This window comes from Mustela nivalis (assembly GCF_964662115.1).
Source record: "Mustela nivalis genome assembly, chromosome: 2".
Classification (NCBI taxonomy): Eukaryota; Metazoa; Chordata; class Mammalia; order Carnivora; family Mustelidae; genus Mustela; species Mustela nivalis.
This window is the reverse complement of record NC_139021.1, coordinates 15,448,076-15,519,802: the sequence shown is the minus strand read 5'-3', so window position 1 is coordinate 15,519,802 and position 71,727 is coordinate 15,448,076. Positions and strand designations below refer to the sequence as shown.

Sequence of the window (71,727 nt, the reverse complement as noted above, 5' to 3'; positions counted from 1 at the left end):
TTTTTAGTCGATAATGGCATCTAGAAAGGAAGGGTGTGCTGCACACCAAATCTGATACAGGCATTTCATTTTCCTTCTTTTCATTTATCTGTATCTGCTATTTTAGGACACAAACATAGTTCTTTACAAGAAGAGAAAAAACTAAAGTTATGTTTACATTATCTTCAACAACAACCAAAAGACAGTGCACGGTTACAAATCTCCATGGGAACCAAAATGCCTTGGACCCCAAGGACAGTTGTCATCTCACATTGTCCTGGACACTAGGAATACATATGGTTCATATAGAGGGTCCTGGAGCTATCACTGGTGGAGGAGTGTCAGACGAAGGCTGATGATATGTGGACATGTGCACAGGTGTCTTCTCGTAATCTAAGCCCTGTTTGCCTTGACTTGGGACCAGGCAAGAATGTTTCGTGAAACTGCTAAGGAGGCTGGTTGAACACTAAGCATTCTTCATGTAGTATGGTGGGTGAAGTGTGGCAATTCCTAGGTCAGAATGTTCTATTCAACATGGAAGAATGTGGCTATTTGAAATTATGCTGCAAAGATGCTACAACTGTTCTAGACAAAGGCTGACAAATCTGTCACCACCTCAGAGGCACATGGAGAGGAACACAGGGAAAGGGAGGGTCTCCCTTCTTCTGGAGAATAAAGTAGAAAGAGACTTCCCTGGGAATGCAGCAGAAGGGAAGGACTGGTGTTTACAAGTAAAGGGACAGTTTTGATCCTTTCTACATATTTTTTATAACTTTATTCTGGTTATAAAACTAATACGTGCTAAATCTGCATGGGGGAGGGGGGAAAACCCAGACAAATTTAAAGAAGTAAAGAGCAGTCTCTCCAAACCCTTCCGTCGGATAATAGACTACCCGTATTTTTGGCATATTCTTTTCTAGTCTCTTTTCTAAGCATGAGATCAGTTGTGCATACTTGAACTCATGCTGTTTGTATAACACCATCTCTTCATCCTCTCAGCTGGCACGCCGCAAGGATTCTCCCACATAATTAAAAGGCACATTATAAAGCAAGTTGTAGGATGAGACATATAGTCTGATACCAGAAAAAAACACACAAGCCAAAATAATAAGGTGTATTTGCTAAGCACACATGGAAAATATTTTTGTAAAGCTCTGAATGGACACATTTCAAATTCAAAATAGTGGTTATCTCTGGGGAGACAGAGGGAGAAGAAAGAAACTGGTGCAGGAAAACAAAGGATATTAGCTTTCCCTACAATGCTAACAGAGAGGGGAGGCACCTGGGTGGCTCAGTAGGTTAAGTGTCTGACTTTGACTCAGGTCATGATCTTGAGGTCCTGGGATGGAGACCTGTAAGGAGCCCCACCTTGGGCTCCATGCTCAGCAGGGGTCTGCTTCTCCCTCTCCCTCTGCCCCTCCTCCCCATCCATGCTCTCTGTCTCTGTCTCTCTCTCTCAGATAAATAAATAATTTTTTAAAACCCTCTTATTTATTTATTTGACAAACAGAGATCACAAGTAGGCAGAGAGGCAGGCGGGGGTTGGGGGTGGGCAGGTTCCCTGCTGAGCAGAGAGCCCGATGTGTGGCTCGATCCCAGGACCCTGAGACCATGACCTGAGCCGAAGGCAGAGGCTTTAACCCACTGAACCATCCAGGTGCCCATAAATAAATAAAATCTTAAAAAAAAAAAAAAAAAAAAGAAAAGACTGAGAGATTCTAGTTCTCATGTATTATGTAGATGGTCAAAATTATTTTTGAGTTAAATTTTATTGTAGTTAACAATATATTGTTTAACTTTTTATGGCTGCACCTTGGTTGAAGTTTTCTTCTAAAATGGGACATCAGAATTGTTTCAAAATTTTATATTCTCACTAATTTTGTGGTGAACTTCTTTGGGTACAAATCTTTGTCTTAACCTTAGGTAATTTCCTCTGCATAAATTTGGAATTCTTTGGACAGTGTCCATCGAGTCAACTTATGCAAGCACCACATGTTAGTGTCTACCTCGCCACATCCTCACAAGCACTGAGTATTGTCACTTTTTAAATGCATTACTAATTTTGTGCTGACTCATTTACTTCTAATTAGTATTTCTCTACTACGAGTGGATCTAAATCTTTAAACATGTATTAATTAGTCATTTTCTCTGAGGAAAGAAGTTTCTTTGTCCACTTGAAATGGAGAGAAAAAGGCAGAACTCTTCAAGAAGGAAGCAATGAGGATATACCTCGAATGGTGTTCATCTTTGTCCTTGGAGGTTTCTTCCTTTCACTGCCTGGGAGAAGGAGAAGCTAAGAAAAGGCAGCTTGGGGGCCAGAACAGCAGGAGTGACATCAGCTATGAGTCAACCTAAAGCTCATAAAGTTAATCTTCCTAAAATACAGCTCTGGTTACATCACTGACCTGCCCACACCTTCATCTTCCCATCACTCGTCAAGAGAGAGTCCTCCTTAGTGGAACCCAGTCCAACTTCTCAAGCATGCTCTCCTGAAGATGGGCACATGTCATATCATATCCTCCACTCAGTGAAGTGGGTGCCATTCTTCAAACACACGGCACCAGCCCACTCTTCTTTTCCTTTGCACACATTATTATTCCCTCCACTGCAATGCCCTGTCTACTCGACGCCCTCACCAACCTTCCCCTCCTTCAACAGTGATTCCAAAGAATAGGTGTATTCTTCAATCATGCTTTTGCTCATCCCCTAAAATTCAAGTGACTTTTCATGACTTTGAACTCTTCTTTGTTTTTGAGGTCGGAGTTACGGCCAAGCTTCGAACTCCAGTTTTGAAGACTTCTCGTCTTCTTACATGGTGCATTGAGCAAATTATTAAGGAATCTGAGTCTCTGATTCCTTCTTCAAAAAACCAGAAAGTTAAATGAGATCATGTAAAGTATCCACAGTTCCTGGTACGTAGTAGAATGTTCTATAGAGGTTAGCTTCTACCTTACTTCATTTTGCCTTGCATTAGAGTGATGTGTATAATTTTCATACCATCTCCAGCTCACTTTTAGAAAATAAGTCCTTGCAGGAAGGGTCCCAGTTCTTGCCCTTTTAGATGCCCTCTACACCAAAGCATCTAGCACAATGCCTTGTAATCAGGAGATATTCAATAAATCTGTGTTGAATTTGGAGAAGACTAAAAGCAAATCACTGAGAATTTACTTCTTACCAAAATTTAATAGGTCAGTAAAGGGAAAGTAGACAGTTTCTATAATAAACTAACCAAGGAAGTCAAGAGAAATGAGCATAAGCTCAGGCTCCAAGATTGATCTTCCATTCTCAGGCTATAAGACACTGGGAAGGCCATTTATTTCATGTAAAAGCCTTAGATCTTGTGTCTGTAAAGGAGGTATTAATAGAACCGACCTCATGGAGTTCCCAGGGAAGAGCAAATGAGATCATACATGGAGTGGACAGCACCAGGCACACAGTCTGCACTCACAGAAACTACTGATCATTTTACAGCTGTTAAAGCAGACAAAGACAGCAAGTTCAGAAACATTAAAGTTATTGAGAAGACATTGAGATACAAATCATGCTAGTTCATATTTTTTAAAGTTCCTAAGAATGCTCTTTAATTCTAATTGTTCAAAATTTTCATGTCTAATATTTTTAAAAGAGAAATACTTTATAAACAAGGAGGGCAATGTTTTCATTAATATGAATAGTCTGGAATTGATGGAAGTGCCGTAATGCCATCCTCTTCAGTTTTACAGAAGGTATGGACCTTGCAGCTAGGATGGCAAGACCATGGCCCAGTTTCATTGTCACTACCCCTATGTCGAGCACATACTATATGCCAGGCACTTAACAAAACACACACACAAACTGCGAGGGCAATATATTAAAAACAGTTTCAAATTAATGACTCCTTTTTGTATAAGAACTAAAACAAAAGTCATGAGATTTTTAGATTTCAATGGCCACGTGCTGAATAAAGTCAGGAGGTAGATCTGGCTTTAAATTTTTAAGGGAAGAGGAGAGCGCACACCACATAACCATCCCTTTATAGGAAGAAAGGAAGAAAGGTAAGGAGGAAAAAGGATAGAGAGAGAGAAAGAGAGAGAAAGAGTAGGCCTGTCTCTACAAGGGAACAAATCAGGAAAGTAGCTTCTCTTCCATCACCCCATCAACGAGCAGGTGTTGGTTCAAAAGCCTCCAGTGGCTTTCCATTGACATTAGGAAAAGTTCCCAACTCTAACATGATGTAGTGGAGAGTCTTGGTTGTGCACATAATAGTCATCCCCCTCCCCTTTCCAAGTACACCTCTATTCATTTGTGTAAACACCTCCCCACCCCAGTTCCAGAGGGAATTTGAATTGTTTAAACCCCCAGGGCATGGTGATCTCTGGTAATTACCATTGGCCATTCTCAGCAAAGGAGCCATCTTGTGACCCTGAGGAGAGGTTCTTATGAGGCTGAAGGGGGACAGAACAACCAGCTAAAGATGCTGGCTCCATTGACTCAAACAACTCTGAAGCCACCCATCTCTGGGCCTCTTGTCAATTAGATCAGAAATGTCTTTATTATTTAGGATAGTCTGAGCCCAGGATTCATACCAGGCAGCAGCCAAAAGCATTCTACCAGTTACACGAGCTTTAAGGCTGTCCTACATGGTGCCTCCTTGTCCTGCCCTGTATCAAACCACTTGATCTCAATGCTTTCAAGCCCTGTTCTCCTTTCGGTTCCTCAAATGGGTCTTTCTGTGTCTCTCCTCCAAGTCTTTCTGAACACAAGTCTCTCCTTGGTTGGCTAATTGCTACCCAACCTCAGGCCTTGGCCTAAGTGATACTTTCTCTGGGAAGGCTCACCTGACCCTTACCATCTGGAGGTGAGTGAGACATCATTCTCTGGGAGATAATTATATATTATTTAGCTAACTTATTAACAGGATTAATTTTTTAAAGGAACTATTATTAGGTGGGTCCAGAGTCAGACTATTTGGGTTCTCGTCCGGACTCCACCTCTTCCCAGCTTATATGCTGCTCAACACCATGCGTCTTAGTTTTCTCATAAGTCAAGCGGGGACAGTAATACCTTCGTTAGACATCGACAGGGACTATGAAGATACATGGGCTCATATAGGAAAAGCACAGAATGCCTAATACACAATAACGGTTATAATTGGCATTGTTGCTAGAGAGGCAGCCTAGTAGGAAAAGGATAGGACACCCAGGTCCTACTCCAAGTTCATCAAAAAAATTATCCATTTGAGCCTCAATGTCTGCCACGTTTCTATGGGCCTCTGTTTTCTCACCAGCAGAAGGAAATCATAAACCCTGTTCTGTCATCTCTATTCATGTATTCAGTAAAGTCTTACTGAGCAACAACCCTTTTATCACTATGAACTTTCTCTATTGCTAGTGACACTTTTTGTTTTGAAGTATATTTTGTCTGATATTAGCATAGCCACTCCAACCCTTTCATAGTTGTTTTTTGCTTAATGTTTCTTTTTCTATCCTTTTACTTTTTTTTTTTTTTAAGATTTTATTTACTTGACAGAGAGAGAAAGAGAGAGTACAAGTAAGCAGAGTGGCAGGGAGAGGGAGAAGCAGGCTCTCCACTGAGCAGGGAGCCCAATGTGGGGCTCAATCCCAGGACCCTGGGATCATGACCTGAGCCGAAGGCAGATGCTTAACTGACTGAGCTACCCAGGCACCCCACATCCTTTTACTTTTAACCTGTTTGTATCTTTGAACCTGAAATTTGTCTGCTGTAGAAGGCGTATAATTGGCTTTTTCTTTTTTTTCCTGTCTGATCTGACAATCTCTGCCTCTTGTTGGATGTTTGAGCTTGATTTTTTTTTTTTCAGCATAACAGTATTCATTGTTTTTGCACCACACCTAGTGCTACATGCAATCCGTGCCCTCTCTAATACCTACCACTTGGTTCTCCCAACCTCCCAACCCCCACCCCTTCAAAACCCTCAGATTGTTTTTCAGAGTCCATAGTCTCTCATGGTTCACCTCCCCTTCCAATTTCCCTCAACTCCCTTCTCCTCTCCATCTCCCCTTGTCCTCCATGCTATTTGTTATGCTCCACAAATAAGTGAAACCATATGATAATTGACTCTCTCTGCTTGACTTATTTCACTCAGCTTGATTTTTTTTTAAAAGATTTTATTTATTTATTTGACAGAGAGAGATCACAAGTAGGCAGAGAGGCAGGCAGAGAGAGAAGGAAGCGGGCTCCCTGCTGAGCAGAGAGCCCGATGCGGGACTCGATCCCAGGACCCCGAGATCATGACCTGAGCCAAAGGCAGCGGCTTAACCCATTGAGCCACCCAGGCGCCCACTCAGCTTGATTTTTAAACACTGGAGATATTATGGTAAATCTGAGTGCCAAGAAAGAGTATCCAGCAGAAGGAAAGGTAGGAGGTGTAGAAGAGAAAAATGAATATTAATGCCATGGGTCTTTGAGAAGGTAAGCAAGAATAAAATCCATAGCTCACCTGAAACCAATTGCCTTCTCTAGGAGAAGGGATCTTTCCTCTCTAACAATGGAAGGGAAATAGGACAGTATTGGTACAGATGCAAGTCCTTTTATAAATTTGATGGTGGGAAACCAAGAGCATTGCCTTCTGGTGATTTCTGTATTCTCTTGTTATAGGAATTAAAAAGGGTAATGTGGATGAAAATACTTCAAAAGCACTAGAGAAATATAAAGCAATGTTTTCACTTCTTCAGCTCATTATCACCCAGCATATAGTGGAGCTTTGCATAAATGAGACTCCAAGACAGCTGGAATTTGATGGGGCTGGACTCAGGGGCTCAGAGGCAGGAAGGGAGGTCTAAGGCATTTAGCCTGGCCAGGCTTGTGCCTTGGAGCAAAGCCAGGGCTGAGAGGGCCATGTGGAGAAGAGGCTCCTACAGTTTTGTGTCTAATTCCTTTTCATATGGGCCCAACCCTGCTGGCAGTATTCACTGGCTCTGCAAAAGGAAGGCTCTGGATTTTCCCAGTCATTGCACAATGTCCTGTCACGTCCACAACGAGATACTGCTGATCACTGTGGGTAGAGTGACCCATGGTGACAAGCACTTGGAACAGACAAGCTAGTAAGCAAGCCTCAACGGGGCTGCACCGTCTCCTCAACCTGCCTGAACTGTGCAATCCCCTGTAATCCTTATAGGCCTGAGGGGCTTCCCACTCACTCACAGACCAGCCAACAATCTGATTCACCCTCTTAGCTGGTGGGGAGGCAGGAGTCTGTGCAGAGCAGCTGAACAGTGAGGAAGTGCTCTGGTTTAATGGGTCTGCATGGCAAGTGTTCTTTCCCCCTCTTGTCTACTTAAAAATTTTTTTTGACAGAACATGTGCTCGTTGTTGAACAAGTGAAATATGCAGATAAAAATATATCTCCCTCAATTCTCAGCCAAAGGTAAAAACCTTAATATTTTAGTATATGTCCCATCTGGGATGGATATATATATATATGCATATATATGGATATATAATAAAACTGTGAATATATATATATACATAACTTTTTTTAATACATAACTTTTTAATGCAATAATGTTTTGTGAACATAAAGGCAGGAAGGGGAAATGGAGTTCAAGTGCTCTAAGATTCTTGTGTTTTCTGGGAGGTGTTAAACACTCTATATGAAAGTGTATTTTATATTAACAGTAATAAGTCAAGAATGCACATTGAAACACCTAGGGTACCCACTAAAAGAATGATATAAACATATATAACTAGCAAGCTAATATAAGTGAAAAATGAAGTAATAAAAAGCAAACAGAGGAGAGAAAAAAACTAAAAACAAATATGGCAAATAGAAAACAGACAATAGCATGGTAGATTTAAATTTGAACAGAGCAGTAACTATATTAAATGAAAATTAATTAAATATTCTAATTAAGACTCAAAAATTGCCAGAGTGGATAAAAAGAAAAAAAAATATGCAGCCTTATATTGCTATAAGAAGTATGGAAGAACACTGAAAGGGTAGAAGGAAATGGATACACCCTGAACACTAACCAAAAGAAATCTAGTGCTGTGTAAAGTAGCCTTTAGGTCCAAAAGTGCTATTAAAGATAAAGAAGGAATGATTTCCCATAATGGTAGAGTGAAGAGGACAGCAATTCCCCTCAACAAAAAGAGGAATTCCAAGACTGGACAAAATTATCAAAAACAACAATTTCTGAGTACTAGGAGTTGACCAAAGGCAGAACATTTGAAAAGTATTTATTCTTAAAACATTACTAGAGTTTCAGGTGAGAAGAGTTAGACTGAGGAGGCAGTAGGGGCAAAAGCCCATGCTTTCCCAGGTAAAAGTATTGGTATTAGCTGGGATGCACCAAGAAAACCCACAGGTCTGCTGTCCTTGTTCAGAACATAGGAACAAAAAAGATGGCAAAAGGAGAAAATAGTTATTAAAGTTGTGGCATTAGTTCCAAACATATCAATAATTACATTAAATATTAATGGATTAAACATAATGCTAAAAGGCTCAAGATCCCTGCAAGGTAATGTAAGGACAGATTTAGAGCTTTGGAGTGAGCCAAGTTCATGTTTGGACCCCAGCTCAATCACTTTCATTTCATCAAATGTAAAATGGAAATGATATTTGTACTTCCGTCATAGGGTTAAATGAGGTTATCTGTGTAATATGTTTATTCTAGTACCTAGTATCTAGTAAGTACTCAATAAATATCAATCACTTCTCTTAAAATTTAATATAACAAAGACAAGCAGTGGTCAATTTCTCTAGGAGCACTGGGTTCATCTAGAATGGGGCTTGTTAAACCATAGTTACAAGCCATATCTGGACTCCCTCCTTTTTGGGGAAATAATTTTATTGGGACTCATCTACACTCATTTTTTTATAAATAGTGTATGGCTACTTTTGTGCTATGACAGAGAAATTGTAAGGTCCATAAAGTGTAAAATATTAATTATTTGTCCCTTATAAAAACAAAACCAAAAACAAAAACAAAATATTTGGCCACCCCTGACATAGAACATGATTGAATCTACTTCCAAAATCCCATCCTCATTTTTCTTTTGAGACATCTTGTATCAATTTTTTGCTCTTAATACTATTGATTCCATGTTTACTGTTAAATATATCTACTTTGAAAATAGTGGGGATCATTTAGATGTTCACTTGATAAAAATTATAATCTTTGCTTGCTATCTGATACCCTATCTCCAAACCTTCTATCTTTCTCTGTAACCTTTTACTTGTGATACCTCTAAAAATCATAGTCCTGCAGAGTCCAAACTCTGACTTCAGTAAGTTAACAAAGGGTATAGAAGCTCTTGGAGATAGAGGCCTGGTAACATTCTAAAAGTAGTTGTTGGGTACTTAAACTCTAGTTAAGCACTTAGGACTATTAGCTTTTGGCTTACAATATAAAAATTTGCAAAAGCAGGAAGCATTTAATGCAAACTTATTAACATAGCCCAGCAAACACCGCCTGAGCAGATCTCCCTCATCTAGAGAAAATCCCTGGTGTGTTACCAACATTCAGCAAATAGCCAATAATTCTGAAGGTCAACAAAGTGCCAAGCTCTGTGTTAAGCAATGGGGGAGAACAGTGGCCTGAAGATGACGGGACCATGAATATGCGTTCAGAGTACTACAGACTAGTAGGGGAGCTAGATACACATACACACATAGAAACACCACCTCATAAAGAAAACAAGGAAATCGGTAACATAGTGAGGTATAAGGTTCATCTACTCTGGAAGTTTAAAATGTTTCATTCTGACTTGGGGAGGATCCAAAGACTTCCCAAAGAAAAGGAAATTGGAGTTCATGACTTTGCTAGATATTACCCATTTCACCTTGTAGGTCTACTCTCCTCCCCTCCTCATTCTGCTCTGTGCTCCAGGAGGCTGATGTTTATGGATTATACCACTAATGTTCCTGTGCTTGCAAATCAAGTTTGGGACTGGACAATGGGTGGCTTCAGTATGAGATGGAAGGGGGTAAGAGGACAGAGCTGGGGTATTCATTCCCCAGCTCCCATCCTGCCAAGCCTAGGGTTGCCATAGTCTAGTCTCCTCTATCAAGGGGCACAATCCAGATCAGATGACTTTCTCTCTCCAGTGCAGGAAACTCTTCTGCTGAGCCCTTGAGACCTAAGGGTGAAAGCAGCTCTTTGCCATTGCTAGTTCCCAGCGCTTCATAGCTTTCTCTGGGTTCCCTTAACTCAGCCCACCATTTTGAACCAATCCCTTATTAAACTCACCCCAATAACTCCTTTAGAATGTTCCATCTGTTTCTGGCTAGGAGCCCAATATATACCCCTGAAGAAATTTTAATAGCTATATAATATACAGCTTAAGAATATGGACTTTGGAGTCAAAAGAAACTGTATTTCAATCCTCGTCTTTACATACAGGTTACTTACTATAAGGTCTTGGACTACTTCCTTAACCTCTTTGGACCACAGTTTCTTCATCTATATAATGAGGATGAGAGTCCCTACCACACAAGTTTTTGTACAGATTAAATGAGATAATATATGGGAAATGCTAACTGCTCAATGAATGGTAGTATTAGTAACCCTACTGCCTGGTAGGGAATGGAGATGAGCTAAAGTGGCAAACACAGGGTAAGAGTAGAAATGCACGGAGACTCCTGCGGTGAGGACTACGTTATTAATGAAGAAAACCCTTCTGGGGACCCAGCAGGATGACACCCCAAGCTTCCATGGCTCTCTTGGGACTGCCACAAGATTTTCAGAACATGAGCAGGAAAGAAAACCAATTGCTTTCTTTTTGTCCATAAGAGATTCCAGAGCTCATGGTTCCAGCAGCCTCTTCCTTGCTCCCTTGCCAGCAGTCACAGCCAACAAGCATTCCCATGCCTGCTCTGAGAACACAGTGGAAGGGACAGCAGGACATGTTCACCTCAGGACTGCCAGGGACAAGGAAACCCACAGCATGGGGCCCAAAAGAAGAGAGGGCAACCCTGGCCCCCTTTTAGTATCTACAAGGAAACAAAAGGGCAGGGGAGCTCTAGTTCTCTGGCTTTAACCTATCTGCCCTCTTCTAATTCTGTGTTCTCTTCTGACCACTGAATCTGGCCTTGTTAAAACTGTAGGAATTAGTGGTCCACGCTCACATATGTAGCCATTTATTCACTCTATTCTCTTTTTCATTTGCCTTTGATCCTTGCCTCCAACCTTCCAACCATCTCTTTACTGATCTAGTCATTCATTCACTCATTGGTCCATTCACTTACTCAAAGACTCATTTGCCTATTCATTCATTTGTTCATTCACGGATCAACATAACATTCAGGGAGTACCTTCTTCCTACCACTCATCCGGCCTAGCGCAGGCTGTGTGCGGACAGGAATGACTTCTCTCTCATTGAATCCTCTGTACCTAGAAAGATGATTGGGGGTTACCAAGATGAGAGTGAACAGTCCCACAGCCCTTGAAGATGCCTGGCATGTCATGAAAGGGTGTGGTTTGCCTGCACCCATAGGAGGAGTCCCTACTGGCTGGAGCGCAGGGGTTGTAATGGTCAGGAGGTCCAAGGAAGAAGACAGGCAAAGAGGCCGCCCTGTATGGATGTCAGGCCAAGGAGTTTGGTTTGATCCGGCAGGCACCAGGCAGTCCACCTGGCTTTCATTAGGGGAATGGGATGTTCAATGATTTTTAGGAAGACAATTAATGAGAGACAGAAAATCAAAAGCCAGGAGGCCAGAAGTAGGCTTAGGCTGAGGTCAAGTGGGTGGAGATGCAGAGGCAGTATTTGAGGCGTGTTTCCAAGGAACTTTGATAAGTCATATCTCAATCCCATCTAAAAAAAAACCCAAGCTTTGAGGGGAAAACACCTTGTCTTTGTGTTCTCCTTTCTTGGGGAACATTAAAAACATTTCCAATCCAGAATGTTAATGATCACATGGGCCCTCAAATGGTGGCGACCAGAGCTGTTCCCGTGGGCCACAATGCAGGCCATCTGCAGCTCGGGGAGTAAGGAAGTCTTGGCCTTAAAGAGATCTTTCTCTTTCAGCTCATTCCTGATAGAAGCTCGGAGATGCTCTCATTTTACAAATGAGAGCTACAAAGAGAGGCCGACCTAGGTTAAGTACTTTCTCTAGGTCATGCAGAACTCCCACTGAGAGGACCCCAGCTTTTCTACCACATCATCAAATGAATATTGAAGGTGTTCATACACCAAGACTAGGGCTTTGATACAAATTACAGATAGGGTATACAAAGAAAGTAATTCCTGTGTTAGAGCTATTTTCCCATAAAATTCCTTTTACGGAGCTTGAAAATATATTTAAAGGTTACAAACTTTTTTTTTTTTTTTTAAAGGTTACAAACTTAACATAGAGATTCAACAAATGGGTTGTGTTCTCAGGGTCATCAAAAAAGGGGGAAATCTGGAGTCCTTCCTGGTGGTGGCCCCTTTCACCTCTTGGAAACTTAGAATGCAATTCAGCGTAACTCCGAACAATACCAGTTCTGAGCCAGGATTCTGTGTAACTTAAGGATCTCCTGCGGCTCCCTCCTCACTGCCTTCCCCTTCCCAAGGACAGTTCCCTGGTACTCAGCCCTGATCCCCCTTCTGGCTCACCACTTGGGCTGCATTTCCACATGCTGCATGTTTGCCTTCTCCTACCTCTCCTCAGGCTTCGCACCAGCCGTGGACCCAAGGTCACCAACTGGCCAGCTAACCATCTGATAAGGCCTGCAACACAGGGCATGGCCTGGGCCATATTTTAAACAAATTTGAATTGGTTCTCAATATCTAAAAAGTATAAAACTTCCCATTAAAAAAAAAATCCAGATTTCTGGCTTTTCTTTAAAAATTGGGAAATCTGGGGGCCCCTGGGTGGCTCTGTCAGTTAAGCATCCGACTCTTGATTTGGGCTCAGGTCATGATCTCAGGGTCAGGAGATGGAGCCCCAGGTCAAGGCTGAAGATGTTCTCTCTCCTTCTCCCTCTGCTCCTCCCCACCACACTTTCTCTCTTAAAAAAAAAAAAAAGAAAGAAAGAAAGTCGAAGATCAGGCAAGACAGGGCCTGCCTTCCCACACATAGTCGGCCAGAGCTGATGAACTTGTGTTGTTCAGTTTGCCACAGTGCTACTTTCTGCTGACCTCACTCATTTCTGGAACTTGACTGACCCCAAAGGCATTTGAGTTCCTGATCCTTGCAGCAGATAACCCTTGGGATATGTAATGGAGCATCTGTCATCTCAAGTATTTCTGCGGGACCTGGGAGGTTCGCACCATGTAGCATTTTGTGATTTAACTAAGACCGGAATGGATTTGACTCAGGTACGGACATACAACTCAAAGAACATGTGAACTTCTAGATGCACAATGACTTTTAAACTTGATTTTCTTTTCCTTTTTTTTTTTTTTTTAAAGATTTTTAAATTAATTTATTTACTTGACAGACGGCAATCACAAGCAGGCAGAGAGGCAGGCAGAGAGAGGGGTAAGCTCCCCCCTGAGCAGAGAGCCCAATGCGGGGCTCGATCCCAGGACCCTAAGATCATGACTTGAGCCAAAAGCAGAGGCTTTAACCCCCTGAGCCACCCAGGTGCCCCTAAACTTAATTTCCTTCATTTCAATTTTGTACTGAGGTGTCATTCTGCTAGGTGTCATATTTCTTCTTTACTTTGGAAAAAATAATTTTTTATAAAAGGAATATTTCTAATAGAACCATATCTGAAAATGGAGGTAAGACGGTAGAAAATAAAAATCAGAATCCCTTTACCCAGGGATGAACTCTGTTAATTTTATGTACATCCTTCCAATCTTGTCCTATATGTTTAGACACATAGAAAAGCGGGATTGTATTACCTCAATGGTTTTATAGTATTTTTTAAATTTTTATTTTATTTTTAGATAATATTTTTAAGTTTTTAAAGATTTTATTTATTTATTTGAGAAAGAGAGAGAGAGAGAGAGAGAGCATAGGCAGGGGGAGAAGCTGACTCCCCACTGAGAAGGGAGCCCCATGCGGGGTCTGATCCCAGAACCCCAGGATCATGACCCAAGCCAAGCGGCAGACACTCAACTGACTGAGCCACCCTGGCTCTCCACTCTCTCCCCTATGGTGGGCTCCTCAAGAGAAGAAGGCACATCTTTTGTCCTAAATGCCTAGTCTAGTGAGGTCCCATCCTGGATGTTCGATAGGTGTTTGTTGAATGAATAAAAGCACAACTGACACAGGGCTCCTGTCACTGCTTCCATGATTTCTTTCCAGAACTAGGTGTTTCTTAGAGACCTACCCTGCTCAGTTCATGGCCCTCCCTGCCTAGCCTTGTGCAAGAAGGTGGCTTCACTGGTCTAGCCACTCTGAGTCGGACCCCCTGCCACGCCGTGGGGAAGGCAGCCTGAGCCGGAGGGACAGACAGTGCCTCCCAAGACCTCAGGGTAAGCCCAGACAGGCCTGTTCCTGGAACCGCCCTTTCTGCTGAGACTTCTCAGCGCAGGGACTCCAGGGAGCTGGTCTAACCATGTAGGCAAATCTTGTTTCCAAGGCAATCTGCTAAATGAGAAGGATGAGTAAAGGCTTTATGAACTGTAAAAGGCGGCAGGAACACAGGGGATTACCATTTGGCATGACTACTAATCTCGTGAAGAGACAGTTCCAACAGGGACCTTAGTAATGACATCATCCATCCCCTGCCACCATTTCCCAGATGAGGACAAGGAAGCCCAGAGAGGGGAAGGACTGGGCAGAGCAGTGGGCAAGCCGATCTGCAGGAGCCCTGGGGAGGACGGCTGAAGAGCTCGCCTGTGGATGGATAAGCGCTAAATGTCTGTGCGCTAGAATGTCTGAGCTGAGAGCCCTCCTCTAGCTGACAAACCAGGTGCTGAGACAGGGCGAAAGCCATGGGCCACTCTGGGAGCTGGGGTAGGGGGCCTTGCCCTTGTTGGCAAGGAGAGGACAGAAAGGTGACAAGCCGTCGAGGAGGGAGGTGTTCACCACCAGGCAGAGGGCTTTGCAGTTTATCTGGCAAGGTGACGCACACTCGTGCCCACCTTCCCGTAGAGCACTCACTGTGCTCTGGACAGGAAAGGGCTATGGACAGGAAAGCACGGGAGGAAGATCTCATGGGGCATCCCGTGTCTTCTCTGCCTGCGTCCTCTTTGGCACCCCTGCCTCCCTGCTGGTGAGCCTGGGGTCTGCTCCAAGCAAAGCAAACCACCCCGGAAGCACACCGCTCGGGGATTGTTGAAGTAGCAACAGAAATCACCTGGTGAACCAGGAAAGCGGCCTGGGCAACAGTCGGATCCAGAGCAGGTCTGGGCCTCCGTGTCCTCTTCTGTACAATGGGCAGCTGCTCCCAGCTCATGCAGATTCGGAGGGCTGCGATTCTGAAAAGTCACAGCGGCATAGGTTGCCCTTGGGCTCTGTGCCTCTCCCGCCCTGCACACGCCCTCTGAGCTCTCCCTCTGCCTGGAAAACCCCCTCCCTTCCACAGGCTCCTGTCTCCTCTCCGCCTGAGTCCTGCTGGTCCCAGCTGTCCTTCTTCAACTTGCAAGATTGACCCATCCTCTCTTGTCACTCACAAAGCCCCCACTGGAGTAAGCAGAGCCCTGCCTGGAGGGCTGGTCAAAGCTTTATTCCTGGGGTGCCTGGGTGGCTCAGTGGGTTAAGCCTCTACCTTCGGCTCAGGTCCTGATCTCAGGGTCTTGGGATCGAGCCCCGCATCAGGCTCTCTGCTTGGCAGGGAGCCTGCTCACCCTCCCCCGCCCCGCCTGCCTCTCTACCTACTTGTGATCTCTGTCTGTCAAATAAATAAATAAAATTAAAAAAAAAAAAAAAGCTTTATTGCCTCTTCGATGGTCCCTGTTGAAGGTTTAGCGGTGTCCTTCTATAGATGTGGCTTTCAGCCAGTGAGGGGACTCTCCTGGTGGGAGCACCGGGGAGGAGCTGGATAGGACAGGCTGACCTACAATGCGCCCCACATCTACTTTTGTATCGCTGCCAACATAAAGGACGACACAGAAACGGAGGAGGGACTCATTTTTATAGTGCGTAGAGGGCTCTCCAAGGCATTATTACGTAATTGGTTCTTTCAACTGCTCTGCAAGGCAGGTCTGGACGCTGAGCAGCTGGGCCAGGCGGGATGGCCCAAGGTGAGATTGCCCCTGCCACTGACAGACTGCTGGGCTGGGCTCTGGATCTTGCTTCTCACTTGCTGTCCTCGCCCGGCAAGTGTCTCAACCTCTCTGATCTGCAGTTATCTCATCTGTGAGATCAGAGTGATGATCTCCACAGGGTTATTGTAGTCAATGAGTCGGTATATGCGATATATATTCTAAGGGCCAGGAAAGTGGTTAATACTACCATTATTGTTCTACTTGGTGGTGTGAAGATGCCAAAAGTCCTGATGTCTGGGTTCCAGGGAAGAAGGCTGTAGACACACCCTCTGTGTGTCTACACTGGCCCCCCCATCATCCCCCAGCATTGCTTCCCTTACCCGTGGGGTCAGGTTGTGTGCCCAACAGTCCTTATGGAGCCATGGATTGAACCAGGGGCAGCTATGTGACCCAGGCTGGGCCAAATGGATCCTGTCTAGGAACGTGGTATTTTCTGGAACAGCCATTCTCACAAGCCCTGGCAGGTTCCGATATCAAGGAGCCGGGAACTGCAAGGCAGAGCGGGGCACAGAAAAGCAGAGAGAGGAAAATAAAGCAAGCGCAGGGAGGAACATAGATAAGACATCGATCGTGTGGCAAGAAGGAGGGAGAGGCCGAGAGGGAGGCCCAGGGATGTGGCAGGTCGCTACCAGGGTCCTGCCCTCTCCAGTGCCTAAGAGGATGTGAGGGTGGTGGATAAGGGGTAGGCTCGAGAACCAGGAGTCTTTGGCTTGAACTCATCTCCTTTTTCTTCAGTAATTACATAATCTTGGACAAATAATCAAACGCCTCTGCGCCTAGTTTCCTTGTCTGCACAAGGGTGCGACGCAACAAAATCTGACCTAGTTACCATGTCTACGGTTCTATGACGCCCTTGGGAGGGAGTGGCCTGGGGTTGTATGAGTTCTCACTGTCATGCCTCCTCTCCCTTCCATGAACTCTGGGATTGGGTAGAGCTATTTGTCTCCTCAAAACCTCACTTCATCTGTAAAATGAAAAAAGTACCAAGTACACTGTTGTCAGGGTCCCATGAGTGGTGCGCCAGTAACTGCTTAGCCACTGACTCTGATTTGTAGTGTTTGCTAATTTCCATGGTGCGAATACACTCCCAACGCTGATGTCCAAGGCACCGATGTAAAACATTTGAACGTGGAATTGGCAGAGATGAGCACCATTATGTAATATTTCCCCTGTACACATACAATAGACATAATTCCAGCCTGGATTATATGTCAATGTAGTAAAACAATTAGACACAGGTGAATGTTGCATTTTTATTATAGCTGTTCTTAATGTAATTTCTTTAATCGGGAGTTTACATAACTTAATTTTCAGTAATTGCTGTGTTTAGGAACCAGCTTGCAAAATTCTTGGAAATTTAACCATTGGCTCGCAAGAACCAGAAGGACCTGGCTCCCTGTGCTGCAGATTAGCTAAAGCTCACAGCAGGCACGGGACAAGACCAGAATACCGGAGTGCCCACACAACGGTAACCTATGTGATTCTTGTCATTTATTTTTATTACGCAACTTATAACCATAGGGGGAAAATCGGGGGGGGGGGGGAACACATTTTAAAAGCACTTTTTATGAAGTTAGGGTCACTACGTTTCATTGAGCAACACAGACTTGAGGTTTATGCAATGTGATTTACTTGTAAAATGACTGTGCTTGGCATAAAGTCAAAACTGAGACCAGAAAAAGAACTGAAAAATGTTGGGTTAAAAAGTTTGTGAAACTTTGGGTGTATTGAGGTAGCTGGACCTTGGGAGGCAGTTCCTCCCCAGGGACTGAAAAGGAGTGACGGAGGCTGCGGAAACCGCGCAGGGCTGTAGTGTAGGGGTTGGGGGGGGGTGGCATTTACTAGGGGCATGCGCAGTCTGGCGATATATGAAGTCAGCAAGAAGTAGGATGAAGTCTATTCCCTGCCACACAAACGTTGCATGCCAAGTGACAGTGCCCATTTTACAGAGATACATGCATGTTTGGAAAGAAAAAAGATGGGCATACGCAAATGCACCATTGGAGAATTAATAAAAGGAAAACAGATGAGGTCTGAAGGTTCGCCTTCCTACTTTTTGACTGGAAGGTCGTGTGAAAAGCGAAATACATTCAGCAGAAAGTATACCACGAATTGTGAGTTTGGATCCTTTCCCTGGCTAGTGGTGCATCCGTTCTCGTGGTGCTGGGTGTGGGCAGCGGTCAGAGCTCCCAGTCTGCCCGCGATCAGCTCCAAGTCCCCCGTGATCACATGGTCAACAACAGATACATCAGCTGCCCTTCTGCGCCCATATAGCCTTTCTGTTTGTCACTTTCAGTACAGTATTCAATAAATTACACGAGTTATCCAAGTCTTTATTGTAAATAGCTTCGTGCTAGAGGAATTTGTAGGCTAATTTGTAGCCAGCTGTAGGCTAATTTAAGTGTTCTGTGCATGTTTAAAGTAGAATGATGAATTATTGAACTCTACATCTGAAAACTAATGATACTATGTGTTGGCTAATTGAAGTTAAATTTAAAAAAGGGGGGGGAGTAGAATAAGTTATGCTGTGAATTTGGGTAGGTTAGATACATTACATGCATTCTGACGTGTAGTGGTTTCAGCTTACAGTGGGTTTATTAGGACATAAGCCCATCCTAAGTCGAGGAAGAGCTGTATTTGCAAAGGAGTGGGCAGGGTTGGGAAAACCACCAGTGATGGTGAAATGGGCTAGAGGAGGAACAGCCATGTGACTTAACGTGCCCTAGACCCGCAGGGACAGAATTAGTTGAGAGAGTGCCTGGAGAAGGCCATCTCCAGTGATTCCCATGGGCCAAACCGCATCAGCAACCAGAGGGAAAACAAACCACTGACGTCCACCATACAGATGAGCCTCCAGGGACCCAGAGCTGGGCCAAGAGAAATGGAGAGTGGGTCTGGAGGGGCCAATCACAAAATTCCAGGTGTCCATCACAATATTCCAAGATACAAATTATACATATTAGGATGGAGGTCAATGGGGGACAGGGAAAGAAAGTAAGGACTTGGAGTGCAGAGGAACATACTAGAACAAGTTCTTTGCTCTGATGTTGAAGATAAATCATGTCTTGAACGGAAGAGTGTAATTAACCCTCAGCATCTGAGGTCTCAAAGAGAAGGCAAATCTGATAGTTGCTGGAAAAGCAGCAAGCACACCTAAAGAAGTCTTTGGAAAACAGCCTTTCCCCTTGTGGTATTTGAGACGGAATCCAGGCCTTCCCATGTGAAGTCAGGGCTAGAGAGAAAATTGACTCCTTGTGTGAAAGAATGGGTTGGTCACAGGAAGCCGGCACCACCCCTTGCGAGGACCACGTATTGGAAGACAAAAGTAAAAATGTGTGTGTGGGCAGCAGGAGTATTTGTAAAAATCTGTGTTTATCAGCTAAGAGGAAGAGAAGCTGTGTAGACAATCAGGAAGCGATGACAGTTTTCCTATGAAAAGAGAATGTACCTACATGCAAAGAAAAATGCCAGGCAGGCAATACACCAAACTATGAATGGAGGGTGTCTTTGGGTGTTGGATTATGAGTACTTTTTATTTGTTTGATTTACTTTCATGTATTTTATAATTTTTGTAAAGTAAACCTGAATTAATATGCAATGAGTGAGTTAAGCAAAAAAAGGTAATAATGTCTTTGAGCAACAGTAACAGCTAAGAATTGGGATTGATGATATATCTGAAAATTGTGCCACACTTCTTCCCTCTGCTCACCTTCTCCTCCCACCTCTGCCTCCAGGTTCTGTACTCGATTTACAAATGAATGAATTGATCTTGTCATTTGCAATGGAAAGTCTGGAGAGGCCCTGGGCTCTGCTGGAAACAAGAGGGTTCTCAAGGGATTGCATTGTAACCACTGCTTGGGAACATTCTCTACCTGCTACCAGGAGGCTGAGTGGGGATCAAAAAGTGTTCTTTCTCAGAATTTGGGGCTTTTATTAGTTAGAGCAGCCATAACAATTTAGCACAGACTAGGAGGTTTAAGACAACAAGAATTTATTGTCTCACAGTGCGAGAAGCAAGAAGTCAGAAATGAAGGTCGGTTCCTTCTGGAGGCTGTGAGGGAGAATCCATTCTGTGTTTTCTCCCAGCTTCTGGTGGTTACCAGCAGTCCTTGGCATTCCCTGGCTTGCAGCTGCATCGCTGCAATCTCTCTGCCTCCACATGGAATTCTCAAGGTGTCTCTGTGTTGCCATGCCTCTCTCTCTTTATAAGGTCATCAGCCAGTGGATTGGGGAACCCCCTCCCCCCCCCTCCCCCCAATTCAGTATGACTTCATTTAACTTGATCACATCTTACAAAGACCCTATTTCCAAATAAGGTCACATTCATGGGTACTGGTGGTTAGGACTCTGACATTTCTTTGTAGGGGGGACACAATTCCACCCAACCCACCACAGTACCATTTGCCAAAATATTTTTGCCTCAGAGAAAATTCATGCTCGAGAATTTTCCTATTGAAATAATCATGACTATTTAAAACTTTTTTTGGGTGCCTCCCGGGTGGCTCAGTTGGTGAAGCATCTGCCTTCAGCTGAGGTTGTTGTCCTGGAGTCCTGGGATCAAGCGCCGCATCGGGGTCCCTGCTTGGTGGAGAGTCTGCTTCTCCCTCTGTTCCTCTCCTGTTCCTTCTCTCTTTTGCTCACACTCTCCCTCTAAATAAATGAAATTAAAAAAAAAACCCACAAAAAATCCCTTTCTTTTTGAACTATAATCTAATACCAGGGAAGTGTAAAATCACGTTCTGTTCCACAAGTGGTCACGCAGTGACACACCCATATAAAGACATTAACTAAGAAGCAGAACATGACCTCTCCTTCAGAAGTTTCTCTCTTGTCCCCTCCCTTAACCCTCCCCTCCAACACCATAGATGTGCTTCCCATTTTTGAAGTTATGAAACATGAAATAATGCAGTCTACTCTTTTGTGTCTGGATTATTTCCCTCAACATTGTTTTGTGAAATTCATCCATGTTGTGTGTAGACATGGTCTGTTCAATTGTAACCACTCTGCGGGTTCCATTGTATGATTGTTCCACCATTAACTCTACTGTGGGTGGATACTTGGGTTGTTTCTGTTTTGTTTTTTGCTTCTATCAACAGGGCTGTGTTGATACTCTCATACCTGCCTTTTGGTAGACAGACACACATAGCTCTGTTGAGTACATGCCAGGAATAGAACTACTGAGTCACAGGAAATGTCTGCTCAGTGAAGTAGATACTGCCATAGATGTTCAAAGTCATATAGCTTACATTTTCTCCAGCAGCATAGGACTGTTCCAGTTGCTCTGTATTGTCCTCAACACTTGGTTTTGTCTTTTTAATTTTAACCATTCTAGTGGATGTGGATATCTTTTTTTTTTTAATTTAATTTAATTTTTTCAGTGTTCCAAGATTCATTGTTTATGCACCACACCCAGTGCTCCATGCAATACATGCCCTCCATTATACCCACCACCAGGCTCACCCATTCCCCCTCCTCCCCTCCAAAACCCTCAGTTTGTTTCTCAGAGTCCACAGTCTCTCATGTTTCGTCTTCCCCTCCGATTTCCCCCAATTCACTTTTCCTTTCCCTCTCCTAATGTCCTCCATGTTATTCCTTATGCTCCATAAGTAAGTGAAACCATATGATAATTGACTTTCTCTGCTTAACTTATTTCACTCAGCACAATCTCCTCCAGTTTCATCCATATTGATACAAAAGTTGGGTATTCATCCTTTCTGATGGAGGCATAATATTCCATTGTATATGTGGGCCACATCTTCTTTATTAATTCATCTCTTGAAGGGCATCTTGGCTCTTTCCACAGTTTGGTGACTGTGGCCACTGCTGCTATGAACATTGGGGTCCAGATGGCCCTTCTTTTCACTACATCTGTATCTTTTGGGTAAATACCCAGTAGTGCAATTGCAGAGTCATAGGGTAGCTCTATTTTTAATTTCTTAAGGAATCTCCACACTGTTTTCCAAACTGGCTGCACCAACTTGCATTCCCATCAACAGTGTAAGAGGGTTCCCCTTTCTCCACATCCTCTCCAACACTTGTTGTTACCTGTCTTGTTAGTTTTGGCCATTCTAACTCATGTAAGGTGGTATCTCAATGTGGTTTTGATTTGATTCTCCCTGATGGCTAATGATGATGAACATTTTTTCATGTGTCTGTTAGCCATTTGTATGTCTTCTTTGGAGAAGAATCTGTTCTTGTCTTCTGCAAAATAAGATATTTAATGCAGCATTGTTCATAAGAACAGACAAAACAAAACAAAAACTGGAAATGACTGAATGACTTGAAAAGATGCTTTTGACGTATTAAGTTAAAATAAAGTTATACAATTCTATGAGCCCATTTTAAAAGAAACAGAGGGAGGAGAGAGATGGGCAGAAATCTCTAATCTCTCTCTTCTTCGTCTTTTGTCTACATATGTTCTTAATGCGTCTGATTTCTCTACCTGCAATGCTCCCCACCCCCTGAACTCTTTCCATGGATGTTCATTTGCGTTCTTCAGGCTTCATTTCTTCACCCCACCCCTACCCACAGGAAGGCCCTCCTGATCACCCATTATAAAACAAGCACCATCTGATCTTCCTGTTAGAACCCAGTTGTTTTTCTTCATAGCAAGGAACACGTTTCTAAGTATATATAATGTTGTGTTGTTTGCCTTCTCCATAAACGCAGGAACCACGGGTGCCAGATCCTGGCTATGGGGCCCTACTTACAGCAGGGGTTTGGACTAGACATTCATAGGGATCACGGTCTAGTGGGGATAAGAGAGACAAATAACATGATTACCGATGGTCGTGAATCCTTCAAAGAACATAAAATAAATGACTGGGGGAAGGCTGTGCTGAGGAGAGGGAGTTGAGACCTGAAAGAATGATAAGCATCCAGGCCTGCAAAGATGTGGGAGAGATTATTTTAAGCAGACCGTGGAGCAAGTGCAAAGGCCCTGGGACAGTTTGGCTGGAGGGCAGTGACAGGGCCAGGGTGAGGGTTATAGATGATGAGGTCAGAGTGGAAAGTGTGAGTGAGATGATGAAAAGCCTGGTAGGCTATGCTAAGGAGTTTGGATTTGGTTGCAAAAGCAATGGTAAGGCAATGGAGAGTTTTAAGCAGAAAAGTGGCATGACCTAATTGACATCTTTTCAAAGATCCATCTGGGTGCTCTATGGGTTGCTAGGGTATAAGAGTAGAAGCATGAGCTAGGGGGCTATTTCATTGGTCTCAGAAAGACAATGGCTGGGATCAAGATGGTAGCCATGGGGATGGAGAAAAGTGAGTGGACTCAAGACCTAATTTGGCAAATGTACTACCAAGACTTATTGATAGATTGAGTATGATTTATGGGAAAAGAGAGAAATCAAGCATGACTGATCTGGCCTGAGTTACTGGGTGAATGATGGTGTCATTAAATTTGATGGGCAAGAATGGAGGAACAAGTTTAGGGGAGAAAATAAAAAGTTTTGTTTTGCATATGCTAATTTTACAATGAACTTCAAGATGATGATTACACACCCATGTGGAGATATACCTGCAAGTTGAATGGCTATGTGGGCCTGAACTCAAGGGGAGGGATTGGGACTGGAGAGTAGTTGGTTATCAGCAATGTGGATAGTATCTATAGCCACGGGACCAGAAGGGAACTAAGGGAGGGAGTGCGGAAGGGCCCACGCAGGGAGCCTGACACTCAGCCTAGGGTTCTTGAATGTTCACAAACAATCAAAGGAAAAGCCAAGTCTTAGCAAAGGAGACTGAGAAGGAGCTTGGCTCTCTGTGATGGAAAAACTCAGAGTGTTTGGTATTATGAAAGCCCAAGAAGAACGTGTTAGAGAGAAAGAATAGTTGATTGTATCGCTTGCTTCTGAGAATTTGAGTTCAATGAGAAGGAGGAGTTCACCCTTGCATTTGGCAAGCTGAAGTCATCTGCACCTTGGCTAAGGACAGGTTATCTGGTTGGGGTTGGGGTGGGAATGGAAGCCTGTTGAAATCTGTTGAAGAAAGCCTTAGAGTAAGCAGCAAGTGACTAACTTCTTATATGTGTGCATATAATGATGTCTGTCACACTGTGGTTTCTACACCTGTCTCCCCTCCTACTCAGGCAGCGCGCTATGCTGTATTCATCTGCACATTCCCAATCTTTAGTACAGTATCCCTGATACATAATAGACACTCACGAAATTGTTGAGATGCTCTTAAAGAAAATCCTGGGTCCAACTTCCAGACCAGCCAGGTGCTGTATGTATGCCTGGGCACATCACGTAAGCTCTTACTGTTTCATCTGCTAAGTGGAAAAATTAAAAAACAGGGTGAGCAATGTCAGTCTCCCAGGGTTATTGTGAAGATGGAATAAAATAGCAAATGTCACACCATAGTGCTTTGGAAACTCCAGCTCACCATACAAACCTGGGTCAGGGTTATTGTGAGCAGATGACAGAGAATCCGCCAGACTCCAGCTCTCCGAGGCACCTGGCACATTGTCCCTTGAAATTTTACTTGCAAAATCAATTCAAATTGGCTCCAATACAGACACTTCCTCATGAACTGAAAGTCAGCCAAAAGACACAGAACAAAGAACCGCAGTAATTGTTAGCATCTCACACACCAGGGCCGTGTTTACCAGAGATGCTGGTTTCAGGGTCAACCTTCTCGAAGGAGGTCTTTATGCATCTGTTGGGAAAGTTCCACCAGACAGAATCTTAATAGCATTTCCCAGGGAAACAAAATTGAAGGGATTTGCCATTACCCTTTAGAACCAGGAATTTACAAATGGATTTTAAGGGCTGAAGTGTGTTAATCTGATTTCCCCTTCCAGGTCTAGCTGTGAAGAGGCTGTACAGACCAGGGTCTGCCCAGGCATTGGTGGCTTGAGGAAGGCAGCAGTCTCCCCCATTTCACTCTCTGTGTGGGCACCACCTTCGTGCTCATCATTGCCATTATCAGAACAGCATCAATTTCTGGAAGCCAGGGGCTTTCTCTGGGCTTGATGCTTACAGACATTACCTCGTTTGCTCTTTGCCAACACCTCATGCCATCAGGTTGATGTTCGTTCCCTTTTGACAGAGAAGGGAAGTGGTGGCTCAGGAAAGTTCATCTCGACCATATTCTCAATACAAGAAGTGGTGGATTTGAGATTTGCATTCAAGCCATTGCACTTCAAAGCCTGAGCTCACAACCACGTTCCCATACCACCTCTTAGGGGAAGTTGTTTGTGTCCCTCAAGGTTGCAAAGATGGCCGTGAACCCGAGCTCGCTGCTGATTGTGCCAAGGAAGATGGTGATTCTGAGTCCTCTTACCCATGCATGCCTACATACACACATCCCTCAACATCTAAGACCTGGATGAAGAGCTGGCTTCCCATGGCCCAGACTCATCTGGGTTACAGGTTGACATTGAACATTCTTTCCTGGCCACAAGCATCTACCAGTTCTGTTTCCCAAAGGAAGGCCCAGGTGGGGGTTTGTTGTCATCAAGTATGGCGTGTTTGATTGGGTAGAGTATCCCCATCGAGCCGTGGAATCATTTGCACAACACTCTTGGGCTCATTTGCTGGGAGGCAGTCTGTGGGGGAGGCTGGCATTTAGAACTTCATGGACTCTCTCTAGTCTAGAAATTAGAGAACCTTTCGGTTCAGAGCCGACATGCCTGTGTTCAAATGTTGCCTTTGTCACTTACAGCCAAATGATCCTGGGCACTGGTGGCAAACTAAGATAACAGGCTATTTACTAGGTGCCAGAGCCTGTTCACAGTGTTTTCCATGAATGTGCTCATGAAATTGCCAATTCTGAGAGACCCCTGTTGTTGTTTTTTTTAATCATCCCCATTTTATAAATGAGACAATCAAGGCACTAAGAGGTGAAGGGACTTGCCCAAGGGCATATGGCTAATTGTGAAGTGGAGGAATGAGAATCTGGGCAGAGCCCACCCCCTCTGCCACCATGCAACCCTGCTCCACTCACCTATGCCTCTTGGAACCCTGGTTTGGGCATCTAGCAAATGGAAGGGATCCTACACTCTATGGGATAGTTGCAGAGCTTGATTTAGAACCCCACTTGTGAAGACCCCTCGTTTCACCTCAATTTCATCACCCTTAATGGAAGTCATCTTCTAGAATGGAAGTCTGACCGGAGCGGTGAGCCCCAGATCAGACTGTACTTGAATAAATGAGTGTTGTCTCTTTAGAGTTGGGCTCTTCTTTCACCAAGGGATGGAAGAGAACACCAGCCCGAGAGGGTGTATCAGTTTCCTTTGTTGTAACAGAATATCACAAGCTGGGTGGCTTAAAACAAGAGAAAGTTATTCTCTCATAGTTCCAGGGCTGAAAGTCCAAAGGCAAGGTGTGGGCAGACCATGATCTCTAGGAAGGCTCTGGGGAGGAGCCCTCCCTTGCCTCCTGCAGCTTCTGATTCTTGCTGTCCCTTTTTGGTGTCCCTGATCTTTGGCAGCCTCAATCTAATCTCTGCTTCTGTCTTCACATGGCTGTCTTCCTTCTGTGTGTTTGTATCCAAATTTCCCTCTTATAAGGACACCGGTCCCTGAATCAGGGTTGACTCTAATCCAGTACAACCTCTTCTTAACTCAAGCACATCTGCAAAGATCCTATTTCCAAATAAGGACGTATTCTGAGGTACCAGGTGGATATGAATTCATGGGGGGTGGGTATTATTTGATCCAGAATAGAAGGAAAAGGTGCCTGGGTAGCATTCCAGCTCTGTACCCTTCTTGCCTCTCCGAGGGTCCATCTTGTCATCTTTAAGATGACAGCATTGGTCTTTAAGGCTGTATCCACCTGTAACATTTCTTATTTCCTAGGTGAGCAAGCAAGCCTCACTGGGGGCCGTGAAAGGTCACAACAGTCTGGAAGACAATGTAGCTACAAATCCCATAATGACAGGTGTCCCATTCTAGATGAGTCTGCAATTAACAAACAGCTCCTCCATGCCAGAACTTTCAGCCACCGCATCTGAGGGGTTCTTGGGTGGGACCTGGTGTCCTTGGACCAGATGAGACCATGGCTGGTGGCCTCTCAGAGACAGCCCAGGAAAGGGCTTCAGAAAGAATAGAATCACAAAGAGATTGTGACTTGGCTTGAGAGGAAGGGTAAGAATGAGCAGTGTAAGTGATCTTGGTTAAGCGGGGTGGTATGTGGATGTATCTGGAAGATCCCAAATTGGTTAAATGCTGGACCCCTAAAGAGAGGCTTTGGATCTGTAATGTGAGAGGTTAGCATTAGAAGGTCGGCTTGGCCAGAAAGTAGTAGGCAATGTACTAGCACCGTATATATTCTCCTTTAATGTTTAAAACAAGTCATTACAAGGTAAATACTCTCCTTACATACACGTGTATGTGTATATGTGGATATTGGACGTGAATTCTGTTAGGACCAAACAAAGCACGTGGAATGGCTTTGAGGTTGTCACCCTTAAGTGCATGAATGCGAAGAAGACCGGACAGAAATATGCCACAATTATATAGTGATTAGCGTAAGTTCAACTAATCCGATTTTTTCTTTATAACTTCTTTATTTTCTGTTTTTTTCCCCCATGTATTTCTTTTTGAAATCAGAAAGCTATGACCTTCTCTCATATGATTTTTTGTTATCAAGTCAGTAACCCTTTTATCTTCCCATGTAAAAGTTGTGAAAACGGGGGTCCCTAGAGTGATTGGCTGAGGGGTCGCAGCATTGGGAAATGGCAGAGCCAGGAGTCCAGACCCGGGCGGGGCTGATTCCCGGCCCAGATCAGGGTCAGGCTTGGGTGTGGAGGTTTGTTTGGGTTCGGGGCTTTGTCTCGGGTTGGGGCCGTGGGCTCCCTCCTTCCACCCGCCGCGCACGCGTCTGCGGGCCTGGCCGCCTCTGGTCTCGGGCGGTGGGGCGTCTCCTCTTGCTTCCCTCCTCTGTGTGTGGACAGTCAGCGATTCGTCCCGGAGCCAAGGACAGCCTGTCAAGGGCTCAGACTCATTTTGCTTCCTAGGCAGGGAAGAGGCCTTGCTCTGTGGAAACCATCAATTCAAGGGGATGAATTTAGCTGCCGCCCCTAGCAGGCAGCGGGAAAGTGGGCAGGGGCCTGTCCGCCGGAGGAAGCAGGCCTGGCTCCAAAAGGGCTTTTGTCTGAGGCCGGGCCGCAGGCCAGAGTGACATTCTTCAGTGGAGACTGCCAGGCCACCGCTGAGTGGGGCACCTGCAGGGCACGGAGGGAGAGAAAGCGAGGAAGAGGCCCGTCTTTCTTCCAGAGAAGAGAGAGCCTGGAGGGCAGAATCTGCTGTCTGGGGGGCCCCGGGGTGCCGAGACCATGCCAGCAGGTGCTTGGGGCTTGAGGAGAGAAGCCAAGCCCCAGACTCCCACACTGCCCAGAGATGTGGACTCCTGATTTTGCAGCTTTTGTTACGTTTGAGGAGAATCCTAACAAAAGAAAAGAAATCCACTCCTTCTTTGACTGGTTTCTTATAAAGATCCGGCATTCGCAGACCTCTGTGGTGGGAAGAAAGGTCCTATTTTAGAAGTCTTCTATGTAACTGCTTCCCACCCCCACTCAGGACACCTGTCCCCATTTGTCGTGGATTCTACTGGTGCCCCACCCTGGGCCCCTCCGCAGGGGACCCAGTTTCTGTGTGTTGGCGGCTCATGGCTGCAGCTGCCCCTCTCCGCCTGTCAGGAACCATCTTCTCTGGGAGGCTACCATCCCCCACCCCCACGCCACTCCCAGCCCCTTTGTGGCCAGTTACCGACAGAAGGGCCTCAAAGAAGCCCCAAGTCTCGTGGAGTAGCTCATGCTTCAGTGCCCCCCAGAGAATCAGGCCGAAGCTAGACTTTTCTCTTGCCTTCCATCCTTTTTCTGACCACCCATAATCAACCCAACTGGCTCTCTGGGGTCGTCATCCCGACCCCACTGGCTTCAGATATTGATACTTTCTTACCATGTCATCCCCTCCGTAGTTTCCTACCACGGTAACTCAGACGCAAGCTCGATGCGCTTGTGGGGCTTGGAAGGCACGTGTTTCCAGGCGTTGGCTCGAACAGGGACACGGGAAGCTCATTTTCGTGTTGTGTCACTATCTGTCATCCTGTGATTACTCACCAGGGCCACTTCCCTTCTCCACCTCCTCTGGACGCGCACAGCCCGTGTGGAGAAAAACGGACGGTGACTTGGTAAGGAAGAGCCTTGCCTTAGCTGCCGCGTAGCTGCCGCGCGTAGTTTGAACCTGGATGTTCTGCCACACCCAGTCCATTACGCCCCTGGCCATGAGCCATTGAGGTCCTCCGTCCTTCAGTGTCTTCCTTCTCTGTCCATTCAGCATTTACTCCTTTTGTCCCAATCCAGTGCTAGGTCCCCGTGGTCACACCCGGGGGGGTTGGGGTGGAGATCGCCTAACTATCCTGACTGGGGTTGCACAGGGAGAAACTAGATTCAAACCATATGCCCGACTCTCCCTAACCAGTGTTTTTCACCATGATGCCACATCACTCCTACTATTGTAGTTTCCAACTGTTTGTAACTTCTTTCCCACCGACAGTTCTCCTGTGTGTTTGGGGGTGGTGAGGATTGAGGGTGAGGCGAAGAGGGGTATGTGGTAAATGATTTGCTTACAGTCATTCAGCTGGGCACAGCCAGACCTTAGCCCAAAGTCTAGCTGATTGTAAAGAGCCCAAGGCCCACCTGTCTTCACCGCACTGTGCTGTACCACCGCACTGGGCGGCACTCATCCAATCAACTGTTCTTTTTCAAACGGCCCCTATATACCAGGCATTGTGTGGGGGTACACATGTCCATCTTCTTTGCCTCAAGGTGAGATAGATTCTGAAGTGAACTCCCTGGGGGATCAGGTGGGGAGGAAGTTTAGATGTTTAGAGGGAGGAAGTTCCAGATTCTGGCAGGAGAAAGAGCCTCTGTCCTGGGCTTCCATGCAAGGTTGAGCGTGTTGTTCATTGCACAACTCTGGCTTGGACCATCCACTCTGTAGGATGTATGAGCAGCATCTGTGCAGTTGTGAATGGCAGCTGTATATCTGCTTTACAGAAAAAGTGTTGAGGGAAGTCAGGAAAAGCATTACACAGTCAGGCATCCAGCCACAAAAATGTATTTTAAACGCCTGCCCTAGATATGATGGGCACCTCTTATCTCTGCTCTCCAAGAGTGAAGTTCATTTATAAGGGGAAACAAAGCAAAAGAAGGCTAACAACACACGGCAATATGGGAGAGCAGGCAATTTTCCTCCTCGCCCTCACTCCAGGAACATTGGGCCACACCTGGAGACTTTTGTGATTATCATAAAGAGATGGTCTGGGGGTATGCTACCGGCATCTAATGGGTACACCCCACAATGTATAAGACGGGGCATAAGAACAAGATCATTGGACCTGGAGTGAGAAATGTGGGGCTGCAGGCCAGCATGGTGGCCTCTGACCAGCCTTCTCAGTTTGGGTTCGAGTCTGGTGGCTTCTGTGGTGTCCATGCTCTTTGTTTCAGGCCCCTGGTTCAAGGCTCATCTTCCTTCCTTGGCATGAGTTTCAGGCTGAACTCCAAGGAATCAGATGCTTCAGTTTGACCCCAACGTGCTCATCCTTCTCTGGGCAGCCCTTCTGGTTCTGGTTCAGGCCCCTTCTCTGTCTCTGGCCCTACCTAGAGAGTTCCTGGAAAATGGGATGATATTTTAAAACCCTAAAGTATTATTGGTGTCCTGAACTTATACCATGTCTTTTTGGTTTGGTTGTATGACCCATGGGGGTGGGAGCACTTCTAGGGGGAACCCTGTACAGGTCACATCTCCCTCATGGTCTTATGAGTGAAAGGAAAATGTCTCAGGCCAGTTTTTCCCAGAAGTAGACCCTGAGCCAATGATGTGAGTGCAACTGATTCATCAAGGAAATGCTCCAGAGAAACGAGTAAGGGAGTGGAGGAAGAAGGGCAGGAACACGGAAGAAGACAGGTCAGGGTGTGATTTCAGCCAATGTCCCGGCTTCACACTGAGCCCACAGAGAACTCTGGAGCATAAGCTGCACCTCAGAGTCTGTCCCAGCTCAGATCTGAGGAACTGTACCCTTGGGTCACCACACACACCGTTACACGACGTGAGGAAAGTCACGGGTATCATGGGTTAGCCTGCAGAAGTGGAGACAGACAAAGACTGCTCTCTGGTCCAAGGGATTTGAGGGTTTCTAGATGCAGGCCAATAACATCCATCACAGTTTCAACTCTGTTAATCTTCTCTCTGTTCCAAGAAGTGATCACTAAGAAGTCTTTAAAAAGTAGGAGAGGAAAGAATTTAGTTTGCTGATGTTCCTTTAGTCAAATCCAAATAGTTGACCTCCGGTCTTCCTTCTAAATTCCAGATTCTGGCTGGCCTGCATGACTTCCTCTTTCGTTTCAATATCAGTCTGAATAAGACTCAGTTAAATTGATTTGCAGTAGAAACAAAGCAACACAAAAACTTAAGCCAAATAGAAATGATTTTTGAATAATCTGGGGGGGGGGTTGGTTTATTTGTTTTCCTGGATATCAACACATCTGCTTCCCTCGAAATCTGGGCAATCGAGTGTTGATTATATGACAGTCCCATCAGTGGATCTTTGTTGAATATTCTGAACGGTGCCTCTCACTTCCTCCCCAAAAGGATAGCCTCTCTTCACTTACTGCCAACAGCTGATGTAGGATTTGCATGTTTGAATAATAAAGAAGGCATAGCAGTTTAGACATGAATAATTTTTAAGTTAAGAAACAAACAAGCAAAGATGCCGTATAGGTAGCCCACCAGAATTTGACTCTTAAATGTGGGAGTATAATCTGTACCTGGCTCATCAAACATAAAGTAAAACCCCAAAGTGCCAAATGTTATACCAGTGGCTTTCAACCCGGTGCAGTTTTGCTCCTTAAGGAACGTTTGGCACCACTGGGGACAGTTTCGGTTGTCATGGGTCAGGGGAGGGGCCGATGGATATGCCGCTGCCATCTAATAAGTAGAAACCAGCCATGCCGCCAAGCATCCCACCAGGCACAGGACAGACCACACAACAAAGAATGACCCACTCACAAATGTTAACAGTGCTTAGTTTGACACACCCTCACATAACTTAGTTTTCTTTCCTTTTTTTTTTTTTTTAAAGATTTTATTTATTTATTTGACTGACAAGAGATCACAAGTAGGCAGAGAGAAAGAGAGAGAGAGAGGAGGAAGCAGGCTCCCTGTTGAGCAGAGAGCCCGAATCGGGGCTCGATCCCAGGACCCTGGGATCGTGTCCCGAGCCAAAGGCAGAGGCTTTAACCCACTGAGCCACCCAGGCGCATGTTAGTTTTAGTTTCTATGAATTTTGCATTGACTCTGTATCTAGGCCTATTTTCAGTAGTTTTGAACTTTGAAAATCCTAGTGTTTAAATGCTTTTGAGCACTAATTAAGGGTAGGCTGTTGCTCTAGATGCTCTGGAATTAACTTTTTGCTGTTACTGAATGAATAAAACAACAAGGCACTCGGCAATGTTATTCTGAGTTTTCTGAGTTCTGGTATCAGGGCGTGTGACCAGGGTAGTGACATGGGGACATAGGCTCACTAGGAGGTCCTGTGCTTGGGACATAATGCTCTGCAGTGACTGTCTTGAAATTCTTAACTGTTTGAATTTTTGTGTGTGTGTATTTCTTAAATATTAATTTATTTGAGAGAGCGAGAGTATGAGCTGAGGGGGAGGAGCAGAGGGAGAGGGAGGAGGAGACTCCCCACTGAGCGGGGGTGAGGGGTAAGGCTCCATCCCAGGACCCCAGGACCATGATCTGAGTTGAAGGCAGACATGCTTAACGGACTGAGACACCTAGGAACTGCTGATTTGTGTTTTGATAGCAGTCTGATGAGACAATGCTACATGCACTGGGGCTTGGAGCCTGAGCTCCCGTGGGGTCCACCTCCTTCCACTGCCTGGGAAGGATTCCCGGCTGCCAGCTCCTCCACCCCCCAATGACTGCTGCTGCCCTTTGCCTGGCAGGGGCTGGAGTGGGCATGGGGAGGGTTGACTGGAGCATGTGCCCTCCATGCATCAAGTCAGAGGTCAGAGTCCTGGGGCACCCGTGAGTGTCTGCAATGCTTCAGAAGTATCCCCCATGCTTGAGGGAATGCAACATTAAATAGCAAATGAAAAAACGCCGTGGGTTATGGACTGAATGTTCATGTCTCCACAAAATTTATAGGTTGAAGCCCTAACTCCCAAGGTGATGATATTTGGAGGCGGCGCCTCTGAGAGATAACCAGGTGTAGATGAGGTCTTGAGGGTAGGGCCCATGTGTGATTAGAGACCCCATAAAAGGAAGAGAAATTAGAGCTCTTTCTCTCTTCACATTGTGAGGATATAGCGAGAAGGCCACCATCTGCAAACCAGGAAGAGGTCTCACCAGGAGCCAGATCTGGGCCAGCACCTTGATCTTGAATTTCTCAGCTTCTAAAACTGTGAGTAAATAAATTTCTGTTATCTAAGCCTCCCAGTCTAAGGTATTTTGTTATGGCAGCCCAAGCTAAAACAGCATGACAGGTTGAGAGAGAGAGGGGAAGAAAGAAAAAAGGTTTTACTCCTCCTTTCCCCCCCGTCCCACACTCCCCCCCCCCCATTTTGCACTGGATCCCACAAATTATGCAGCTGGCCCCATCTAGAACAAATAGCCATTGCTCATCACTGCTCTTTCTTTGTGAGCAAAACCTTCCTGGGGAGTTCTGAGGCTTCCCCTTTATCCTGGAGACAGGAAGTCTTCCCACAGCAGGATACAACCAAATCTTTTTTGGAGGAAGCTTCAGACCAGATCACTGACACATCCAACATATCATTGAACTACTTAATACCAAAATTAGTAAATAAAAATAAAAAGATAAAGCCATAATAATAGTTTGGATTTTCTTTCACATAGTTGTATGTAAGTAGGAGATCCAATTAGGATCTACTGGGCTTCTGGATCTTCTTTTATTGCCTTTGGCATCTCTAGACCTGGCCTTGTGCGCCCTGGAGAGAACGTTCTTGCGTGGTGCTTGGTGGAATGCCTAAGGGACTATACCGAGCTTACAGGAACAGCTGTGTTTGCGCCTGTCTGCTAATTGTGTTTGTATACAGTAGGATGTCAACTGGTATTTGCTTTCATAATAACATTCCTCCTGGTGGTGAGTTTGTGGGGGACAGACCCAGGGTGCCTGCCCTCCTGTGGCCACCGGGGCTACTGATGTTTACCAAAAGTTCCTGATGGTCATCGGCACTGATCATGGCTCACAGGTGGTTGATAGTGCTGTTGTATTTTATTGATAAATTCCTGAGGTGTGGGAAGAGGGTAGGGAATTTGTTCCTGGTCACGTGACCAGCAAACAACAGAGCAAATACTTGGGCTTAATCCCAACTGACCCCAGAACATGTACTCTTGCCTTGGTTCCTCCAGTCCTGGTGATGCTCCCCATTGGCCTCCAGAGCTCAGGTACGAGATCCTTGTCAGGGTCTAAGACAGCCCCTCTGTCTCAGGTCCTGTGAGGCCACCTAGCTAAGGGATAAAGTAGGGACTGAATCCATACCTCCACCCCCACCTCTGCTTCCCAAGCCTTGGTCTGGCCTCTCTACCCAAAAGTATGGGTTCTTTTATCAAGTTCATCTGCCCACAAGGGACATCTTTTCCAAATTCATTCAAAGGCACTGAACAGACAAGCGTTTGTTCAGGGTATAAAGTCGTTGTTCATTGTTTTTTCTGCCTGCTTGTCTTTGACATCCAGCTGGTTGTTGTCTATCCTTGGGTACTCAGTGCCACCCATACCCCACAGGACACTCCTACCAAGAGGCCACACCCTTGTCTCTTAAAGCGAAGTACACCACTTTGCTTTCTCAAAATGTGGCCCAAGAACCACCTATGTCAGAATAATCTGAGGGGTCATTAAAAATGCAGATTTCTGGACCTTGTTCAGATTGTCATACTCAGATTCTTGAAGGGTAGGGCTTGGTATCTGCATTTTAACAGGTACCCCAGGGCAGCAGTTCTGTTCAGTGCTTCCTGCTGACTGCTCTCTTCTTGGAGAACCTCCTTTTGGTGAGATGCAGACTCTGGCATTTCACCCACGCCTTAGCTGGCCACTCTCATCCCTTGCTCTTGCCTCCTCAACTCTTTGGATCCTGCTGATGCCTCGGGAACTTCACATCCAAGTCCCTTCTGGCCTCCCCAGTGTCTTGGTCACAGAGCGACTCAGCTCACAGTCCCCATCTCTGTGAAACCCTCAGACTCCACCTTGGTCCCGAGTGTCTCCCAAGCCCAGGGCATGGAAGACATAGCGGAACATGCCACACTGTCTGGAGGCTTCTTTCCCCTTCTCAGTGTGGTTCCTCTGCTATCTTTTGCTCAGGTCTGCCTGCAGCCTGTGGTTGGGGAAACATGTAATGCTCTGGGTTTCTGGTTTATAGATTTTAGGAAGTATAGGGAAAACCTCAATTCTCATACATGAGTCATTCAGAGTAAATGTTAGGGCTGAAAATGTCTTCTAAAAAATTTTTTTTTTAGCAAGTAAAAGCCAACAGTGAAAGGTTGCATGTTCATATTTTAATGCTAAATATGTTATTTGGTAGCACCCACTGAAGCCTCAGGGTTGAGTTGCTCTTCTCTAGGGGAAATGATTTAATTATTATAATACTCAGTCATCATTGTAATAACTAACACTGTTTTATAGGTTACTTATTTGTTTCTCATATGATCTTCACAGAGTGCTAATGGCTGGTAGTTACTCTGTGCCAGACACTGCTCTACGACTTTAATGGATGTTAATTCCTTATCAACACAGGGAGGCTCATTAATCTGCCCAAAGTCACACAGCTTGTGAGTAGCTGAGTTAGGATTGGCCTCCAGGAAATCTAGCTTCAAAGTCTGGATGTTTAATCATAAAATTATAACTGTGTCATATCAATCCAGGAAAGGTAGATTTTAATATTTCTATTTTACATATGAAGGACATGAATATGTAACAGACACAGTGACTTGTCTGGGTGAATCATTGTCTCCTCTCTAAGTTGGTGATTCAGAATGTCTAGAGCATATCCCCTGAGTTGTAGTGGCCATGTTCTTTTTTTTTTAAATTTTTTTTATTTTAAGATTTTATTTATTTATTTGACAGAGAGATAGAAAGCACAAGCAGGGGGAGCAGCAGAGGGAGAGGGAGAATCAGGCTTTCCACTGAGAGGGAACCCAATGTGGGACTCAATGATAGAACCTTAGGATCATGACCTGAGACAAAGGCAATTGCTTAAATGACTGAACCACCCAGGTGCCCCAGTGGCCATGTTATTAAGGCCAGTGGTAAAATGTCTAAGAGATTAAAGGGGGCCTGAAGGTGGGTCTGGAAATCCTGGTCAAGAAATCCAAGGTCAAGAAAATCCCATTTCTTGCTAATTTGGTTGGCATTTGTATGCATTTCCGAACATCTTTGAGAACCAGTTAAGTTCATACTAATGCATTTGTTTTTTAAACTGGGTATCGTGCTAGCATGGCAGATACTGAGATGAATACATCATAGTTTTGGTTTCAAGATGCTCACGGTTTCATGGGGGAAGAGAGACAAAGTCAGGTGATAATAAAAAACGTTTATATGCTGTTTGGGAACTATAAAGTGTTTTGTGGGATTATATGTAAGAGGATATGAGGAGTTGTGAGATAAAGGTGGAGTTAGGTAAACAATAGTAAGAGGAGATTTTCTAGCAGAGGGGCATCTAAGGCTTACAGGGATAGAAATTTTCCAATCAAAAAGAAGGTGGGGGACACTTGGGTGGCTCGGTGGGTAAAGCCTCTGCCTTCGGCTCAGGTCAGGATCCCAGGGTCCTGGGATAGAGCCCCACATAGGGCTCTCTGCTCAGCAGGGAGCCTGCTTCTTCCTCTCTCTCTGCCTGCCTCTCCACCTACTTGTGATCTCTGCCTGTCAAACAAATTAAAAAATATATTTAAAAATTTTTTTTAAAAAGAAGGCGAGCAGGCATTTGCTTTTGTCCATTAGATAATTGTTTGTGATGTACCAATTCTCCTTGCCAAGAATAGCTGGGCTAGATATGAATTAAACAAAAATGAAAAACAGTGGCTTGAAAGGATTAAGGCACCACCAAGGTAAGCATGACTTGAGAGACCAAGATGGTAGACAGAGGGAGCTGTAAAGAAATGAATGATATTCTTCACTGGTTTTCCCCTTAAGTCATTTGCATTTTAGCAGGAAAGAGGCTAAATACATCAGATGGTGACAACTAGAAGATTAAAAATCTGAGCACAATTTTTGGCCATCTCAAAATACTAGAGGAATTCAAATTCTACCAAAAAGAAAGAGCTCTGGTTAATAGACCAGGCCTCTAATGACACCACTGAAGATCCTTTTCCTAGGAGTGAGGGCAATGGGAAATAGAGCAGGCTTTACAAAAACAAACTCACCCTCAAATTATCTCAATTTCTAATGGGATTAAACCAAATTGCCCTATACTAGCTGTATCCAAGAAGAAAAGTAAAGTCTCTCTAGAGAAATATAACATCATCAAGATTCTCTATAATTTTTTCAAGGCAATGATAAACAATCACCAGATATTACAAGCTAGAGACTATTATAGTAAGATAAATAAGTCAGTCAGAGAAAGACAAATACTATATGGTTTTGCTCATATGTGGAATTTAAGAAACTCTTAACTCTAGAAAACAAACTGATGGTTGCCAGAGAGGAGTGGGGGGGGGGGTGTTGGTGAAACAGGCAATGAGGATTAAGGAGTGTATCTATTGCAATGAGCACCTGGTGACGTATGGAAGCATTGAGTCACTATATTGTACACCTGAAATGAATGTAACACTGTATCTTAACAGACTAGAATTAAAATAAAAACTTAAAAAAAAATAACCAGATATTTCAGTTAAAGAGAACCAAAAGATAAAAACCCAAAAAGGGAAAAAGAAAATCAGATAATAAAAATAGACCCACAGATGATCCAGACTGTGAAGTTACCAAACATAATCTTTAAAATAACTGTGATTAAGAGATTGATGACAAGGTGAGGAAGTAGATCTATACAAAAAAATCAAATAGAAAATGTAGAACTGAACAATCCAACAATTGAAATTTAGAACTTAATAGATTGGTTTAACAGCAGTTTTCATATGACAGGAGAGAGCATTTGTAAACCTGGAGAGGACAGTAAGAGATATCCAGACATAGGCACAGAGGGAAACTATGTAAACTACAGGGTGGACGGCGGGGGAGAAAAGTATTAACATGGTGAAAGGGTCTAAAATGCCAGAAATTTAAGTGCTAAAACAAGGGAGAAAATAGAGTGAAGAAATATTTGAAAATAAGCTGGCTGAATGATTTTTTAGAGTATTAAACTACTTCTAGTAGTCCATTATTCCATTTGATCTTTGTAGCCATTTTATGAAAGTTGCCAGAAGGTATTATTATATCCATTTTACAGATGAAAAAATGGAGTCTCAAAGAGGCTAAGGGGTCTTCATTCATTTATTTAAAATGCAGCCATTCATTTACTCAGCAAACTTTTATTGAGTGGCATCATCTGCAAACTTGTTCTTGTTCTACAGAGCCATAAAGAACCTTAGAAATGGCAACTATATGAGTAAATATAAATGAATTCTTCTTATTTTTAACTTAAAAAAAAGGTAATGGTTTAAAACCAAAAATTGTAGATTTTATAATGTATGTGGAAGCACCAGTATGACAACAATAAAAATACAAGAAAAGAGAATGAAATGAAAGTATATACTCTTACAGGCTCCTTAGATTATACATGAAGTTTTATAACACTATTTAAAGATAGAGTGTGTAAAGTCAAAGATACATAATGTAAAACCAAGAGCAGCCGGGCGCCTGGGTGGCTCAGTGGGTTAAGCCTCTGCCTTCAGCTCAGGTCATGATCTCAGGGTCCTGGAATCGAGTCCCTCATCAGGCTCTCTGCTCTTTGGAGAGCCTGCTTCCCTCTCTCTCTCTGTCTGCCTCTCTGACTACTTGTGATTTCTCTCTCTGTGTGTCAAATAAATAAATAAAATCTTAAAAAAAAAAAGTCTCTTAAAACAAAAACAAAAACAAAAACCAAGAGCAGCCACTAAAATATACTCAATAATCCAAAAGAAGTCAAGGAAAGAGGAAAGAAAGAATAAAGAACAGATGGGATAAATGGAATATGAATGATAAGATGATTGACTTAAGTCCAGCTATGTCAATAATTACATTAAGAGTAGTTGATCTAAATACTTGAATTAAAGGAAGATATTGTCAGACATAGTCTTAAAAGTTCATCAAAGGGGCTAAAATTTTAAAAATCTGACAATCCCAACTGTAGTCAAAAATATGGAGAAACTAGACTTCTCAAATAGTGCTAGTGGGAGCACAAATGCTACAACCACATTGGAAAACTGTTTGGAAATATCTATTAAAGCTAAATATACATATATCATATAATCCAACAATTCTACTCAGCAGAAATGCATACACACTTTCACCAAAACAATGTAAAAGATTGCTTTTAATAACGCTGTTGTAATAACCAAAAACCTGGCAACCATTCGACACTAGACTGGATTAATAAATTTGGTGTGTTTATACAATGGAATATTACATTCAACAATAAGAAAGGACAATCTACTGCCATATGCAACCCTGTTGGTGAGTCTCAAAGTAATGTTAAATGAAAGAAACTGGACAAAAAGGCATATACTGTATGATTCCATTTACATCAAGTTCAAAATTGGACAAAACCAATCAAAATGGAATGAAGGGAAAATAGCGGTTATCTTTTAGGGTTTGATGTCAGGAGAGGACATGAGAGGCTTTGGAATACTGATGATATCCAAATCTTTGATTTCTACAGCAGCCACTTGAGTATGTCAGCTCTATAAAAATGCATCAGGTTGTACCTTTTGCTATATTCATGTCATGTGTCAGTAAAATTTTTCCTGTTAAGAGGTAGAGATGAAAGACATTTTGGACAAGAAAGATGGCATAAGCAAAGGCACGGAGGAATAAATAATATGGTGCACAGAAAATCACAGGTACTTGATGTTGCTACAGCATTAAGCGTGAGGTAGGGCATAGTGGGACTGAGGGAAAAGGTTGCAGTGCGCAGGTCGTCATGGACGGTCTTGTCTACTCTTCTAAAGAGTGCAGGCTGTTGTCTGAGGTTGATTAAACACTCAAAGATTCTAAGCAAGAGGTACCATACTAATATTTGAAATTCAAAAATATGTGATTGCTAAACATTAAAAAAATTCCTAGTGTCCATTGATGAAGGGGGACAAAAAGAGATGCATGGAGGCTAGTTCAGATGCTCTTGCAACAATCCCATTGAGAGCTGATGAAGAATGGAATCAGGACAGTGGTCATGGGGTGGTCTCTGCAGTATACAGAGAACAGGACCTCAGAACTACCTAGGAGGCGATATGGGCAAGACTCTATGGGGTGTGGGAGGCGAGGAAAAGTGGAGTTCAGCGTGATTCCTAAATCTGTAGCACAGATGACCACATGGCTGGTGGTTCTCCTGAGGGAGGCAGAGAAACTTCTGGAGTTCAGGGAAGGGGCAGAAGACTCATTTCATTTTGGATGGTTTGGACGTGTTTACAGATAAGGCAGCACCCAAGAGGAGGAGGATTCTTTGAGACTTATCCTGGGGTCTCTTGTTTCCTGGAATTGATGACCGATTTCAACGCCAGATCTCTGATGTTCTCTACAAGCACTGTTTGGTTTTGTTGCCTTTTCTGGTCCTCATGCAGTCAACGCACAAAGCCACGGTTGTCAGCAGCCGATCCAGCAGCACCGCTGCCCTGGGGTCTGAAAGACTTCATCTCGCTCCCGGCCGCTGCTCCAGACAAAGGCTGTCTTATGTACCGTCTATTTCAGTCATTTTTATGAGTGCTGCGGAATATTTTCAAGCTCTCCCTTTTAAGCATTATCTCTTGGCAGTTAAGAAAATAGATCCATTGCAAGCGCTGGAGTTTCTGAAAAGGGGTTTAAAAATAGCTCAGGGCGCTCTTCAGCTGCAGCGATTGGGAAATTGAGCCCTTTGCTTGCACTTTTTGCCAGTTTCCATTTCAACCCTGCAGCTGGAAATCAGTAGCTCTTCCTCTGTCGGGAACAGATGCAAAAGGCGGAAGGAAGGGGCCAGGGCCCTCTTGTAACTTGGGGTCACATTCGATAATCTGTGGATGCTGAGAGGCAACGGGGGTAACAGAGAGTGGGTGTATCAAACTCGGGGGGTTGAAAAAGCCTGTTCAATATTATGATACATCTTTGTGTTGGGAAATGAACAAAATAAGCCTATTGGTTTTTCATGCAAACTATTAGAAGCAAACAGGACAAAATCACTGGGCAGGAGGGGTAGGGAGAAACCACACGCACTCATAGCAATGCTTTACTCCCCCTTTTTTACCCTGAAAAAAATGCTTTACTCGCACTTTTTCCCCCATGACAACACTAGAAGTAGCTGTTGGCACCATTCCCGCCATACAGGCGTGAACACCAAGGAGGAGAATCGTTGCGGGATGCGGCCCGACGTCAGGGAGTCCGGGAATGGGCTGGGTAGAGTTACAGCACAGGCTCCAAACCGCTGCTCTTAGCCATGGCTCTGCATTGTTTTATAACTGGGGGTGCACGAGATTTCTATCAATTCTCAAAAGGGAGTATGGGTGTTCAAAAGCAGGAAAACATCCAAGAATAGACATGAACACATCTCTCTTCTAGGCACAGCTCTGCCCTGATGCTGCTAAGTTTACTGAGTAAATGAATGAGCGCATTTTAAGTGAATGAAGACCCCAATCTCTGAGACCCCCTGTCTTCATCTGTCTTCATTGACTTCCCATCAATGGCTACCATGGGATCTCTTGACGGCCTTCACAAAATGGCGGTGAAGATCAAGGCGGATCATGGACTCCTGGAGGTGGTTTAATCCTCTGGAAAATGGTGCAGCACTTCCGGTGCACCCGGCATTTGCTGTAGGTGCTGGTGATACATTCTTGAAGCAGGTAGACAAAATCCCTGCTTATGTTCTATCGGGAAGAGGTGGAAACATTCTGAAGTGCGTTACAATGGTCCGTACACTCAGGGGAGAAGGGCTATGGGAAAAAGGAGAAATGGAGGAGAGTATAGGGGACCTCACTGAAAAGTGACATTGTATGGGCATTTTTCGGTGAAGGAGTTAGCTCTGCAGACTTGCGGCTGAAGAGTGTGACAGGTAATGAGGCAGACGGGCACCTGCCGGTTCCCAGGCCAGTGGGTCTGGTGCCCAAGAGCAAGGTGGGGGGAGGGATGGTTGGGAGGTTCAGGGAGGCCTGGGGGTGTGGATTGGACAGTGGATGGTAGGGGGTATGTACTGACATGGACTTTCACTATGAAAGAAATGGGGCCACCGGGAGTTTCACTCAGAAGAGCAACACGGCCTGGTATGTTTTAAAGGGATCCCGCTGGTGGCTGGGTTGAGAGTGGATCTAGATGGTAATGGGAGAAGCAGGAATAGGAGACTAGCTAGCAGGCTGTCGCAGTAATCCAGAAGTGGGGTCAGAAGTGGCACCTTCTGCATGCATTGGGAAGGAAAACAAACAAACAAACAAACAAACCCCAATGGGATAGGAAGGGATGGAAGGAAAGGCCAGAAGCTAAGAAAGTAGACTGGGGAGGAGGTGGGGAGTACAAACCCCGTTGGGGTGTGTTGAAGGAAGAAGGGAAGAAGTCAGAGGCAGAGGAGGGTTTTTTTTTTTTTTAAATACTTTATTTATTTGAGAGAGAGAGTTGGGGAGAGTGGCAAAGGGAGAAACAGGCTTCCCGTTGAGTGGGGAGCCCAATACGGGGCTCGATCCCAGGATCCTGGAATCATGATCTGAGCAGAAGGCAGACACCTAACCCACTGAGCCACCCAGGCACCCTCGTTTTTGTTTTTGTCTTTTGACTTTTGACTATGGTGAAGTACGCAGAACATAACATTAACCAACCCAACCACGTTTACATGAGTTTACAACGCAGTAATGTTAAGCATATCCACACTGATCTGCCACCAATCTCCAAAACTGTCTGCAGTTTGCAAAACTGAAACTGTGCACCCATTAAATGGCACCTTCCTGTTCCCCCCTCCTCTCAAGTCCCTGAACCCATCATTCCACTTTCTCTATGAATTTAGCCACTCTAAATAATTCAAGCAATATTTGCTTTTTTCATGACTGGATTCTTTCGCTGAGCAAAAGGCCCTCAAATTTCATCCATGATGTAGCATGAGTCAGAACTTCCTTCCTTTTAAAGATTCCATTGTATGCATATACCACATTTTGTTTATCCATTCATTCTCTGATGGACACTTGGGTTACTTCCACCTTTTGGCCATTGTGAGTAATGCTCCCAAGAACATGGCTGTAATTGTCTCTTTAAGACCCTGCTTTCAAATCTTTTGGGTACCTATGCAGAAGCAGAAGTGCTGAATGAGGCAGAGAAAAGTCTTGCTGCAACAGGAAGCATAAAAAATGTGGGGGAGTAGTTGGCAGCAGAAATGAGATCATGAGAAGGTTTTCTGTTTTTGTTTTAACGGATGGGAGGAATAGTGGCATGTTTCCATTTGATGGGGCTGATCCCGTAGAGAGAGAACAAGTGAAGATGAAAATTGCTGGACCGATGACCTTGGGTATGTGAGGGGATTGGACCTCACATACCACTGGAAACACTGGCTCATTGGGGGAAAGTAGAGTTTGTGGATGCAGGTATAGTAAGGGCCAGTGGCTGATGGCTGGACGATGTGGATGTTTTCTCATGGCTTCCATGTTCTTAGCAAAGTAGAAAGCAAGATCGTCAACTGAAAGTAATACATAATAACAGTAAGATCAGCTACCAATCTTGAGAGCTAGACCCTAATGCTAGGAGTCTTATAAACTTCTATAGTCCTAGAAGTCCTATAAACTTTTCAATTAGCCAGCAAAGAACTTATTATTTTTTTAATTCTCATTTTACAGATGAAGAGAATGGAGATGCAGAGGAATTAAGAAACTTGCCAAAGTCACACAGCTAGCTAATCACTAGAGGACACCCTTTCTACCCAGGTGTGTTAGACCCCGGAGCCTGTACTTTTTCTGCTACACAACACCTGTAAAGGCCTATTTAGCCAGAGCGGCCCCACCCCGGCTGAACTGCCATTTTGTTGTTTATGCAGTAAAACTTAAATTGACCTTGCGCTGCAACCCCCCACCCCGACCAGGGGAACTTACTTAAAAACAAGTTCTGGAAACCAGACCCAGGTAACAAAGCCCAAATAAAAGGGTGGGTCAGGTCAGGTGGAGACATTCAATCAGTGGGGGCGCATACTGTCTCCTAGCTACCAAGGAGTATGGGCCCCGCCCTTTGGGCACCTTTTGGGCGCCAATTCAGACCAAAGTGATAGGCTGGCTCAAATGTCTACTAGGGTAAATTGTAATTCAGTTGGTCACCTAGCATGACTGTGCATCTTTCTCTGTGTGTTATAATTTCATTGGCCACCTGTGCATGGCCAGGCCCAACCACATGGCTTTTGCTCTATAAAAGTTAGTCTGTGAGAGGGGCACCTGGGTGGCTCAGTGGGTTAAGCTGCTGCCTTCAGCTCAGGTCATCATCTCAGCGTCCTGGGATCGAGCCCCACATCGGGCTCTCTGCTCCACAGGGAGCCTGCTTCCCTTTCTCTCTCTCTCTGCCTGCCTCTCTGCCTACTTGTGATCTCTGTCTGTCAAATAAATAAATAAAATCTTTAAAAATAAATAAATAAATAAAAGTTAGTCTGTGAGGGAGAAAGAGGTCACCCTCTCTGTAAGAGGTGTGGCCCCAAACATTTGGTTTGATTCTTGATGCTTGGTGCAAAATAAAGCTTTGCTTCACCTTCGCTTTGTATCAGTCTTGCTCCTTTAATCACGGACCCATTATTGGGGGACCCAACACACCAAGTGTCCATTTTTTCTCTGACACCTGTCCTATCCTGGAACCACAATATCTACCTTCAGGGACCAAGGTCTCCAGGCCCCCTCCTCAAATATCGAAATGATATTTTCACTAAAGGTCTGTGTGGAGCTGAGTTGTGGGGGTGGAGAGATAATAAACAGGGAACAATGGAAAAGGCAACAGCCCTATTTCTTTAAAATGAATTAAGTTGAAGGTGAATGTGAGAGGCATAGTGTTCCATTCTCAGACCCACTAGTGAGAAGCTCAGAAATACCAGGTTGCCAAGCATCAGTGACCAGCCTGCTGTCCCCTTGTGATTATGCTTTGAATCAATGCCCCCACCACACGTGAAGTAAATGCTAGTATCACCTTCATCTCACAGGAGAAACCTGACAACAGGGTAGCCAAGAAAACACCTTCGGTAAAGTCACGGAGCTTCATGGAGCTGCCCCTTGAACCCGTCTCTCTAGCTCGGGGCTCGTGTCCTTGATGTCTCCACTGTTCTCGGCGGGGCTGTCTCCCCACACCCCCACTTCTGACCATGGACTGTGGCTTCTCTGCTCCTTCAGTCTCAGAATTCTGGCGACCTGACCAGGTGAGTCGTGCCCCTTCCCTCAGCCAGGCAGGGCTCGCCCCTGGGGTGAGGGGTCTGCATGAGAGGGGTAAGCCAGCCCGTAAGGACACCCCCCAGGAGAGCTAGTCCGGCATGATGAGGACAGCTGTGCTGACTTTAGTTAATAAGTCTCAGCTGCAGTCTAGTTTTGTAGAGTAGGAACTGTGCTTTTTTTCCACAGGGTTGCTGTGATGGCTCCCTTTACATGCATAGCTGTTGAAGACCCTCAAAGGTTAGAAGAGAAGCCTTTGGAAAACGTTAGGTGACTTGTCACAATTTAAAGGGAGAATTTCTCTAAACAAATGATCTCACATTTTTCACTTCTAGATACCTCTTCTGCAGAAACATTGGCTCGTCTCCCAGAGATCTGTATATAAAGAAGTTCGTTGTGACTATGACTACAATTGAAAAAGATGGGAAACCACTTGAATGTCTGAGGATAGACAGATGGCTAAATATATGAGGTGGTACATCCATGCAGCGGGGTCCTAGGGAGCCACGGCCAAGATGCCAGCGTGCTAGCAGGACTGAGCAAAGGGCTCCAGGGTAGAAGGTTAAGTGAACCAAACGGTGTAATTTGATCTTGTATTTAAAGCGGGGTGATATATAAACTGGGATATTATTATTATTATTATTATTTTGAAGATTTTATTTATTTGAGAGAAAGAAAAAGAGAGACGAAAGCATGAGCAGGGGGAGGGGTCAGGAGAGAGAGAGAGAGAGAGAGAAGCAGACTCCCCATGGAGCAGGGAGCCCAACATGGAGCTCGATCCCAGAAACCCAGAATCATAACCTGAACTGAAGGCAGATACTTAAATGACTGCACCACCCAGGCATCCCCGGATTTCATTACGTTTTAAAAAAAGATTTTATTTGGGACGCCTGGGTGGCTCAGTTGGTTAAGCGGCTGCCTTTGGCTCAGGTCATGATCCCAGGGTCCTGGGATCGAGTCCCACATCAGGTTCCTTGCTTGGCGGGGAGCCTGCTTCTCCCTCTGCTTCTGCCTGCCTCTCTGCCTGCCTCTCTATCTGCCTGTGCTCGCTTGCTCTCTCTCCTTCTGTCTCTGACAAATAAATAAATAAAATTAAAAAAATATATAGATTTCCTTTAAAAAAAAAAGATTTTATTTGTTTTAGACAGAGAAAGAGGGAGAGAGAGGGAATCTCAAACAGACCCCCCACTGAGGATCTCACAACCCTAAGATCATGACCTGAGCTGAATCCAAGAGTCAGATGCTTGACCGAATAAGCAACCCAGGCGTCCCTAAATTAAGATTTTAAATAACATGCCTAAATTTACAATACATTTTGTAATATTTAAGTGTATATTTAAAAATCTGATTACATGCTAGGGATACTAAATGGATTCCTAAATGCATGGGAAATGTCTGGGAAAATTTGACGGGCCTTTGTCATCATCGGGCGCTGCTGTAGGAGGGAATGGGATTGGGGAGAAGACAAAGAATTACAAAAGAGAAATTTTAAAGTCTTTATAAATACAATTGGTCTTTAAAGTTATTTTTTTTATGATGATGTTAATGTATTCATTTACTACTTGTATCCCTAGATCGGACCATCGAATACTATGAAAACAAGAATAACAATTCCTAATGGGGAAATTTCCAGTGTCCAGCTAGAACAGAGGTTGTGCCCACTTTCGCTGGACTCCCTGTTTCTGTTGGTTCTACTGCTGCCTCTGACACTAGCTGTGTGAATTTGGACAAGTTGCTTTCTGTCTCTGGGCCTGTTTCCTCCTGTAAAGAAAAGATTGAATTTGAGTACCAACAGATAAGACTTTCTATTAATAAGTTCCAAGAATCTGACCTCTCTTTGCAAGTGGGTTTTTGTGGGTGGAAGGCCAATATGTGAAACAGAAGGACGTATGTCAACAATCTGACTGTTTGTGGACCAAATCCACCACTCAGAGCTGTGCTGCCTTGCTGTTGAGTGGAGAACCATGGGGTGATTTTAAGTGACCTATAGAAGCTCACATCTACCAGTTGCTCTTGCCGTGTTCCTCTGCATCTTAAGCCCAGATGCTGGCAGCTGCATGAGAGCTCAGGAACTGTTTGGACTCCAAAGAGACCATTGTTATATCTAGAGCATTCTGTAAGGACCCCAGGTCTTTGGAAGAACCCTCCATGAGTGGTTTTCAGAGGAATCAGGTCCCGGGTTATTATGCTCAGAGTCCACCAGCCTCACTGCCAGCCGCTGACCGAGAGCTACAACACTGGGGCTGTTGCAGGAAGATAAAGCCACCTGGAGAAAGGATGGAGGCAAGGGGAGCGGTCAAGTACAACCCACACCATGTTATGCAATGTGGGGAATGTTCATCAGTGCTCTATCCCGGTACTGAGATGTGCCATCTGGGCTTCTGTGTCATTGGCTCCAGCCTCCTCATGTTCCAAGGGGCATGATGAGGATCTTTTTGTCTCCTTTAGGAGCAGGGCTAGATGCGTCATCAGAGCCCACACACGGTCACACCCGTGTCCTGAGTAATAATGTGCAGCACATCGCCTAGAGCAAAGCCTGGGCCCTATGCTCAGGGGTCCCCATTTGCACCTGGCACAGATCGACAGGACTCAAAGTCAGAGGAGGTGGGCACAGCAGGAGGGCAGTCCCTGAGGAGGGACAGATGGACATGCAGCCCATTCAGTTGCATGGTCCCTCCCGGCTCAAGTCCTCCCTGCGGATAGTAGTCCGTGCCCCCGCACCTCCTTGACTTTCCCTTCCCACTTGTAGGATATAGACTTAGGGCCTTGGGTGAATGACTAGTTGCAGCCAACGTCCCTACCCCCACCGAGGCACACCAGCCCAGGCTGCGGGTCCGGAGACCTGACTTCAAGTTCCAGGTGGGTCATGTTCTCATTGCAAAGCTAGTCACACACCTTCCCTGGTTCCCTGCTTCATTTTCTTACAGGGTCTAGGATTAGAGGCTTGCCAAGGCCCCTGCCATTCTCACAGAGACTCTAGATTATAGAGGCTTCACAGTGTTCCACATACTTAGTAAGAAAAAGGGAGGGAGCTATAATGGTTAAGTGTGTGGACCCTGGGATCAGAATTCCCGAGTTTAAATCCTGACTCTCCTTTCCTTGTGGTGACTTTTTTTTTTTTTTAAGTCGGCTCCATACCCAGTGTGGAGCCCACCAAAGTGGGGTTGAAGTCACGACCCTGAGATCAAAACCTGAGATCGAGGGTCAGACCCTTAACCAACGGAGCCACCGTGGTGCCCTTCCTTGCTATGACTTTTTCCACGTGGGCAAAATGAAGGTAAGAACTGTGGTTACTTCATAATGTTGTTTTGGGGAAGGCAACAGAGAATCTGTGTCGAGCTCGGCGCATGACACAGTAAATGTTTAATACTTCTTAGCTTATCATTTTGTATTTCTCAAGTCTATTACGATGCTGAGATTAATAGCAGGCAATGGCTCAATTGTTTCTTTCTTTTTTTTTCTATTTGAGAGGCAGAGAGCGAAGGTTCATGAAAGGGGGAAGGTCAAAGGGAGAAGCAGAACCCCCGCTGAGCAGGGAGCCCAATGTGGAACTTGATCCGGGACTCTGGGATCATAACCCCAGCTGAAGGCAGTCCGGCTCAACCAGCAAAGCCACCCAGGTGCCCTCAATTATTTCTTAATGAAACATAACTCACCATAGATTCAATCTATTACGAGCCAAATCATGTGCCCCATAAAGTTCATCCATTCATTCAATACTAATCCATCAGTGTTCACTGACTGTCTTAGGTGAGGTCTTCTGACCGAGGAGGCAAGACATCAGATCCTGCTCTAGAATTTACTCTGATACAATCCTAAGATAGAAGACACTTTATTGAGTAAGAAGTATTTGCTGAGCATCTATGGAATCCAGAGAACCATCCTGGCGTCCCTGGGGAGTCTGTATAAAGGCCTGTGCCCTGTGCACGAGTTCAGAATTTCCAAGGAGAAGAGCTCTCCCACCCTCCAGGACCCCCGGGGTGGGGACTAATTTGCACATTTGTGACAGATGCTGAGCATTTTTGTGTCAGGGACTGGGTCTGGAGTGTTCCATGCAGTAGCTCACTCAACCTCAGGGGGTGGTCCCTAGAGTTCACCCACTTAACAGATAAAGGCACTAGTCTTAGTGAGAGGAGGTAACTTGTCAAGAGTGCCATAGCCGGCAAGAGACGGAGGTCCTCTCTCACCAGAGCCCCCTGTTCAGTCTTCTAGGGCTGCTGTAACAGAGGACCACAGTGGGGTAACCTAAACAGCAGAAATGGATTGTCTCACAGTTCTGGAGGCTGGGAGTCTGAGATCACGTCAGTAGGCTGGGCTCCTTCTTGGGGTGCTGAGGGAGACTGTTCCATCCCTCTCTCCTGGCTTCTGGTGGTTGCCAGCAATCTTTGGTGTTGTCTGGCTTCCAGAAGCATCACCCTGATCTCTGCTTCTTCTTCACATGATGTTCTCCCTGTGTGTCTGTCTCTGTGTCCCAATTCCTCTTTTTTATGAGGATGTAAGTCATATTGGAGTAGAGCCTCCTCTAATGATTTCATCTTAACTTAATCATCTGCTAAGACCCTGTTCACAAACACAGTCACATTCACAGGTACTGAGGGTTAGGACCTCAACATCTTTTGAGGTGACACAGTTAACCCCTAACACTTACCTTCAAGACTATATGGCATCCCTCAGCTGGCTGTTCTCTTTCCACTTCCTTTCAGAGACCTCAGTTAGCATGGAGTTTGATCTCCTCCTTGACCTCTCCATGTAGAGAAGGTCCCCCTGGTGCCAGCCACTCTCCCCACTGAAATGGATCAGCTGGTGGGGTGGGGGGAGGGGAGGTAAAAAAGGCAGGTCACCTTCTACAGATCAAAGTATAGCTGCAACTGAAATGATGTGACATTGACTGCTTATTGATCAATTATTGTACTCCAGGCACTGAGTTGAGAATTTTACCCACATAATCTATTCTGCACAGCAACCCAAAAAGATAGGCGTTACCATAACACTTCCTAGATGGAAAAACCTAAGGTTTATAGAGATTAAGTTCTTGTCCAAAGCCACTGACCCCAACGCTTAATCAACACAGAATCAGGCATAACAATAATGAAATTTTAGCAAATATTATTTTAACTATTTTTCCTCCTTCCCATGGAGCTTTTGGGTTAAAATAACAGCCCCTTTCCCTTCCCTCTATTCTGGTTGATTGGGAACCCTGCCTAGACCCTATTAGTTCATACCCTGGGGCTGTGGATGAACCCTGCATGTTACAAGGACCGTAGCTGCAGGCAATTTGACCTTGGAACAAAGCTGGGCAAGGCCACAGAAGAGGAAGTCTGTCCCAAGGGTCCACCCTGTGCAGCTCCCACCCCCTCCTGCTCCCCAAGCTTTAGGACCTTCCCATACTCCACTCCCCCGCGTGGCCTGTGAAGGGGGCCCAAGGTTCAATCTGTAGATACACCGTTCTGTAGGAAGCACCATTGTTTTCATTGTTTTAGAAAGTGGGCTAGGGCAGCCTTTCCCAGGGGCTGAGTCCTTGGATGGTGAGAGTAGAGGCCAGAAGCAGGAAGAAGCAGGGCCAGTGCTAGAAGGACCCAAGCCAGGGCGTCTGCCTGTCTCTTGGTCTCTCTGAATGCTTTTCTTTCCATAAAAGTAATCGGCGATTATTTTCAAAAAACAATGAAAGTGTGTAGAATAGAAAAGCAACAGTCCTCACAATCCCAGCCATTGGCGAACAGGCTACCTTAATTCTGCTCCTCACAAATCAACATACACATGGACAGTCAATAAAAAGGATCATATCACTTTCCATCTGCTTTTGCCATTTAGTTAAGGTTAGGGTTAGGATAGGAGAATCGTGTTCTGTCTCTACAGACTGATCCCTGCTATTGGCAAATGGTTTCACTGCATGGATGAAACACTATTTAACTAGACCATGGAGATAGACTTTTATGTTGTTTCCCATTTGTGAGTCTTCCAAACGATATTGAAATAAAAATTCTTGTACATAAGTCTTTATCTTTTTGTCCAATTATTTCTCTGGGATTAATTCTTCAAAGTGGGATTGCAAGGTCAAAGGGTAAATACATTTATTTAATTTTTCTTTAAAGATTTTGTTTATTGGGGCGCCTGGGTGGCTCAGTGGGTTAAAGCCTCTGCTTTTGGCTCAGGTCATGATCTCAGGGTCCTAGGATCGAGCCCTGCATTGGGCTCTCGGCTCAGCGGGGAACCTGTTTCCCCCTCTCTGCCTACTTGTGATCTCACTCTTTGTCAAATAAATAAATAAAATTAAAAAAAAAAAGATTTTGTTTATTTATTTGACAGCGAGAGAGAGAGAGAGAGAGAGATAGAGAGAGAGAGAACGCAGGCAGGGGGAGATGCAGAGGGAGAGGGAGAAGTCTCCCTGCTGAGCAGGGAGCCCGATGTGGGTCTCAATCCCAGGACCCCGGGATCATGACCTGAGCCAAAGGCAGACACTTCGACGGAGCCACCCAGGTACCTGGATCAGCACATTTAAAGATTAAAAATTTTGAGGTGTTATTTCGTGGTTGGCCTCTGTAGGCAATAGATAGAGTAACAGTCCCACCACCAGTATTTGAGACTACCTGTTTTCCCTTTCTCTGCCCCCTAAGCATTAGATACTTAACAGGAAAAAAACAAAAGCTATGTCTTATTTTAAATGACATTTTTAAAAAATCACGAGGGAAGTCGACCACAGTTCCATATTTTCTGGCTACCTGTGTTTCCTTTTCTGTACATGCTGCTGCTGCTGCTTCTCTACTGGGGGTGAACTCATGTGATCCTGAGGAAATTACGTCTTTAGCTCGTCACTTTACCAAGACGAACATCACATTGTTGACTTTAATTGTCTGGAGAAGAGAGACCTGTGGCCAGTGAAGCTCGGGTTGGTCATTATCGTTCCTTCATAAATTCGGGGCTGTTCTTTCATTTACTCTTTCATTCGCTTGGAAATTATTCCTGGAGTAATCCGTTGCTCTGGTTTGCTCATTAATCATTTTTTCACATAGTTATTGAGCACCTGCTGCCTTGGAAATGCCAGGTTCCCCAGGGACGGGGGTGGGGACTCCGAGAGACTCGGTAGGGATGACTCTCCTTGCCCCGTGGGGTACCGGTCCTGTACATGGTGCCCCAGGAACTCCTCGCCAGAGGGGTGAGGGGAATGGCGGGGAAGGCTGTGATCTGGGGAGTCTTCCCAGAGGGGGTGTCAGAGGTTGGGTATGGAGCAAGGGTCCTAGAAGGGAAGCAGAGTGAGGGAAGGGAGAGCGTATTATAGGAGAAGAAAATGGTATACACAGAGGCAAAGGCAGAGCCTCGGGCTGGCACGAGGGGGGCTGGAGCAAAGGATTTTTCTTAAAAACGATTAGCAGGGGATACTATGGGGCTGGGGTAGGGGTGTGTGTCTGCTGGGCTAGTGCCGGAGGACCTCCCTCTGTGACCGCCCAGAGTAGGGTGAGGAGAGCTGCTGTGCCTTGGGAAGATCATTCTGCCAGCAACATGGAGGACGGATGGAGGGGAAGAGACAGAGGCAGAATCTTCAGTTAAGGCTGTTGCAATAAAGAAAGAGCATGAGGAGAGTCCGAGTTCTCAGGGGAGTGTGGGGCTAGAAGCTGAGGGGCCTGGGGTCCCCTCCCCACTCTGCCACTGGCTTATCCAGAAAGGTCAGAAGGCCTTCTTCTCACAGAAAGCGTGGCCCCAGCTCTGTGTCATTCCACAGATCACCAGGTCTTTGTGGAACATCCCCTGGTTTCCAGAGGCTAGGTGTTTCCGCTAGGTGTGGGGGCAGAGGGAGTGAGCAGGCATGATCTTGGCGCGACAGGAAGGCGGCCGGGAAGGGCGGACGGCGCAGGAAACTGCTGGAGAAGAAATGAGCTGCTGACATAATCTCGGTGTTTCTGCTTCACTCTTTTGACAGCTGCCAGGCAACTCCATCTTCTGGGTGCTCCATAATTTGCTTACCTGTTTCCTGAGGAACGAGAATTTGCAAATTTTTGTCACAGCCTGTGTCACTACGGACTTTTGTGCATGACCCTTGAGTGTAGGTGAGTGTGTTCCTGTAGGGCAGTTTCTTGGTGGCGGGAGTGTATGTGCTGTAGATTCTGGTAGCTTTTGCTAAATTGCCCTCCCCAGGGGGCCTCCCGATTTTTGGGATGATTGAGGCCCAGGGAAGTTAGGTTGCTTGCCCAGGGCCATAGCAGTGACATGATTTTGTTAGGCTTTGACTCACAGTGGTTCTGTCTTCAAATCCCTATTCTTCCCATTGTTCTATGCTATAAATTCCTGGAACTCGTTCCCCATAACTCTCTGAGGTTTCTGTCTTGATCCTTCAGACCACAGCAATTAATAAGAGAAAGCTTGCAGTGATAGGGCCTGACGTCTTTGTTTGGGAGACAACAAAGAAATGGGGCAGGGGGCTTGAGTTTCACTTCAGGGCTGGCTCTGGATTGGGGGGCAGGGCACCCCTGCCCCAAGATCCAGCCTGGGTTGGCAGCTCAAATGTGGTATGAGGAAGGCAGGCGAGGCTAACAAGGAGCCCTGGGGGCTTCCTGGGAGGACCGGGAATTTCCCAGACAGCCTGCACCTCAATCAGAAAAATCTTTGATATGGGGTTGTCAGCTCCAAATTCATCCTACCAGCTGAATTACTGTGGGTCCTGGCGACATCTCTGCCCAAGGGGTGGTGGTGAAGAAATTGGTGTCAAAGGCATTTTTCCTGGGTCTCATGGGATTGAGTTGTGATTCCCGGCTTCTCCCCCTTAGTGCTTCTGCTCATCTCCCAGCTTCCACATGTCATTCTTACAAAGACATGAAGTGACAGTTCACAAAGTCGGGCACTCCCACAGTGAGGTCCCGCCTCCCTCGGTGCCTGCTGCCATGGTGAGCTGGAGTCAGACCGCCAGAGCTCCTGTCCTGGCTCTCGGTCTTCAGATCCCCCGGCAAGTGATTCAGCTTCTTGTCATCTGTGAAATGAAGAGACCAACAGACCCCGTCATAGGGTTGCCATGAAGATGAAGTGAAATTGGCATCCTTTTCCCTTTTCCACACTCTCCAGGTTGCCCAGGTGGTGGCTTCTGACATGTGGCCCAGAGGTGAGTAAGGATAAAAGCATGCACAGCCTTGAAGGAATGTCGACCACATGCTAGGCGGTGTTCTAAGTCTTTACGAGTATTGCCTTAATTTTCCATTGCTTTGGAACAACAAATTGGCCCAAAACTTAAGCAATATAGATCAAACACTATTTTATAGCTCTTGTAGTTTTTGTGGATAAGATGTCCGAGAGCAGCTTAGCTGGGTGGTTCCAGCTCAAGGTCCCCCGTGAGGTTGCAGTTAAGATGGTGGTTAGGACTGCATCATCTGAAGGCTTGTCTGGGGCTGGAGGGTCCATCACCATCCTCCTCCTCCTCCTCTTCCTCTTCCTCTTCTTCCTCTTCATCCTCCCCTTCCTCTCCTTCTCCTTCTTCATCTTCCTCCTCCTCCTCTTCCTCCACATCATTCTCCTCCTCCTACTTCTTCTTTTTCCTCTCCTTCTCCTCCTTCTTTTCCTTGTCCTCCTCCTCCTCCTCTTCCTTCTTCTTTTTTTTTTTTTTAAAGATTTTATTTATTTATTTGAGAGAGAGAGAGCATGAATGTGGGGGAGGAGCAGAAGAAAAAGAAGCAGCAGACTTCCCACCAAGCAGGAAGCCGGATGTAGGGCTGGATCCCAGGATTCTGAGATCATGACCTGAGCCGAAAACAGATGCTTGACAGACTGAGCTGCCCAGTTGTCCACCCCCCACTGGGAGGATCCATTTCTAAGATGACTCCCTCACAGGCACAGCCCATTTGGGCTGGATGTCAGCAGTCGGCTCTCGTTCCTTGCATCGCGACCTCCTCGCCAATTCAGAGTGCTGCTTGAGTGTCCTCGTGACCTAGCGACAGGCTTCTCCTAGAGTGAGTGCTCCAAGAGAACAGACTGGAAGTTGTAATGTCTTCTAGGACCTAGTTTCAGAAGTCTTCTAGTCATTTTTGCAAAATCCTATTGGTCACGCCAATCAGCCCCTAGCAAGTATGGGAGGGGACCACACAAAGCCACAAACACAGGGAGGTGAGGATCACTGGAGCCATCTTGGAGGCTCATTCAGTCCCTGCCATGTGCCCAGGGAGGCTTAGTTAGAAGAGACTAAGTGTGGAAGGAGTTGCCGCCATGTAGGAGACTCAAATCTCAGATGTCATGGAGACAGCGCTCCACGCCAGCATGTGCAATGTGAGGGTGGTGACGCCTTGGTCAACAGCGGCCATGACTCTGGTGGAGAAGCCCAGTCAGGGGTAAATCATGAATTGTTCCTGGCTGTGCTCCTTCTGGGCTGGAATCTTTGGCCCTGCTAGAGATTCTGGGAGCTACCAAATAAAATATGCTTGATGGCTTAAACTAGCTGGGAAGGGTTCCATTATCGCAATGAAAATCGCAATGACTTCTACAAATGTTCAGAGCACCAGGGGCATATTATTCTCTTGGGCTGAATACAGTGAGCAAGAGAGAGCCATCCGCATAAAGGGATGGCCAGGGTGCCTCATCGTCTCAGGTTTTATTAACAAAAATATAGCAGCTACAATAAAGGAGGTGAGAATGTGTTTCTATTTGGCACTGGTAGGAGACAACAGGAATATTGTGTCTGAAGGCTATTTTTTGAAGGGAGACAGTGACAAATTAGAGCACGCTTAGAGGAGAGAGGCCAAGATGGTAGAGGAACACAAAACCGTTCCAGTGAGACCTAGGGAATGTTTTCCCTGGAGAAGAGAAGGTACCAAGGGGCACATGGAAGTCATTTTCACAGACATGAAATTCTCTTGTGTCATGGTGCAGAGGGTTGGACAGACTCCAGTTCAACTCCTGGTCACTTCCTTTGTGTGGTACGGACAAGGCCCCTAGTTTCTCGGAGTCATTTATGGTCACACCTGGCACATAAGAAATGCTTATAAGCCCCCTTCCTCTTTACCCTCAGCACCAGTGAGAATATAAGAGCAGCTTTGCACTCGGTCTGAATATAGAATACAGGGTGTGAGTGGCTTGTCTTTGGAGAAGACTAAGGACAGGCTGAATGACCCACTGGGCTGTCTACCCTCACTGAGACCTTCTGGAAGGCTGTGTTCCGAGCTAAGCATGTGATATGCATTTTTTTTTAAAGATTTTATTTATTTATTTGACAGAGAGAGATCACAAGTAGGCAGAGAGGCAGGCAGAGAGAGAGAGGAGGAAGCAGGCTCTCTGCTGAGCAGAGAGCCCCATGCGGGACTCGATCCCAGGACCCTGAGATCATGACCTGAGCCAAATGCAGCTGCTTAACCCACTGAGCCACCCAGGTGCCCCTGTGATATGCATTTTTTCGCTTATTCTCATTATCAGTCTTAGGAAGCAGGGGCTACCATGTCCGTTCTACAGAGGGAAAGGGAGGCTCGTAGAGGTTCAATAGCTTGCCATTCTGAGTGCCCATGTCAGAATTTGAATCCAGCCTTATCGCAACGAAAATCGCAATGACTTCTACAAATGTTCAGAGCACCAGGGGCATATTATTCTCTTGGGCTGAATACAGTGAGCAAGAGAGAGCCATCCGCATAAAGGGATGGCCAGGGTGCCTCATCGTCTCAGGTTTTATTAACAGAAGCATAGCAGCTACAATAAAGGAGGTGAGAATGTGTTTCTATTTGGCACTGGTAGGAGACAACAGGAATCCAGAGCCTGTGCTTGGAATCCCTATGGTCTGCTGAGAGTGGAAGAAAACAGGGGTGGGGGGAGGTGGGAAGGGTTAGAGCAGGGGAGGACAAGCATTAGGAGGCGCCGGCAGAGATATGAAGACGCATTCAGAGCTTCAGGATCCTTTGGTTTCCTCTGGGCTGTGAAAGAAAGTTCCTGGCTCAGGCCCTGCCTCCAGCCCAGACTCCCAGCCCCCTGCAGGATGTCTGGCAAGGCTTGCACTTCCCGCTCCTGCACGCGGGGAAGGAACAGACAGTGGAGAGGCCGGAATGCTCCCCAAAGGCTCAGGCAGGCCCGCACAGTGGGGCCCCGGGCAGCCGGCATTGTGCAAGCAGGAGAAGCAGGCCCTGGAATCCTTTCTATTCCGGAGAATTTATGAGGAGGACAAAAGGAGCCATTATCCCCGGGCTGTGGCGGCTGCTGCCCAGGCCTGTGGCCCAGGTGTCACACTCTGTCCTCACTCTCAGCCTGCTCTCTCCCTTTGTCTGTGGGCACACAGAGGCTTGGCCCCTGCTCCCTTCTCTGACGCTGCCCTGCCTCCTTCGGGCCTTGGTCCCTGGCCACTGCTTTTGCAGATTGAACTTGAATCTCTGCAGACTTGGAGAGGCCAGTGTCCGCTGTGAGGGTGACGGCTGGCGGGCCAGCTTTGGTGCCGCTCTCTAGCCCTGGCCATGCCCAAATCTCCCGCAGCCTGTGGTGGGGGGGAGTGGGGGTGGGGTACGCTGGCGCTCTGCACAGTCTTCACTGGGCTCCTCTGGGCATTTCCCTTCCCCGCCAGGCCTTCCTGCCCCAGGCCTGCCTCCCTCGCCTGCACACCTCCCCCTGCTCCACGCTCCTCCACGACAGCAAAAGGGAACTTCGGGGTGCTTCCTGAGAGCCAGCCCACGGTCCCCACCCTTGCCTTTTCTCCCCCGCCCTCCTCTTCATTGGCTGAGTCGTCCTCAGCCTTCAGAACCAAGCTCAGGTGTCCCCTCTGAGAAGGCCTGGGTCCCCCTCCGCTCTGCTCCTTTAGCGCCTGGAGTCGGCTCCCTCCAGCAGTTACACGCCACAGGTGAGGCGGTGAACTCTCGCACGAGGGTCTCTCGGGTCAGACTGCCTAGACTCAAGTCCCAGCCTTGCCATTTACCAGCCGTGTGATGTTGGGCAAGTCATTTAACCTCTTCGGTTGGATTAACCAAAGAGCCTCTTTGGGCCTCAGTGTACTTGCCTATAAAATGGGCATGACAGGGCTGTTAGCAGGATGACGTGAGACCAGACCTGTGGCCAGTGAAGCCCCTGGCATGCGTGAGCACCCGGTGGTTGGGGCTATGATGGGGCTGTTACCATCGCTCAGCAAGACGTTTACTGAATACATCCTTCATGTGTCAGTGTCTAGGCTTGGCTGGGGACACACAAAGAACGAGATGGATACTGTCTCACTGCTTAAGGAACCGTGTACCCATGAGCCCAGACACCTCACAACCCCTGGAACACAGGCTGCAGGCGAGATGGGAGAGGTACCACAGAACCACACGTGGAGAGGGGAGCGGCCGGAGATGAGTCCCAGTGTTCGCTCTGTTGGGAGAGATCTCTGTCTTCCGTGGAAGGTTGGGTTGAGGTGTGGATCTCCTGTGGGTTTTTGGCCTCTGCTCCTGGCTCTTGAATGCTCAGGAGTTGACAGGGGACGGGTCCTGATTGTGGACCCGAAGCCACAACGCTGACTCTTCCTTGCTTCATCACATTTTTTCTTCTCTCCAGTCATCCTCCCTGGCACAAAAGCATACATCTCATCTTCAGAAGCAAGAACCGGAGCTCTCCTTTGAGGCCACACACCTCTCTACCCCATTTCTTGGTTTCCTTTTCTAGATTACTTCCTCCACAGACTGGCCTGTCCCTTCCGATGCTCCTCAGGCCTGTCCCACCACTCTTCGCCCCTCCTAACTAGCCTGATTGAGGTCTCCAGGATTTCCTCGTTGCCTGAACCCCTGGAAATTTTCATTCTCGTTTTCCTAAAGCTTGGACTGTGACTTGACGGGCTGATCACTTCCTCGTTTCATAAGTTTTCTGTGGCGACCACAGCAAATCACCACAGATCACCTGGCTTTGGATAACACAAGTTTATTATTTTATAGATCTGTAGGTTAGGGGTCAGAGAGGGGTCTCATTAGGCTAAACTACAGGCTGGGCTATGTCTCTGTCTGGAAGCTCTGAGGGGAGCTTTCCATTTCCTTGCCCTTTTCGGGTTCTAGAAGGTTCTAGAGGCTGCTCACCTGCCTTGGTTTGTGGAACATTGAACTTCTCTGGCCATTCCTCTGTTGTCATATCTCCCTCTGGCCTTAGCCAGGAAAGGGTCTCTGCTTCTGAGGCCTGCCTGCAGAATATCATCTTCTCCTCACCTCGAGGTCCATAAGCCTGTCACATCTGCACCATCTCTTGCCAGGTTCAGTAACACATCTACAGGGGCCAGGGATTAGCAAGAAAGTATCTCTCAAGGGCCATTAGTCTCCCTACTACTCTGACTTAGAAGTTTTTCCTCACTCAGCTTCTAGAACTCCACTCTTTATTTTGCTCTTAGTGAACTTGGTTTCAGCCTTCTTCCTCCGACCCCTCTCTTGCTCTCCAGGAACCTCATTCGGGCCCTTGGCTGTGCTCACGTCCTCAGCTTCTTGTCTCCAGAGTCCATCGCCTTCCTGAGTTCCAGATTCAAAGACTGTGAAAAGGCTTGGTTGGCGTTTCCTCTTTCCTGGCTGATGACCCTCAGAACCAAACTGTAGATTTTATCCAAATAGCTTCTCCCTCCTTATCTTCCTCATCTTAGGAGAAGGCGCCCCCATCCAGCTCGGGCCAAGCACCTGGGAGTTGTCTTTGGGACAGGACACTTACTTACCCTCCACTTCCTGGTCAGCAGCCAGGCTTATTGACTCATTCTTCCAAAGACACCTTGGGTCCAAGTGTTTGTCATCACAGACATCGGCACGTGGGGCCAAACTGCTTCATCTCGCCTGGGTCATTGCAACAGCCTTCTAACTAAGAGCCTGCATCCACTTGTGACTCCCCCTGACCCCTGCCCACCATTACCCCTAATTCTCGATGCAGCATCTGGAGCAAAACTTGTAAAATGAAATCAGAGCCTTTGCTTGAATCCTCTGGGAGTGGCAGCTTCCTGTCCCCTTGAATCAAATGCAGTGTCATTGGCTTGTCCTCTAGGCCATACGCTGTCTGACTGCTGCTATCAGTCAAATCTCTTCTTACACCTGTGACCCCCTCACTTCTTGTTCCCCAACCCTACTGGCCCCTTGCTGCTCCCCACATACCACCGACTGTGTTATTGATGCCAGGTCTTCACACGGCTCTTCCTAGGCTTGGAAGCTTCTTCCAGACACCTATGGGGTGACCCCCTCATTACAGTGTCAGCTTCTGCTCAAATGTCACCTCCTCTGAGAAGCCACTTCTCATAATTTCCTTTGTATCATATAGATATAGATATGTATATATATATATATATATATATATATATATATATATAATTTCTTCCTCAGTAGACTATAATCTCCATGAGGGCAGGGATTCTATTCTTTTGTTCAATTCCGCATCTATGGAACCTAAATTGGTACCTGGCCTCCCTTGTAGGCACCTGATCAAAATGTATTTGTTATCTGAATGAATGAATGAATGAATGAATGGAAAGGGAGACTTCCCCTGGGGAGGAGGAAGTAGCATGGGAACAGGGCTGGTGGGTAGGCCCTGGGTCAGGAAGGACACCCAGGAGGCAGAGACCCGACGCCAGGCCTCTGAGGGAGACCGTGTCCATGGCAACTGAGGCGAGAGGCCACTGGCTGCTCTTGGCGGGAGGCCAGCGGACGCAGGCAGCTGATGGAGCCTGTGGTGACCCCAGGGGAAGCAGAAAGTCAGTGCCCAGGCTGGCATCTAGCTCAGACACCAAGGCTCCTTCCCTGTTTCCACCTCATCGCTCTGGCTGTGGCGGCCCCGGCAGATGGGCTGGTGGCAGGAAGCCGGCTCTCGGCAGGCCCAGGCTCCCCTCCTGCAGGGCAGCCCCCCAGCCTTCAGCGCTCGGCAGTGCCCAGCCCATGGACTCCTGGATCAGAGAGCTCCCGGGACCCCCAGCAAGCGGAGAGCAGTCATCGTGTCGCCTAGAGGGCCGATGAGAATAATAACAGCCGAGTGGCCAGGCTGCCTCTCGCTGTGGGCCGGGAGCGTTAGCTTAGCCCGTCTAGTCCTCACGGCGCTCTGTGGGAAGGGGGCTATTTGTCCTCGTTTACAAAGAAGGCCATCCTCTCTGGTGAAAGGCCTTGTCCAAAGTCACACGGCTCCAAGGGGCTGGCACCGGAGCTCAGTCGCCCCCTCTCCTTCTGTTCTTCCTTTGTGTCCCACCGTTGAGTCCCTACGCAGGGACTGGGCACAGGCCCCACCTGCACCTTCTCCTCAGGCTGCCCACCAGAGTCTCCTCTGTTCCCCACGCAGCGTGTGCCGCCACGCACCTTGTCCCTCGGTGAGTTCTTAATTCTGGACCATTTTGGAGTCCTCTTATCCTGCTATTTTGCCAAGGAATACACATCATGAGTTCTTTTGACAAGCGTCCATGGAGGCCCCGCTCGGTGCCAGGGGGCAGCGACGAAGAGTTGCAACTCCAGTCCTGACTGAGGAGGGCCTCCTCTAGGCCAGGCTCTGTTCTCAGAGCTGTGCGTGTCTAGACCCTTCTGGTTCCCGCAACTACCCTCTGGGGTAGGAAATGTCCTTCCCGTTTCTGACATGAGGACACTGAGATGCACCAGCGTGGTGAGTGGCAGAGCTGGGACAGAGACCAACCCATTGGACTCCAACACTCTTAGTCATTGGTCTACACCAAGAAACGAGGTTTGAGAGAGAGGAAGGGGCGCAGTGCTGTGGGGGTGCGGGTGAGGGTGTGACACATTTGGTTGGGTTCCTGTGCAAGTGGACAATGAACAACGTAAGTGACTTCACCAGGTAGAAGAGAAAGGACATTCCACATAGGAACAAAGGCCCAGACAAAAGCAGAGACCCTCAAGTACTGAGAAACACATCGGTTTCTAAGCTCCTTGAGTCTTATTTATCTTCATATTTATCTACTCCTCAATAAATAGTTGTGAATTAAAAAAAACAAAAACAGGTTTTGTCTGGCTTGGCTCCCAGCTTTGGGGCAAGAAAGGAAGAAATGTATATTTACTGAGGACTGACAAGGCACCACGCCCTTTCACGTGTGTGGGTCAGGGGCTCTCAGCACAAATCTGCCTGGTGAGCTTCGTCTCCACTTTCCAGATGAGGAGACTGAGGTGCAAACAGGAAGTGCGGCCTTTTGCCTTAACTCACTTCCTGGGCCCATATCCTCCCTGTTCTACCACCATAAGGCCTCTGGAGCTGTTTCCACTTCTTGAGGTGACACCTGGGAAGCCAGGGAAGGGGTGTCCCATGACATCACTTTCTGTTTCCCCTTTGCACTTCCTCTGTCCTCCTCCCCTTGTCCCTCATGACTGACTGAGGCCCTGTGAGCCCAGGACCCAAGAGTCCCCACCCTTTCAGGGTCACATGGCTGAGAGGACTTTCAAGGGAATAAGCATTTTTTTTTTTTTTTCAGTTTCACAGCCAAAAGCTTCCTTTCCTCCTCCTTTTTCTATCAATATTGAGAAGTTGGAGGATTTAGAAAAACCACGTGACCACTGTGTGATTGGGGGCAAGCTTCACAGGCAAGGAGCCTCAGTTTCTAAGAAATATCAAAGGGGAATCAGAATCATGTTTCCTAAGTGCACAGAGTTTGGATGTCAGTTAAATACATTTGCTACGTCCATACGAGGTTCATTAAAAAGTATGATGCCGATCTATATTCACTGAATTAGAAAGTTCTTGCCTTACCAAGGAATGGTAAAAGTACATAAAACAAACAAACAAACAAAAAACTAGTGAACCATTAAAAAAAAGAATGGTAAAAGTAGTATCTTTTTTCAATGTCAGATGGGTAATGTGCCGAGGCTGTAACAAGCTTTGAGGGAAGCACATGTCACACTGCGGTGCGAACGCCCAGTCATCACGCTTATGAACTACAAAAGGATCAGGATCACCGTGGATGGTAAAGATATTTTCTGCTTGTCTCTCCTGTCGACTCTCCACCCTCTCCATCTTGTTCTGTGCCCAGGGGCTTAGGCCTCCAGGAACCACCGTCGATGGGCTTCTATGCCTTCTAACGGCGGCTGAGTTGGCGGATGGGAGGCACCCGCAGTCGGAGGGTAGGGGAGAGTGAGATCGGGGCTCCAGCTCTGCTGTTGACGGGGGCTGGCTGTGTCTCCCTGAAGGCTACAGGTCCTGACAAGTGACCCTCCTCACACAGCTGTGGTTTGTTGTAACCGCTCCCTCTACCCTTGGCCGTCAGACCCCATGAGTCAGGATGGCTCTCCCTTGTTGCTAGCCCTGGTGCACAGCACCATTCCTTGCCGATTTTCCCAACCTCTACCCAGGCCAATGAAAACAGCCCCTATTAAACTCTCTGCAATTACTCATTTGAATGTGCCATCTATTTCTACCAAGAGCCCAACTAACACCATAATACAGTCCCAGGCAGGTAAAATGATATTCATTCCAGAATCCAATAAGGGAGGTCTGAAAGGATGACCATGGAAACATTATTGTCCCAGTGTGATGGGATTTGGGTGGGATTTTTTTTTTTTTCCCCTACTTTATGCCTCTGTGAAATTTTTAAACTTTTCTACAACAAGCAGGGATTGTCTTTGATTCCAGAAAAACAAACAAATAAAACAGTTGTTGTAAGGGTCAGATGAGAGCAGGACATGAAAAGTGCTTTGTACATTGGGAGCTACTGTTCAAACTTAAGGTCCTAAGGAGTGAGCCAGCTGGTGCAAGGATTTCTAGGGTATTTGCATTAAGGCCTGATTTCCTCACAGAAAGGCTGACTTCCTTTTAAAAAGGACTCAGAGGTAAATGGACCGGCCCAGCATCCTTGGCTTTTTCTTTCCGGAGTATCTCAACAAACAGTCAAGTCTCCAGCATGTCTTCTCGGCTCCCTCCTGCCCCCTGCCTCAGTGACCTGCTGCCTTCCCCAGCCCCCACCTCGTTCAAGGGCAGAGACAGCCCGATGAAAGCCCGGGTAATGAACTCACAGTACAACTGCCTTCTGGTCTCCCGGGTCAGCATGTCTCTGCCAAAATGAAAGAGAGGACTTCCAAAGGAATGCCTTCTTTTTTCACAAAACGTGGCCATGAATTAATCATTGTTTATCGGGGCTGTGTGATACTTGGTCCCAGTAATGGTGCTGAGACATAAATCATAGCTCTTTGGGGGTGGGGTTGAGGAAAGGGCCCAGGAAAGCTGTGAAGAGCTGTTCTTCTAACCCAGGGCAAAAATATCCTTGTTTTCAAGCGGCTGGGAGTGCATTCTGGGCTATTTATAATCGGCTGCCGAGCTAAGGCGTTTCTGCAGCTGGGCCTGGGAGATAATTAGCACAGTTTCCTTCTCAAGCCAGGTCTGCAAAACAGACCCCTCTCCTCTGGTAGCCCACCCCGGCCCATCTGCGCCGGGCCTCTGGAGTCTGACCTCCCTCGCTTGGTTTCAGCTTTCTAGAAAGCAAAGGGTGCATTTAAAGACAGAAAGGCCAAACCACCGCGGCTCAGAGATGAAGGCTCGGCTTGTGACCCGCTGGCAGATAGATGTGCCCAGAGCAGGACTGTGGAATGTCCGTGGAACTTGGCACAAAGGGCCTTTGAGAGCTGTGGGGAAGGGGCACATGCCACAGGCTCCATTTCCTTCTCCCAGAAGTTGCTCCAGATAGAAAAACAGGGTCCCCGGGAGGGCAAATTCCAAAATTCTCGCATTGTGTGTCTTGGCAGGAAGGTGAGCATTGAGGCGAAAGTTCTGGAATAGGGCTCAAAAACCCTGGCTGCCTCCTCCCACTACTGCCTGGTGACCTGGAGCAAACCCCTTTATGTCTCTGGACCTCAGTTTCCTTATCTACAAAGGAGGGGAGGGGGAACGCGGTATTTTTCACACATGTAAAACTCACTAAAGCTCCTTATAAAAGCAATATTGCATATTCTGTTACATAGAATGGAGTATATAAAACAGGTACAAACACGGTAACTGGTTGACGTAGCTCTGGGAGGGAGTTGAGACCGCAAGCCCACCCACCTGGCCTCTTTCTCAGCCTGACCAGATTCGCGAAGCTGTGGGTTCCTAGAGAGTTTGGTCACTGCTGGCTCAATGGTGTCTAACATTCTGAGCTTTGAAATCCATTCATTCATTCCCCCATTCATCCCCCATAAGTATTTACTGACTTGTGTCAGGCTGGACTTGGTGTTGGGGATGAAAAGAAGAATAAGAAAGCCATTGTCCTTGCCTCACGGAGTTTGCAGGGTAGTGGCATAGATAGATACTGATTAAGTATATATGTTATAGAAACATAAATAATACGTTACATATAATACATGTGTTTTGTGTATTACATATGATACATATATTTCTAAGATGAGGTTATATTGAAGCAGGTTGGGCCCTAAATCCGGTATGACTGGTGTCCTTACAAGAAGAGAAGTGATAGAGAGACAGAGCCACCCGAGAGAAAGCCACGTGATGACTGGAGCATAAATACCACCACAAGCCACGAAACACCAAGTATTGTCGGCAAACCACCAGAGACTGGGAAGCAGCAAGGAAGGATCCCTGCTGAGAGCCTTTAGCGGAAGCGAGGTGCTGCTGACAACTTGAGTTTGGACTTCTAGCCTCTAGAAGCACGAGAGAATACTATTCTACTGTTTTAAGCCATGGAGTTTGTGGTATGCGTTACAGTGGCCCTAAGAAGCGAATAAAATGGACACAAATGCGGTTCTTCTTATTCTCAGTGGTTGTGTTTTATAAAGCCACCACGGGAACATGGAACCATGGCTCCCAGGGATACACAGGGTTAGGTTCCCCGGAGCCTCTGGTCACAACATTTCATCCACCAATTGTTACATAATCTGGGTTTATGCGTGCTTCTGTTGAAAGACATCTTACTTACCATCTATTGTCAATTCATTCATGTTAAATTTATGGCCAACAGCAGTATAACTCATGTCTGGACGAATCTTATCCAACACCTACCTTTCCTCCACCAGGCACATGGCAGCCTTCTTGGGCTCAGGAGTGCTAGACAACCCTCCAGCCCCATGCTCGGCGGCCATTTTATTTTTTAATTTTTTAAAAAGATTTTATGTATTTATTTGACAGAGAGATAGAGAGAGAGCACAAGCAAGCAGAGCGGTGGGCAAAGGGAGAGAGAGAGAGAGAAGCAGGCTCTCTGCTGAGCAGGAAGCCCAATCCGGAGCCATTTAAACAGCAAAACAGAAGGCCTGGGTGGCTCAGTTGGTTAAACAGCAAAACGACCAACCACAAAATGCAAAAAGTGTAACACAAAATTGCAAAAAGGACACTTGTTTAGAGTCTGAGGGCTGAGATAAGAAGCAGAGTGTCAATTTTGTTGGATCTCAGATGGGAACACGTGTGTTGGGAGACTCAAATTTTTTGCGGCTCTGCGCATGTCCGTAGATGAACCTCTGAAGCCCTGCACGTATTGATTTGGGCAACACAAATCCATTTGGAGGAGTAGCAAATTCCCAAATACAGACTCTACAAATGACACAGATCCACCTGAGACACACAGGCCAAATGGTAAGAAAGGCTGTGAACCAAAGAACAGTGTTTTGAAAGACAGGAACCAACACTTATCTTAACTGGCAAAGTCAAGGGACCACCTGAGTGGTGGCATTTCAAGCCGAGGCCTGAAGAAGAGAGGAGCCAGGAGTCAGGGGAAGGATCTGTGGGCAGAAGAGACAGCTCGTGAGGAGTCTGGGGGTAGGTAAAAGCTGGGTGCGTTTGCATGAGGTGGGAGTGCCTTGAGCAAGATGGCGAGTGAGTTGGGTGAGGGTTCTGGGTAAGGAACGATGGGAAGATCTTGGAGTGGTTTGAGCAGAAAAACGAGGTGTCCCAGGCAGAACTAAAGTCCTCTCTCAGCTGCTCCACAGATTTGCTGAAACAAGATCTGGTTCCCTCAGCTGGCTAATCTGAGAAATAAATGTGTGATAATTTCAAATCCTTCTTTGGATTGGTGCAGGGATATAAATAAATGCCAAGGGAAGTGTCATGGCGTGATCATATCTCAGTTTGTTCTGCACATGATGGTGTTTAATTTTTAAATCAGATCTACTAGGAATATAACGCCTCAAACCAAGGGAGTAAGACTTCCATGTGAACATTTCAGCTTCCACGGCAGGAAAGAGGAGGGAGATATTTTTAGAAGGAGACCTCTCAGTGCCCCTAAACCACGAGGGAGGCACTGCCCTGCCCCAGCATTCCGCAGGCCCTGCCTATCAGCTTTCATCGTGGACAAGGCGTGGGTGGGCTGAGGTACCCCATGTTGCCAGGAATGCCTGACCAGAAACTGCTCTTGGGTGTGTCCCGGAGCTGCCTCCCCTTCACTTGACCCAGGACAGCTGGCTTCCTGGCCTTGTGAAATCTTCCCGAAGCAGGAAAGAACTTGAGTTCTGAGTGAGACTCCTTGTGTCTGACTTCATGTGTTTGCCGTGTCTTTCCTCTCCATGCTTTACTTCACTATGTCCATCCAACATCAGTTACCATCCTCCTCGACCACCACCAAACCCTACCAGCAGAAACAGTGTGGCACTACAGAGACACTTGGCATGCACTGGCAAACTGTGCTCTGTGGAGTGGAAAATACCATGGCGGCCATTTTCTTTCCTTCCTTGAGGAGAAAGTCCCTTGTCAATCATTGAGACAGTCTGAGTAAGCTTGTTTTTAGACATCTGATGACTAAGGAAGCCCCTCGTGCTATCTCATCATATTTTCTTCCTCTTCTCCAGGGCTTACCAACACTCCCTTCTGTAGGACATGCTGAGGGATTATGAGTCAAAAGGAAGAATGACGAATAAGTGATTTTTCTGGTCTGGTGTTTGGAGGGCAAACTCAGTTCAAAAGCTAGCTATTCCAACCTTTGTGAAGGTGTAGAGGTCCTTGGGTGAACATGTTTGTTATGTGAATATGAAGGTCTTGCAGTAGTGCCTGCTCCAGAAAAACTGCCTTTGTTCCTCAGTTTACCTGAACACAACTTTTCAGTCAACAGAGGGTTGTAGGATCTGTGCTGTCCCAGAAGTGTGAGCTGTTGTCTCCGTCCTGACACTTTTCCAAGAGACCTCGGGCCAGTAGCTTACCCTCCTGGGGCCACCGTGTCTGTGGAGGGTGTGTACCCACAGCCGAGGTTGCCTACTAAACGGCCGGCCGCACTTCCACAGAGCAGGTGTTTGATTGCATTCTTCTGTGCTGAAAGACTCCGGAATTAGATTCTCCAGCCATGCCTGAGACGCTCTGGCTCTGCAGGAGCTCAAATCAAGTAATGAAAAACCATGGAAAACAACGAGGCAGCCCATGTCCCCGAGTCACCTCTTCCTGGGCGGTCCAGGGGCCTTCCCTCCACTTTTCCCAAATTGGGCTTCTCTCCCCTCCCCAAATGGCCATGGCCGCTGGGCAACGGCTTTGCTCGAGGACAGACGATCAGACTCATCACGCGTGAGAAACCGCACCCAGGAGAGGGCCTCACCTCAGGAAGCCGCACTGAACCTCCTGGCCCTGACCTCACAGGACGTCTCCCAGCTAAAACCATCAGCCCCACTGCCTCCCACCCCCTAGACTCGGATGAGATAAGCCAAAACTGACCGAGGGGACATGGGCACCAGGCTGGACGCTGGGATGCGGCATGAAGGAAGACAGGACTCCTGCCAGAAGCTTCCAGTCAGACAGGACATCTGCCCAAAAATTCCAGTCTGCAGAGGGAGAGAGAGAGTCCTGGAGTCACCCCTGGGGAAGGGGACACGCGTGGTGGTGGGGCTAGACGCAAAAGGCTGAGAATGACAGACAAAACGGGCCCCTAACACCTTGATCAATCATTTCTCCACTTCTTCTTCTTTTTTTTTTTTTTAACAGCTGATGAAACATATTCACGCATAAGAGCTCATTTGTTCCTCACGTGCCGTCAGAGAAGCAGACAAGACAGGGACACTGAGGTGTCCCCCGGGGTAGCTCCCTCCGTGGACACACAGTGGTAGCTAACGGTACACGTAACATCATCTATTCCGCGCTTCCTCCGAGCCAGGCCCAGGCCGGGCCCTTCACAAACGTGCTCGAGTCCTCACATCTCTCCAAAACAGGCGCTATTATTATATTTTTCTTTTTTAAAGAATTGCAGGAAAAACCTAGAGCCCAGCATTTACGTTTACTTTCAAGTGTATAGCTCAGCGGCGTTGAGGACATTCACTCCGCGGGGCCCATCACCACCGTCCACCCACGGAACTCCTTCTAGGCCGTAAAACCGAAACTCTCTACCCACTAAGCGACTCTCCATTTCTCCCTCCTTCCCCTGCCCTCTGGCAACCACCATTCTGCCTTCCGTCTCCACATCTCCACGTGTATGAGTGTTTGAGGCACCGCAGAGCCGTGAAACCAAACAGGATTTGTCTTGGTGTCAGTGGCTTATCTCCCTTATTTCACTCAGGAGAATGTCCTCGAGCTCTGTGTTATAGCAGGTGTCAGAATTCCACCCCCCCCCCCTTTTTAAAGGCTGAATAGTGTGTGTGTGTGTGTGTGTGTGTGTGTGACATTTTGTGAACGCATTTACCCATGGATGGACAATTGGGCTGCCTCTACATTTTGGGTATCGTGACTAACGCTGGTCTGAATATGGTACGCAAACATCTCTTCGAGTAAACAGATACAGTTGTTTGAGCAACGTTGGGTTGTCAACTTCCGGCGCAGTAAAATATCCACATATAACGCCCCCCCCACTTAACTACTACTAACCTACTGTTGACTAGAAGCCTTACTGCTAACATAAACAGTCGATTACCACATATTTTATGTGTGTCTTACATATTGTATTTTTATAATGAAGTAAGATGGAGAAAAGAAAATGTTATTAAGAAAATCATAAGGAGGGGCGCCTGGGTGGCTCAGTGGGTTAAGCCGCTGCCTTCGGCTCGGGTCATGATCTCAGGGTCCTGGGATCGAGTCCTACATCGGGCTCTCTGCTCAGCGGGGAGCCTGCTTCCTCCTCTCTCTCTGCCTGCCTCTCTGCCTGCTTGTGATCTCTGTCTGTCAAATAAATGAATAAAATCTTTATAAAAAAAAAAAAGAAAGAAAATCATAAGGAGCACAGCATACATGGACAAGGTTGTACTGTAAAGAATCTGCGTGTACGTTGTCCTGCACGGTTCAAAGCCATGCTATTCAAGGGGCAACTGTATTATGAATCTCCTTTTTCTGGAGAGGGAAACTGAGACTCAAGGTATTGAGTAATTTCTCCTGGCTCAACAAACAGTAAGTGGAGAACCAGTCTGTGTGACACCAGACGCCGGGTTCCTAACCACTGAACCATCCTATCTCTAAAAAACTCAAAAATACCCAAGTTCAAATCCCAGCTCTGCCACGAACCGATGGTGACATGAACAAATACAAACCTGTGAGTCATGGGCTTGTTTTAAGGATGAAGTAAATTGAGGTGCTTCTCCTGCCAGGCTCATCGTAGCGTCTTTTGTCGTCACTGTAACAACTGGTAGCGAGTACGTAGGAGAAGTGACCCAGGGACCCACAGCCTCGGACTCGGTGGCTGCAGCCTGCCGGGTGGGCTGAGGGCTGGTTCTCGCCAGTTAGGCTGTGAGCTGTGCCGGGGCCACCTTTGTCATCTGTACCATGAGCCAGCCCAGGGCTGAGGGTGTCACGGCACTGATGTGGCTGCAAGGTACAACAAGAGAGCACAGCTGGAGCAAGAGAAGGGGGTCCTAACCCAGGGCAGCCACTAACCAGTCCTCATTCCCTTCCCCCTGGGCCTCAGCTTTCGCACCTGCCGATCGATCGGGGCCCTCACAGGGGACAAGTGTTCTGGAACTTCTAAGCTGTGACCTCAGTGTAGCGGTGTGAAGGGTTCAGGTGGTATGCTCAGGCTCTCTGGGTCCGACCCTGGGACTGCTGTCCACTTGCTGCGTAACTTTCAACCAGGGGCTTGGGACCTCTTTAGCCTTTGGTTTTCTCATTACTAAAAATGGAGCACACTCCAGAGCTTGGGTCACAGGGCTGAGAGGGTCAAGTGAGGGCTTTAAGTGCTCAGTAAAGGCGGGCTGTTGGAATTCTTCTTACGATTATCAGAATGAAGACTTGCTGACTGCCCAGCTTCCGGAAGAGAGACCTAGCGTGGCAACATTACTCACCTGTGAATCGGAGGTTTCTCCTTTGACAGCAGGAACCTCGTCATCACCAACTCGAAAGGTCGTGGTGGGGGTTAAGGGAGATAATAAACAACCGGGCACCGAGGAAGGGCTTAGCCAGTATGTACCAGCGGTAGAACGATGCCCATTGCAAAGTTT

General features: G+C 46.4%; 3 long non-coding RNA genes across 4 annotated transcripts; 2 read left to right on the top strand and 1 right to left on the bottom strand.

Annotated features, from left to right (window-relative positions):
* The first annotated feature begins 41,853 nt into the window (after nucleotides 1-41,853).
* LOC309859023 lies at nucleotides 41,854-45,500 on the top strand. Its single transcript, XR_014308494.1, has 3 exons — nucleotides 41,854-41,961; nucleotides 44,015-44,101; nucleotides 45,349-45,500. It is a non-coding gene; the product is annotated as an uncharacterized lncRNA (long non-coding RNA).
* On the bottom strand, nucleotides 43,582-71,208 carry LOC309859025. Its single transcript, XR_014308497.1, has 3 exons — nucleotides 70,825-71,208; nucleotides 50,220-50,371; nucleotides 43,582-43,857 (listed from the first exon to the last, which is right to left on the bottom strand). It is a non-coding gene; the product is annotated as an uncharacterized lncRNA (long non-coding RNA).
* LOC309859024 lies at nucleotides 54,500-66,155 on the top strand. 2 transcript variants are annotated; one of them, XR_014308495.1, is made up of 3 exons: nucleotides 54,500-54,659; nucleotides 63,269-63,383; nucleotides 65,809-66,155. It is a non-coding gene; the product is annotated as an uncharacterized lncRNA (long non-coding RNA). The 2 variants fall into 2 exon arrangements; XR_014308496.1 differs by having other exon boundaries at nucleotides 65,806-66,155.
* Nucleotides 71,209-71,727: the final 519 nt, after the last annotated feature.